At 40.7% G+C, this 72,089-nt stretch overlaps 1 long non-coding RNA gene across 1 annotated transcript; it reads right to left on the reverse strand.

Moving 5' to 3' along the window:
* Positions 1 to 11,235: 11,235 nt before the first annotated feature.
* LOC131188790 (uncharacterized) lies at positions 11,236 to 44,195 on the reverse strand. Its single transcript, XR_009152839.1, has 3 exons — positions 44,151 to 44,195; positions 43,765 to 43,825; positions 11,236 to 11,385 (listed from the first exon to the last, which is right to left on the reverse strand). It is a non-coding gene; the product is annotated as an uncharacterized LOC131188790 (long non-coding RNA).
* Between the last annotated feature and the right edge of the window lie 27,894 nt (positions 44,196 to 72,089).

The raw sequence follows: 72,089 nt of genomic DNA on the forward strand, positions 1-72,089 counted from the left end.
ATCTAATGTTCTAAAGATTGGGCTAGAATTTGGCCTGAGAATGGATTTCTAGCAATGGGGCAGGTAGCATAAAGAATTCCAGCTGTCCCTAGAAGAACTTGAAGAAAGTTCATTGGGAAGTTTGTGTTGTGGTCCGCCAGCAGCCTGTGGACCTGGGAACAGAGATGAGGCTGAGGAAGAACATGGTCCAGTCCTAGAGGCTGGGGAAGGCCCGGATGAAGGCTCTGTGTTGGAGGCAGAGGTGGGGACAGAGCCATCTGGGAGCGATGTATGGACTCCGGAGCCTCTAGAGGCTGACATTAGTGAGGCAGTGGAACAGGAGGAGCTGTTCCTAATGCACACGTGAGAAGAGCTGCCAGAAGGCAAGAGCAGCTGAGGCAAAGAGGACGACTCGGGAGTAGGGCCAAGAGATGATTGGCTCCTTCCATAAGACTTAAAAGAGCAGCAACGGCATTTAGGCTCTTTGCCGGAAAACAACATTTATAGAATTGCTCCTTGTCTTGCTGCATTTATTTCTTGTCGGCATTTTCTGCTTTTGAACTTTTGCCAAGAAAAGCCTTTGGCAGTTTGCCTAATTAGACCAAGGTTGGTGATAAGACTGAAGAATTGTATTATGAAGAATTTGCTTTGCTTTAGTTTGGACTACACTGAGAATGAGTCAATTCTCAGCTGTTCTAATAAAGTCTGTTTGTTTTTGAACTGATTGCGTCTACTACTACCTATTTGGGCCTGGGTCACAACAGTTTGCTTTATCAACTCCCCCTTAGGCTTACCCAATCTCTCAGTCAGGAGACAAAGAAAGAGAAATAAGAGAAGGTCATTAATCCAGGGGAGCTATCTTATACAGGATTGAGGCTATAAGTAGTCCTCAGCTTACAACTATTTGTTTAGTGACTGTTCAAAGTTACAAAGCCATTGAAAAAGTGACTTACAATTGGCACTCTCATTTATGACCATTGCAGCATCTCCAGTGTTATGTGATCAAAATTTGAGTGCTTGGCAACTGGCATGTATTTAAGATGGTTGCAGCATCATGGGGGGAGGGGTTTGATGTAATCTCCATTTGTGACCTTCCCAGCCACCTTCCAACAAGCAAAATCAATGGGGAGAAACCAGGTGAACCTATCAGCGGCGTGTTTCACTTAATAACTGCAGTGATTCTCTTAACAGCCATAGTTAAAAAGGTCGTAAAATCGGGCATGATTCACTTAATAGCCATCTTGCTTAACAGCAAAAATTTTGATCCCACTTGGGCTCATGAATCAAGGATTACCTGTATGGAGTTCTCCCAAGGACAGAACCACTGGAGATGTCTAGCACAAATTCCAGCCTTAACCTTTCTTTATCTCCTTTCATTTCCCACTCCCCATATTTTGGATCTTGCTTTGGTCTCAAATGCCCATCTGGAACAAGCTTCTTTGAACCACACTGAAAAAAGGAAAAAGATGAATTAAATGAATGAATCCATTTGTACCTGACCTAGAGTTTTTTCAAAATGGTCTAATTATCCAAGTTAGAAAAAAGAATTTCAAGGCATAGACTAAGAATCAATATTACAAGTCTGACTTGAAGAAGAAGAAGAAAATCAAGTGAACCCTTAAAAGCATTTCTCTGTGCCCCAGATTAATAATACCTGTTAGTAGCCAGGTTTCTGCTTTCGCTTTGCTGTCATTTAAATATAGAAATAATTAGGTTCTTAGCTGTTGTGCTGGATTTATCCACTTTAAACCTACTTACATCTAATACTTCTCTTATTACTTCATTTCATCATCATTATTATCCCACTGTCCTTTTATTCTGTTTTATGCTATGCTACATTGTTATGATCTGTGGTCACAACCATAAACCTATTTACTTATGAAGTATTATATTAAAGCACATAGGTAGACAGCTTGAATTTAAGAGGAAAACCAAACAGATTTACAAAACTTGCCAGCTACCTGAACAACTTTCTACCCAGAGCAACTTCTTGTAAGATGACAATAAGAAAGTGGTATTAGCAATAGGGTGTGTAAAGCCTTGTGGTGCAGCCAAAACAATCTGGAACTGAACACACTCAAAACTGTAGAAATGGTGGTAGACTTTAGGAGAAACCCTTCCATACTTCCACCTCTCACAATACTTGACAACACAGTATCAAGAGTAGAAACCTTCAAATTTCTAGGTTCTATCATATCGCAAGATCTCAAATGGACAGCTAATATCAAAAACATCATTAAAAAAGGACAACAAAGAATGTTCTTTCTGCGCCAACTCAGTAAGCTCAAACTGCCCAAGGAGCTGCTGATCCAATTCTACAGAGGAATTATTGAGTCTGTCATTTGCACCTCTATAACTGTCTGGTTCGGTTCTGCAACCCAACAAGAAAAACACAGACTTCAGAGGATAATTAGAACTGCAGAAAAAATAATTGCTACCAACCTGCCTTCCATTGAGGACCTGTATACTGCACGAATCAAGAAGAGGGCCGTGAAAATATTTGCAGACCCCTCGCATCCTGGACATAAACTGTTTCAACTCCTACCCTCAAAACCACGCTTTAGAGAACTGCACACCAGAACAACTAGACACAAGAACAGTTTTTCCCAAGGCCATCACTCTGCTAAACAAATAATTCCATCAACACTGTCAGACTATTTACTGAATCTGCACTACTATTAATCGTTTCATAGTTCCCATCACCAATCTCTTTCCACTTATGACTGTATGACTATAACTTGTTGCTGGCAATCCTTATGATTTATATTGATATATTGACCATCAATTGTGTTGTAAATGTCGTACCTTGATGAACGTATCTTTTCTTTTATGTACACTGAGAGCATATGCACCAAGACAAATTCCTTGTGTGTCCAATCACACTTGGCCAATAAATTCTATTCTATTCTATTCTATTCTATTCTATTCTATTCTATTCTATTCTATTCTATTCTATTCTATTCTATTCTATTCTATTCTATTCTGGAAAAAGAATCTTGTAAGTTTAAGGAACTTAAAGGTAAAGGCAAAGATAAAGGTTCCCCTTACACATATGTGCTAGTCGTTCCCAACTCTAGGGGATGGTGCTCATCTCCGTTTCAAAGCTGAGGAGCCAGCGCTGTCTGAAGATGTCTCCATGGTCATGTGGCCGGCATGACTCAATGCCAAAGGTGCATGGAATGCTGTTACCTTCCTATTTTTTCTACTTGCATTTTTTACGTGCTTTTGAATTGCTCGGTTGGCAGAAGCTGGGACAAGTAACGAGAGCTCACCTCATTATGTGGCACTAGAGATTTGAACCGCTGAACTGCCGACTTTTCAATTGACAAGCTCAGCATCTTAGCCATTGAGCCACCACGTCCCTTTAGGAACTTACTGAGGTTTAAATATACATGAAGGTGATCTGACACAGAGCTACTACAGAAATGCAACTTGATGTATGCATTCAAGTCATGTATTGTACACATGTTTGGAATATTGCGTACAATTCTGGTTACTGTGATATAAAAAAGATTCTAAGGCCCTAGAGAAGAGTTGCAGAGAAGAGCAACCAAGATGTCAAGGGGTTTGGAAGTTAATGTGGATGATAAATGATTGAGGAAATTAGGTAAGTCTAGTCTAACAAAGAGAAGGACTAGGGGTGACATGATAGCTGTCTTTCAATATTTGACAGGCTGTCACAGAGACGACGAGGTCAACCAATTTTCCAAAGCACCTATTGGCAAGACAAGAAGTAACAAATGGAAGGGAGATCCAATAAAGATCTCTCTCTTAACAAAGAGCGATCCAGTCTAGAACTAAGGAGAAATTTCTGACTGAGAACCATTAATCAGTGGAAGGGCTTATCTCCAAAAAGTTAGGGGTTCTTCATTACTTGAGGTTTTCAAGAACAGACTGGACAACAATTTGTCCAGAATAGTATGAGGTCTCCTGCTTCAAGAGGGGGTTGACTAAAAGATCTTAAAAGCCCATTCCAACCCTCTTGTTCTAAGTTCTTTCAAAAAAAAAATATTGCAGAATGGAAAGGTAGACAAATTCCATTTTATTATTTCTTTTCTAAGAGACCACCTGAGTTATTTAGAAACTGACTAATTCATGTTAATTAAATTATTTAATCCCCCCATATCCTCACCAGTAATAGTCATCACAATAACCCAGTAGAAATTTCACAGTTGATAGGCGATTGCTTGAGACATTGTTTTTGTCCCAAGAATCCAACAACAAACAGCTTTTCTGATCCAGAATTTTAATTTTTCTGCCTATTGTGTGAAATAATTAATGATATGCATGTCTTCCTGTACTTATCCAAAGCGTTAAAGAGGGCATTGGTGTCTTTTAAATTGTGATAAGTTGGTGTAAAATAGTACTTAAGAAGTTGGATCCAGTTGGTAGTCAGTTCCTCTTTGGAGAAGTCTTGTTTCCAGTAACTTTGAAAGCATCCTCAGTCTGCCTTCTGCTTAACAAGCCAAAGATTGGACAACCATTTGTCTGGGATGGTGTAAGGATTCCTGCTTTGGGGAAGGGGTTGGACTAGAACAGGGGTCTCCAACCTTGGTCCCTTTAAGACTTGTGGACTTCAACTCCCAGAGCCCCTCAGCCAGCTTTGCTGGCTGAGGAACTCTGGGAGTTGAAGTCCACAAGTCTTAAAGGGACCAAGGTTGGAGACCCCTGGACTAGAAGACTTCGAGTTCCCTTCCAGCCCTATGATTCTATTATTCACTTCCATATAGCAATTAAAGTCCTAACTTCGATCTTCCTTTTTAGGAAAGAACACTGGGAGATTGATCAGCTAGCAGTTACAAGGAGACCTAGAGGATTTTATGGACCCTTGGCAGCCTGGACTCAGCCTGAGTCTAGAAGCAAAACTATAAGTTGCTGTCATGTATGACTTGTGCTAGGACTTGGATGGAGGTAGCATGATCTGTCAGACCCCCCACAAGCAATGTCAAATCATGCACCTGCTTATCCAGGCCCTGTCCATAGCAGGTGCTTTCTCAGGTATGAAAACCAAACAGATTACAGCAAAAGAAATAAAGCTTTGTATGAGTTTTGTTCTCTGCCAATGCTCTGAAATTTTCATTTCAGATTTCCTTTGGGGTTTACTGGTGATTTGTAATTTGACATGCATTACAAAATATTATTATCCCTTGGGGGAAATTCACATAAGTGTAATTACCAAAGTAATGCAGGTACCTCTTCTTAATTTGATCAGTAACAGAGATATGGGTAGAATGTTAATCAAACGTTCTTGCTTGCAGTAGTTCCACTGTGGTCTTCCAGCAGAACGCCCAAAGGTGATTTTTCAAGAGGCAACTGGACGTTCTTGTTTTTCTTTGAAGACATTTCGCTTCTCGTCCAAGAAGCTTCTTCAGCTCTGACTGGATGGTGGGGAAAGGAAGGATTTATAAAACTAAGGAGGAATTTCCTGACAGTAAGAAAAATTAACCAGTGGAATGGCTTGCCTCCAGAAGTTATAGGCACCCCAACACTGGAGGTTCTCAAAAAGAAATAGGATGTCATTTGTCCAGAATAGTCTAAGTTCTCCTGCTTGTGCAGAGGGTTGGACTAAAAGACTTCTGGGGTCCCTTCCAACTCTCTTATTTTCCAAAGCAACTGAAGGCTGACCAGAAGCAAGGGGTGGAAACTAATAAAGGAGAAAACTAACTAGAAATAAGGAAAAAATTTCCTGACAGTTAGAACAGTTAACCAGTGGAATGGCTTGCCTTCAGTAGTTGTGGATGCTCCATCACTGGAAGTTTTTAAGAAGAGAGTGGACAACCACTTGTCAGAAAAGATATAGGTTCTCCTGTGTAAGCAGGGGGTTGGACTAGAAGACCTCCAGGGTCCCTTCCAACCCTGTTATTCCATGATTCTGTAAGGATAAGAAGTGAAACGTCTTCAAAGAAAAATCAGAAAGTCCAGTTGCCTCTTGAAAAAGCACCTGTGGGACCACCACGACCTCCTGGATGACTGAAAATCTCCATAGACTTCCAGCAGAATTCTTTTTTTCAGAGCAAAAATGGAGCTTCGGCGATACCATTTGTTTAAGTTACTGAAATAAATGTGAATGGAGAAGTTTTATTTCTCCTCTAACTTCTACTTTTGGAGATGTAGTGAGGCATGCTGCTGTAATGATTAAAGTACTGCGTTGATGCTGGAGAGACCCAGGTTGAGGCACACCTTCAACCATGGAAACTCATTGGGGTATGTGGGGTTAGCTCTCAATTTGTCTTGCTTCATGAAAAGCTTGTTACGGCATGAGAAAAGGTAACACTGTGCGTTCTTATGTTTTAGAGAAATGCCAGATCTACATTCAATATAAAAACAGGTAAACATCCAATATGTTGAAATATATGATTGGTCACTCTTTTCTGTTAGCGATACTTACAATTTATAATCTTGACTATCGGCATGAGAATCATAAAAAAAAAAAACCCACCCTACAATGTGTCACCATTAGTTATGCAAGCCACAACTTGACAGCAGAAATAGTTTTCAACTTGGAACAAAGAAAATATCTGGTCAGGTTAATCTCCAATAACAATTTGCCCAGGATAGTCAAAGATATTGAATTGCATTAGAGATTAAGTTGGTCTTTTCCAGTCTGGTGCCTTCTAGAAGTATTGGATCTCATAATCCTATCTCATAATCACCCCGGTTATCACGGTCATTAGCACATCTGGAGAACATCAGCTTGGGTTAGGATGGACTTAATAAAAGGATGAAATATGGTTTTCAGCTTCAAATCCTTGGATGTAAGCATCTCAGTGGTTCCAGGCAGGAATGTCAGTTGAGCAAAGTTTCTCTCGCTGAACCAATTGTAAATAATTGGCAGTTCCATTCCCTGTCTGTCTCAAGCAGAATTTTTTCCCCCGCATTAGATCTCATTCATTATTCATTCCTAATGAAGTGTTTGCTCAAATTGCCCTCCTCTTAGCCTTTACCACAAGGACCAATTCTCAGTACGGCACTGTTGGGTTTTTACCTCTGAATATATTGAACCTTATTACATACCATTTTGCTCTGAGCCTGGTTTCGTTTTTCATTTTTTGCATTACTTATTTACAAAACAACAACAAACAACAACAACAACCCACCAAACCCCAGAATCATTGTATCACCATTGCCCATTTTGTTAAATAGAGGGTGACACATTCAACAGCCATTAAAACCAGCTTTCAATAAGAAGAGAAGAAAAAGCAGCTGATTATTTTGGTAATTTATTTTCATGAGAACCAGATGGGAGCATTTTTAATCAGGCTGATTTGACAGTTATGGCCACAGTGGAATAATACATACGCTCATAAATATAATGGCTTAATAATTTGACCAGAGCTAACTGCTACTGACTGGCTGAATTCTGAAACAACCATGAATGCGAACTCTGAACCTTTACTGCAGTTTCCTTCAAGTTACTACTATCCAAAGTTATTCTTCTCTCCAAATCTCACAGCTGGAATGGGACCTCTGAGAACGGCAATCTCTAAACATTTTGGGGACACCAAGTCTGGAAAAGCTGTTGGGGGAAAGCAAGGAGAATTGCAAATTCTCTTGCAAACTTCTCGCAAGGATTCATTCCCTTCCTTTCTGTCTATAAGTAAGGAATCGTAAATTAAACTGATTAGAAGTAATTTTATATGTCTTTCTTGGTTCTTGGGGCCTGACATCAATTTTGTCACACTAAAGCAACTATTTGCATCACTATAGATATATTCTGAGAATTGCTAAGGAGGAGCCTTCTTAACTCTCTTTCTCCTGACCGAACTAGCTAAGCTTCACTGTCCCTTTGTCCTCTGGAACACAGCCCCTCCCTTCTGGGAATCCAGACTGCATTCTACCACAGGAAGGATTGGTTTGAGATTTTTAAGAGGCCATGGATGGACATTAGGAGCCCCAACAGAAGAGAGTATCTGTAGCTCAGGTACTTGAACTGTTGTGAAATTCTTGATGCTCTCTGAGCTTGGTTGTTTACTTGCAGACATTTCACTACCCAGCTAGGTAATGTTATCAGTGCTGCTGATGTTAGCACATAACACAACTTCATCGCATGGAATAACAATGACACTTAACAATTAGGAGCCCCTGAAAATTAGGCTAGATTAGGATCTAGGAATTAGGATGTTAAAAAATTAGGCCAGACCACAACATCTACAATTACAAAAGCTTTAATCATGGTGGAAGAGAGTACAGGCAAGACTTGGTCTAAGAACAGAGGAAGCTATAAGAGCTCAAGGTAGACTGCAATGAAGTGCAGTACCACTAAATTTGGAGGTGGGCAACCTTTGGATGCTGCAGGCCATATTCTCCCAAGGGCTGCTTAGAGTCGCTCAGACTGAAGCCGCGCAAAAACCTGTTCAGGAAAAAACCGGGCAGAACACAGCAAACAAATAAACAAACCAGCTCCATATTGAGTAAATCAAGCATATTAACAAGAGAGTTTTGCAAAGTTTTGAAGGGATGATTTGATTCAAAGGAGATTCCATCGATTCAGGGTATTGAAGCTGATCACATGCCTTTGCCTCTGTAGAGTGTTTAACATTGCTGCAGCTTTTCTTCTCCCATGTTTCTAACTGCCTTCTCTTTTCCCCTGTTTTTTTTTTTTTTTTAGAAAGCCTGAAACATCTGATCAAGAGGATTACAGAAGAAAGCTGCGAAATCTAGCCTCTTCTGGACCATCGAAGAAAGCAAGCTCATGATCATCGTGAGGAATGGAAATGTCAAAATAATAACTGACAGTGAAGAGATTGAATATGTGCAATGCTTCACTTTCATAGGATTGCAGACTGATCAGAATAATGAATGCCATTCAGAAATAAAGTGATAAATTGCACTGGGTCACACAGCAATGATGAGCCTGAATAGAGAATTAAAAAGCACGGGATATTAGCCTACTGCAGACCAATTATCCAAGTATTATCCTGTTTCCCATAGCTCCTATGATTGTGACAGTTAGAGCATGAAAAAGCTAGACAGGAAGAAAATCAACTTGGTCAAACTGTGGTGTTGGGGGAAAGCTATTGAGCGTTCCTTGTGGAGCAAAAGTGACAATCAACCAACTACTGCAGTGTATAAAACCAGATATATCCCTGGAAGACAAACATCACAAAATTCTGCCTTACTTATTTCAGCCATGCCATGCAATCCATTATTCTATGTTCAAACACACTGGGAAAGGCAGTTAAGCTCGGAATGATTGCTGTTAAAAGAAAATGAGACAACCAAAAGAATATGGTAGCTGGACATTATCAAAGCTGACACCAGCCAGAGCTTTAAAAAAATTGAACGAAGCCATACAAGATCAGAAAATGTGGAGAGAACTGGTCCATAGAACAATTGAGAATTGGACATAATTGTATTATGGGCCTAGTGGCTCAGACTGCTAAGACAGTCTGTTATTAACACAGCTGCTTGCAATTACTGCAGGTTGAAATCCCACCAGGCCCAAGGTTGACTCAGCCTTCCATCCTTTATAAGGTAGGTAAAATGAGGACCCAGATTGTTGGGGGCAATAAGTTGACTTTGTATATAATATACAAATGGATGAAGACTATTGCTTAACATAGTGTAAGCCGCCCTGAGTCTTCGGAGAAGGGCGGGATATAAATGCAAATAAAAATAATAATATTTGAATAGATAGCTCCTTCTCCTAAAATTTAGGTAGGCAAGTTTGTTTGAAGTACGGAAGAGAGAGAGAAAGACTCAGAATTGTCTTTTTTATTTGGATGGGGTTTTTTTCTTGGATGATTCTCTATCAGTAAATGGTGTGTTTTTTTTCTTCCTGCAGTGGCCAACTGCATGCTTTCTACAAGTTGAGAAGAAGGATATTTAATTTTTGCTCAGAGGACTCTTGTCTCAATTTTTTTTAACCATTGCCCAGTTATATATGAAATACATTTGCACAAGTGCACACACTATTTTGTCATCAAATGAGGCATGGGAAAAGTGATTAAAGGTGGAATTTAAAAGGTAAATAGTTCTCTTCAACTCAGTATAGTTGAGTGCAAATTATTTAAACACAATTGCATAGCTGCCATGTGATGAATTCGTAGCATACCAGCATCTGGAATGTATCAGAGGCATGGCTCACATGATTAACTCCTGACCATTATATATATAAAGTAGGTTTCTTAGTAAGTTTACCCAAGCTGATAAAGGCAGATAAGCACCAACAGGTTGAACTGGGTTTGGAAGTCGACAGATAGCCAATGCTCCTTTTTCAGTGTTTACCTTTTGAGAACTAGTTCTTCTTCTGGATAGAAAGAGGCACCCATCTCAGGTGGCACAGGGAAATCATGGTGTATCCATCTCGTTGCTCCTTCTAATTTCTTCCCTGGTTCTTTCCTTCTGTTAGTGGAGGATAAGGCTGTATATGTTTCCTAACTTGGTCTATACCAGGGGTGTCAAACTCAAGGCCCAGGATCTGGTCCATTGGGTGCTTAGATCTGGTCCGTGGGGCCACCCTGAAAACAATGAAGAACCGGCCTGTGGTGCCTCTGCCAGTGAAAACAGAGCATGGGAGGGCCACACATGGCCCGTCTGTGCTCCGTTTTCAGCTGCAACAGCCTCCTGCCAATGAAAACAAAGGCCAGGCGGGGCCTCCCCAAGCTTCATTCTCACTGGCAGAGGGCTGCAGGAGGCCATCATGGTCAAAAACGGAGCCTTGATGAGTGATGTCGAGCTGGCCAGACCCCCAGCACACCCCAAGCCCCCCCAAGGTCGGACACAACTCTGATGCAATCCTCAATGAAATCGAGTTTGACACCTGTGGTCTACACTCTCTAAATGATTCTGTTGTTCTCAGCAGAGGTGGGTTTCAGCAGGTTCTGACCAATTCTGGAGAACCGGTAGCAGAAATTTTGAGCAGAACTGGTAAATACCACCCCTGACTGGCCCCACCCCCATCTGTTCTCTGCCTCCCATGTCCCAGCTGATCGGGAGGAAATGGGTATTTTGCAGTGACCTTCCCCTGGATTGGGGAGGGAATGGAGATTTTACAGTATCCTTCGCCTGCCACGCCCAGCATACTATGCCATGCCCACCAAGCCCCACCCACAGAACCGGTAGTAAAAAAAATTGAAACCCACCACTGGTTCTCAGGTATGGTCAAGGAGTACCTCAACTTAAGTACTGATATCAACAGGTAGGCTAGTGCATTGGGAAGGTGATTCTTGTCTGCCAGTCTCTTGAATTAGCCCGTGTATTTTCTCCTTCAAGTTTATGAACTGCTAAGAGTTTACAACTTGCTGATAATATAGCAACAAGCAGCTCAGGCGGCCAGTTTGAATCACAGTTATCTACCAATCCGGATTTCTGTCTGTATATTCTCCTAATCTTTCCTCTTAGATGCTGCCCCTTTGCCCTTCTTTGCTGTTCCTTCACTGATCTCTTGTTTGTGTTCACAGAAACCTGAAAAAGAGAAGGAGAGGAAAAGAGAAAAGCAATTAGAAACATGGGAGAATGGAAGAGGAAGTGCTCGGATTATAATACGTTGTCCACGAAATGAAAGCCATAACGTGAAACCAGGTACCTCAGTGCTTTAAGTGGAATTGAAGAAGTTAAAAAAATCACACTGCCATTTTTGAATGATGTGCTGATTAAAAATGCAAAAACTCAAGAAATGCAGCTGGATAAATGAAAACAGCCCAGATGGTCTTATAACAAACTTCTGGCAGAACACGGGGTAGAAATATTCTTGCATATTTTATTTTGCAGTTCTGTATACTGTTGCACTAGATCCTGCCAATGAATGCTCAGATAGAAATGCAAAACAAAGGCGCTCTCTGTGTTTTGGAGCATTATGTTCCTGAAGTATCTCTTCTAGGGGAAAAAGGTCTTTAATGCCCTCTACCAATTGCCCTTAGTTTCGATCACATTTCCTCAGAATGATATGGTCTCTTCTTTGCCATTCAGTAATATATGTTCTGACCCAGGCTTCTGTAGAAAGCATGAAGCAAAGTCTTAATCCCAGTATAACCACTTTTATTAACATGGCTGTGAATTCCGTTCATTCACAGTCAACAAGGCTTTGGCAAACAGTCTTTCAGAGGAATGTTTATCAACCCCCACACCTTATCTCACTTGAAACACTGCCAGAAAACTAATTTCCAAATGCAGAGCAAGGCCAAACTTGGCACCGAGACTATTAGAGTCACGAACAGAACTTTCCAATCTTGAAACAAGATGAACTAATTGCTTCCTACAAAAGCCCACACCCCATTTGCTCCTCTTTTATGTCCTATGGGAGGGGCCAATCATCTCCAAGGCCTTACTCCTGAGTCTACCCTGCTTTCTTAATTGTTCTTGTCCTCTGACAGCTATGCGCATCTGGATACCAGGAACGGACTCCAGCTGTTCTTCTGCCTTGCTGCTGTCTAACTCCCTCTCTGCCTCCAATGCAGAGCCCTCGTCCAAGCTTTCCCCAGCCCCCAGGACTGGCCCACGTTCCTCCCCAACCTCCTCACTGTCCAAATCTGCTACCAGCTCTGTCACAGCAATATGAAGAAAGCAGCTGGTTTAAATACAGCTACCAGAATTCTTGCTCCTTTGGCTGGCTCCCTGGGAACTCAAAGTGAGTTCATTTGCCAAATGGCCAGGCTAATGTGGAGATCAGATCATGGCTGCCCAATGTTCTTTGCACTTCTCTGAATTTGATTGTATACTTTGATTTTTTAAAAATCAAAATCTGCTTTCATCATGTGAACAGCATCATTCTGTTATTTGAGAAAGAAGGTTCAAAATTCTTAACATTGATTTTTGTACTTTTTGGGAAAAAATCATATTTAAAGTGGAAATGGTTAGAAAAACAATCAAAATACGGTAACATGTGCTGGATGTACATTAGTGCTTAAAACTGTTCACACATCATAAATAACCCGGTAATATAATATAAATAACATAAATAACCTGGTAATCAAATTAATGCATTTTTCCTGGTTTGCAGAATACATGGAATGCTAAATTACTGTATCATACTGTCGTAATATTACACTAATACACACACATACAGCTAATCAGGTTAAAGATAATTAAGAGTTATATTGTGCAAATGAAACTGTCAAGTCTAGCTGGTCTGAACACTATTCTAAACACTTCATAAAAACTACAGTTCTAATTCTTTTTTTTTAATTTTCAAAAAATCTTTATTACAGTTATATTAAAATATTATATTTAATTTATATTAAAATACAAATACAGCTGTAACAAGAATACACCTATAATAATTGTACAATTGAACGTCGTTCTGACAGTTGAATTCTAATTCTAACCAATTTAATTTTGTCCACTTTTAGTGTCAGATTTAAAAAGCATGCACCATCCTTCTATCTTTGCTTTGTACTTTAATTCTAGGATTATTTTATTATGTTATTTATTGTCACATTTTTGAACTGTCCATCTCTCTCAGACAAATTAGAGTCAGAAATATATATATATAAATTTACTTTATTGAAATATGTATAATTGACCTTAGTCAGTCTGAAAGAATCATAAAGAATATATTATGATATTATATTCTTGCAGGCCAACTGAGTAACAATACAGGTGGACCTCCTTAAGGATCACTCATTCAATGACTGTTCGAACTTATGATAGTATTGAACAAGTGATAGATACAACTGGTCTTCATAATTATGTCGGTCATGGGGCCCTGTGGTCATGTGATCATGATCTAGGTCAGGGGTGTCAAACTGGCGGCCTGCAGGCTGGGTGCGTCTCACGCAGGCCGTGCCCTCTCTAGCTCTGTGAATGGGAAACACATTGCAAAGCATTACGTGATGGCAACGTGACGCCACCAGTTTGACATCCGTGCTCTAGGTGGTTGGCACCTGGCTTGCCTCAGGTTCTCTAAGATATCTGATTGCCATTTGTGACTTTTTTTGCTGGCTTCCAACAAACAAAGTCAATGGAGAAACCAATGGAAAATCACAAATGGTGACCACATAATGTTCTCACTTAATAACCTGCAATGATTCACTTAATGATAGCAAACAGAAGTGCCAGATTTTCTGTTGCTAATCAGCACAGTCATGTGATGTCACACTGTACGACTAAGTCACTTAGTTATGGAAAGTTTGGTCCCAATTATCATAGTTAAATGTACTTGATCATAGGCATGACATGTCAGTCAATTCCCCCAACACACTATAACCTATTATATTTACAAATTTATGCACTGTGTTGGATTTCATATGTGAATAGGATCATCTTTGACACCCAAACTAGGAACATTCAGTTTATTAGCAATCATGGAACAGCCACTGATTCTGGAACTACTTCAGGGCTCAGTACTTTTGGTAGTAACCAGGTAGTAGAGTTGCATGTCCACCCATGGTGGGCAACATCTTCTCTCTGTGCTCTTAGCTGGTAAATGTGACATGTTCCAGAGAAGATTACTCAATTTATTTGATCTGTTTGTCCAGAACACTTGAATATACTTAGGAGCAGCACTCCTGGTGTTTGCTTTGTCATGTGTACTTCGTTGTAATTTTGTTCTGTTCCAGTGCCTTCAGTCTTGACTCTTGTTAATTGTCTGGAGAGGTTCCTGCAGTTTTCTTGGCCACGTGTGCAGAAGTGGCCTGACCTGCCTTCTTCTCACGGCTGAGAAAGTGGGAATGGCTCAAGTTCACCCAGCTGGTTTCATGTCTAAAACAGGAGTGAACTCACAATCTCCTAGTTTCTAGCCTAATAATGCCAAAGTAGCTCTTTGTATTGTAATATGCAAATAAAAAACCGAGCCTTTAGATTCAATGTGATTCTTTTTCCAGACCGTTTTAGAAGTACTCTTGAAACTTTGAATATTCTGAAGCCAGTATGCTTATAACTGGGACATACAGTGATAATATGGTAGGCCCCATTATGTTCTTTTTCATACATATCTTGAAGTGCTCAGTTAGAAACTTCAATCCTTTGCTGCTCACGAAATCTTCAGGATACCTGTTCTTATTAAGAATTATCTCAACACAGTCCATGTACAGTATTTGTGACTGCTGTCCATTTTGAACATGCATCTCAGATAGCTAAAATGTTGTGTCCATAAATGGTTCTGCAAAGTCTATGTGAATTATTGGCTGTGACATGGCAAGCTATTCCCAAAGATGAAGTTGCACTGATTTGGCATCTTTTGGATTTGTTGGAAATCTAAGCAATTAATTTCAAGCTATTTGATTTGTTGGCTCCAGCCACGAAACAAAACTATGAGCTAATGCCTTCATCTGTACTTCTGTGAGCTCTTCCAATAACCATGCTGTCAAGTGGAACGGTATGCTCACTCTCGGTCTCCATAGAATACAAATTGCTATTAAGTTTAACTTCATCATGGTGCTTATAAAACTCTATCAACTGAGAACTCTGCTATGCATTCCAGCAATCCAGCGGGTGGTTGTACAAGTTTGAGACATAATGGATCTCTCCTAGGTTCTTTTTGAAGCTGTAATTCAATAATTGGAGACACAAGTTTTCAAGACAGCGAAAATATAGGGGACCCAATTTAACCTTTTCACTCAAAAAGGCCAATTTCAAAATTATATTTTCCGCTGACCAAATCAATGACTCAACTCCATCTTTTCAGGTCCGCCACAAAACCTGTTGCCTTCACCACATCAAACTGTGCCAGTGGCAAGCTTTGCCAGTGCTGGTTGAGAAAGGTTTTTTTCTTCCTCACAGAATAGAAATCAGAGACTTCCTTATGAAATGGAGATCTAATTTGAAATGGAATTTGAGATTTGTGAAACCTGAGCAGATCCGTTCCTCCTGAAATTAGAGGGTTAGCTATCAATGGGCTACTGTTAAGCCTCCATGCTCCAGTTTTAATTTTCAGCTCAGTTAACATATAATAAAAAGTATCATTGTTGCAGGGTGCATTTATGAATTCAAGATATTAGACTGAAAGAGAAAGTGCATATAATAGTCAATTTCTGAACTTTCTGCTAAAAGATAGCCAAAGAAGTTTTGCAAGTACAATTTACATCCTGAAAGTACCTTATATCCTATGGTGGACAACCAACCTTCCTTCCTTCCTTCCTTCCTTCCTTCCTTCCTTCCTTCCTTCCTTCCTTCCTTCCTTCCTTCCTTCCTTCCTTCCTTCCTTCCTTCCTTTCCTTTCCTTTCCTTTCCTTTCCTCCTTCCTCTCTCCCCCCTCCCTCCCACCTCTCTCTAACAATCTGTTGCAACTAGCATTTTAAACAACTTTTTGAATTCCAACTTTCAGCATCAGAGCGATTGTCTGTAATGTATATGCATACAGTACATGTGTGTATAACTTGTGTGCTACTCTGCTACTCTACTCTGAACTCTCCCCTATGTCTTAATTCTAATGTTAAGAAAGGGCTTTCAGAGATTAGTGGCCATTCTTTCTTCCTGTCTCTTGTCTCTGACCGGCAGTTTCTTGGCTTCTTCTTTTGATCTTCTTATCTGCCACGTTCTTCTAAAACTCTGAATCCTGTGTATTGGTTTCTAATTTTCTTCTGGCATTACGGGCCTTCTGGTCTTCAGCACAATTCTTTTGATAATGCCAAGCAAATCTCTTCAGCACTGCAAACACTGCCCTGTCCAACTTAGATTTGCCACCCTACGCTATTCTTTACCAAATTCAACAATCCATCTTCCACAGCCATTTAGTGTCTACATCCTTCTCCTCCTTTCAATGTTAATTTTCATTAAAGATAACAAGAATAACAGTTTTTTTAAAAAAAGCAAGAAGACAAACGATAACAGCCTAAAGTAAATAGTCAAGAGGTTTACAAGTTTCACACCATTAAATAAAGTATATGTTCTCAGAATTGCAATAACAATAAAATAGCGCTTAGACTTATATACTGCTGCACAGTGCTTTACAGCCCTCTCTAAGCAGTTTACAAAGTCGGCCTATTTCCCCCCAACAACCTGGGTCCTCCTTTTACCCACCTCGGAAGGATGGAAGGCTAAGTCAACCCTGAGCCGGTGAGACTCAAACTGCTAAACTCCTGGCAGTCAGCAGTCAGCAGAAGTAGCCTGCAATACTTCATTCTAACCACTGTGCCACCAGGAATAACAATTTAGTTCTACATATTTGAATACTTTCTCATTTTAAAACTACAAATCATTATTAAAACCAGGCTACCATTTGAAAAATATATTCATCTTAATCCTCAGCCATTGCTTCCATTTTAAATCTTCCTTCCTAGATTTCTCTTGACAATTCACAAAACTCTGTCTCTAATGCCAGTGTGACCCAGCCCATTTGCTGCCCATCTTCCTTTCCCAGGAGAACTATTCTCTATGAGAATCCCAAATATTATCTAATTTCAGCTCTTCATCAGTGAAGTGGGCACCAACTGGTGTGTTTTGATGTTTGTGTGTATATGTGCATAGTGCAACCAACAAGCCAAATATTCGAGAAGATGTTGAGACGACTTGATGGATGTTAGAATATTAAAGTGTTACATTTTTACTAAGATGTTTATCGATAGCTTATAATGACTCTCAACTATAATCCCAATATTTTGATTGGACAAAAGATATATACACATGCATGACTTTGAAAAAGTTTAATTTCCCCATTACTGTATGTTTCAGTCAGAGATTTTAGCTATATGGTTTAGCTTTATCACATTCTTGATCCTTATTTAATGTGGAATAGTCATTTTTTTTTTGCATTTTCTGTTTGTCGCATATAATAAAGTAAATAAAGCATTATCTGATTAAATTATTATGGAGGTGCTTGGCACCATGGTTTGGAATATTATGATGACCAATTGATTTTTTATTCTCGTCCAAGTTTTTGAATTATTTTGTTATTTTATAACCAATGAATGTAGATGTTTAATGAGGACAGAGCTGTGCAAACTTGGTTACTCATTAATTTATGAAAGATATCAAGGAAAATGGAAAGATCCTTTTCCCCCACTCCCTCGTAAAATCGTGATTACTCAATAAGGTAGATAGGCAATAGAATCTCCATAGGGAAAAATACTATCATTAGAGATGATCGTGGTCTTCACTCTGGATGGGTTTAAAAAGAGAATTACGGAAAAAATATATGATAGATCCATCAGTCTGAGTCTGTTTGCTACAATAGCTATTAATCAAGATATGGGAAATGATGTCTGGGTAAACAACCTTCAATGTCACTTTATTATTGGAAAGGACAAAATTCAGATACAGAATTCCTGGAAGCATCTGGCTGGAGTTGTTAAACTAGAATCCAACTCAATGCATCTTTGTTTGAAACAAACTTGGAGTAATTGGGTTTCTTATGTTCAAATCCTAATTGCCTGCCCCTCCCTCTCTCTCTCTCCCTCCCTCCCCCCTCTCTTTCTACAGGACTGGATGACATTCATTTTACTTACTGTTGCTTCCCCAGTCTGCTGCTATCCAGGATTGGATTGGAACAGAAACTCCAAGACTTCCCTAGCTACAGGTTGAACAAAAAGAAGAGAACAACCTTTGCGTTGCACAGGGCCACACATGTGGCTTTTAGAGGCGCATGGGCCACCATGGATGGGGCCATGACAGGCATGGGTGTGAGGTTCTCGTATCAATGGATGGGATATTTTTCTTCTGTATATGCATGTGTGCTACTGCTGTTGTTGAGATGTTTTTATTTAGTTGGCCCTTAAATGGTATTTAAACTATATTGGGGCTTCCATTAGTTTCCTATTGCAAAACGATGGGAAATAATTTCAACCACAATTTAAACAATTGTGGTTGGAGAAGGAAGTCCAGGGCTTGCCAAAACAGAAGTATTTATGAATCATGTGTGGCTCTAAACTCACAGATTGCCAGTTTCAGAAGCAACACTGGTTTATTAAATTTGACATGGCTCCATTCTAGCATTATATGAATTTTGTTCTGCTTTCTCTCTGAACAAAATTCTATGCAATGCACATGACTTTCTCTGCCCCTTTTTTTCTTAATCGTCATCTTTCCTTGCTTTGTTACAATCTGCTGTTCTAGCAGATGTTTCATTTCCAGAATATGTTTCCATTGGAAAGATATATTGGTATATGATAGCAGGAAGCTCTGATGGCACAATTTTGATTGAACAGAAACATCATAGTATATTCCATGAAGATGTGTGTTGAACTGTACAATTGTTAACATCATTCAACCTCCTATTTGGAACTAACTATTTTTATTTCTCATATTAATGGACTGAACAAAAGCAGAAAACCAGAGTGAGCTTCAGAAGAAAACATGAGAAATGTATTCTCTATCTTTCCTTAAAGAGAAAAAACCTGTTTTTTAAAGCTGTGGCATGGCATGATTATCCTGAAAGAACAGTCAACTGATGTTCCTTGTTCTCCAAAGTTTTGTTGTGACATAACAATGCTGTTATGGTTATTCTTGGCAAAATAGCAATAGCAGTAGCACTTAGACTTATATACCACTTCACAGTGCTTTACTTCTCTCTCTAAAAAGTTTACAGAGGCAGCATTTTGCCCCCAACAATCTGGATTCTCATTTTACTGACCTTGGAAGGATGGAAGGCTGAGACAACCTTGAGCCAGTCAGGATTGAACTGCTGGCAGTCAGAAGAATTAGCCTGCAATACTGCATTCTAAGCACTGTGACACCATGGCTCTAAATACCTATCCTGTTGGCCCATTAAATGTTCCCAAGCATCAGAGGTGGTATTCAGCTGGTTAGGACCGGTTCGGGCGAACTGGTAGTGGCAACCTTAGGGTGGGCCTGCCCGCCCCCGCCCCCTCCCAGGTGCAATCCCGTCCTATATCACTGTATTTTTGATGCCGCACGCATGCGTGGATGACGCAGGTGAGCAACTTGTCGTGTTTTGAGACATAGCACATATGTGCGGATGGTGCATGTTCACATTTCCAGTGCTGGGTGAACTGCACTGCACTACAGTATGTGAAACCAACCTCTGCCATGTATTGTAACTTTCAGTTATGAATAACTGCCACCATTTGAACTAACAACATACTTTTTTTTGTGGGGAGGGGAATAAAAGTAAAGGAAAGCTCTCAGATGTCTCAACTTTCAGATTAGGGACTGTCCACTGAAAATAACTCAAAGATTGCTTCTTAAATTTTTCACTTCCCACCCAACACATTTTTGTAATCCTGCAAAAAACACTTAAATCACACTGAGTTTGGCAGACAAAGGAAATCACTGAATATAATCATATCTCTGATAATTCTTTAACAAAAAATAACTGAATTGCGAACTGATTTTATATTAAAAATAAATAATATTGCTTGAAGGTCAGCCTCATTTTCTAAGGATCTGAAAATGATCAAAGTAATATGATTAAAACAAACAAACAAACCAAGCAACCCAAGGGAGGTGGGAGATTCTAGGATCTGAGTAAATTAAAATCAATTCTGCTTTTTAGTTAGTTGGAAGAAGGAATGACTAAATATAGAATTATGAAGCTCGCAAAAGAACAGGCCTGGCCAAAGAAGAGTCAAGAAGGCTTCAGCAAAATTTTGGCTCATTTTTCTGAGGTCTGTGAGAATGTCAACAAAAATTCGTGATTAGAGACGTTTTAAATACATTCAGTTGTTTTTGGACAGAATGTGATATAACTTGTGGTGAAAATCAGCCTTTCTGTCATTTTTTAAAAAGAGATTTTAAAAGAACATGAAGAAGCTTGTATCGATTCCTAAGAAACTTGACACCTTGTAATGTTTCCTCATAGGAACCTAGAGCAGGACTGTCAAACTCCCGGCCCGTGGGCCAGATACGTCACGCGCTGGCCATGCCCACACCCACTTTAGTGAAGAGGGAAAATGTCGAGATACATCACATGGCAACGCCATGACGCCACAAGTTTGACACCCCTGACCTAACGTGCCTAGCTTACAAATGTTATTGACTTTTTTCTGAAAAGAACCCCAAAAGCTTCAACTCTTTGAAGTTTGTCTCCATTAACATTGAAAGCAGAGTTCCAATTTTCCCAAATCATGGCCTAGATCAGAAGACCAAGGTTTAAAGGGACTTTCTGGAACAACTCAAGAGAAAATTGGCTCATTTCTGAACTATGAATCCAATCCTTCAAACCAATTCTGCTGAATCGAAGCTCCCTACTTTTCAAATGGCTAGCTTATTCTTTGCTATCTTGGTCAACATCCAGATTCAGAAAGAAATCAATCCAGAACCATCTTCTCCACCCCAGGGATATGAAAACCTTTTCAGAATAAACCCATTTCATTCCAGAATTTGGACTTCAAAGAAATTCTAGAGATAGTATGATCTTCTAAAGTGGAATACATTACTGTAGCGTGAATTCTTGGGCTCTATTAATGCTCGCTCAAAATATTTATTAAGTGTTGTATTTTTGGGGTTTTTTTTGGCTTTTGTTTTAATTTCCCAGAGCACAGTTCCCAAAGATATGCATGGACCATCTTCATCTTTAAATATAGATTTATTTAGCTTGGTCTTTTAGAGTGTTGTGTTCTTTGGGAATAAAGTTAGATAGTCTGAGAACGCAGAGCAATTTACTCTGATGTACAGTTAAATTATACAGCCCAGATTTTAAAGCTTTTCTTCCCCTCTTAAATCATTGACTGTATCTAATAAGGCTTTTTCTCTGCACTATCATTACTTGTTTTCAAAAACTTTTGCAATAAGAACTCTCCAAATTATGCCCCCTCAGCTAGCTCATCTGTTCAGGCAATAAGCAAATTTTTATTGCTTTTATGAATTAAAACTACTTTACATCCAATCACTTCCCAAACATCTGTAGTTGAATCAGTCCAGGGAGCTTTTGAAAAATCAATCAGTGGGGAACAGCTTTCACTTGGTGTGAGTGTGTGTCTCTGTGTTTTAAATTAATAAAGTATTTACACCTATTTGCTCCAGATGAAATGAGAGCAGGTCTTCTAGTATGGAATTCACCTGTGACACCGACAGCTCTGAAACACCTCTTGCAGCTGGCCATAAAGAGATTAATTGGGATTGTGGCCTGTTGGAGAGAAATAAGAGCTGCCACAAAGGCATGTGAATAAAACAAAATGACTGTGATCTGCTTCCTTAATGTTGCAGCGGGAAAGAGTAGCGTCATTTTAATCATGGACCTACTATGCTGGCATAATTTACTATCTGCATCCAGAATATTATGTGCTCGGCTCACTTGCTTATGAATGTCAAGGGGACTGAAATCATGCCCGCTGTCCCTGCCCCTTTCCCCCAGAAAACATCCATAGACTTTATCATGTAGGTCACTCACTACAACCCTGACTTTCCTACTTTGTTAACAGTAGAAGTCCCAGAATCCTGAGCAATCTTGGGGAAGCCTTATTTAAGAGGACAGGAGATACTTATAGTATCCATCAATTAGAATTGAGCTAGAAGGGACCTTAGAGACCTTAGTCCAACCCTTTGCTCAAGCAAGAGACCCTATACAAGTTGAGACAAGTGGCCGTTCAGTCTTCTCTTAAAAACCTCCAGTGATCCAGCATTTACAGCTTCTGAAGGCAAACTGTTCCACTGGTTAATTGTCCTCACTGTTAGGAAGTTTCTATTTAATTCCAGGTTGCTTCTCTCCTTAATTAGTTTCCATCCATTGCTTCTTGTCCGACCCTCTGATGCTTTGGAAAATAAATTGACCGCCTCCTCTATGTGGCAGCCCCTCAAATACTGGAATACTGCTATCATGTCACCCATTTTTCTTTTTTTCTCTAGACTAACCATACCCAGTTCCTGCAACCGTTCTTTATATGTTTTAGTCTCCAGGCCTTTAATCAATTTAGTTGCTCTTGTCTGCACTTTTTCCAAAGTCTCAACATCTTTTTTGTAATGTGCCGACCAAAACAAGTTTGTTCTAAAACAAAACAAGTTTGTATTCCTAACAATGAAATAAATTGCTTATGACAATAGTGGTTGAGACTACTGCTGGCTTAACACATCTAGCCCAGTGTAAACCAAATCAGACAGGCCTTTTGAGGTTGGCCTCATCCAGTTGCAAAAAGTTTGTAAGTCCTTTTATGAATGGATGTTGCAATTTGGGACAAAGTCAATAGAAGAAGGGTGGGTAGTGGTCAGAATTCTGGAGTAGGAAGAGTTCAAGGCCACCATAAAGTGGAGAAACTCACTGGTTGATTTGATCTAGTTGCCATCTCTCATCTTTAATTCCCTTACAGGGTTGTGTTGTGGAGTGAGGGTGGGGGAAAATATACACCATCTTGAAGGAATTGTGAGATATTTCAAAATTTTCAGCTTTAGGCCCTAGATCAGGGATGTCAAACTCGCAGCGTCATGCTGTTGTCACGTGATGTTTTGTGACTTTTTCCCCCTTTGCTAAACCAGGGGGTGGCGATGGCCAGCACGTGATGCATCCAACCCGCAGGCCGCGAGTTTGACACCCTGCCCTAGATCATGTGTGTCCAACCTTTTGGCTTGCTCAGCCACATTGAGTGAAGAGGATTTGTCTTGGGTCATATATAAATATATATAATATAGTTAAGGTATATAAATAACATATAATGTGAAAAGTTTATGATCTTGTATTACTAAATTGCATTACTAACTTTCCAAGGCAGCATGGGGCCTTTGGGCAGTGTGTTGGACATACATACCTGCCCTAGATCCTTTCATTATATACAAAGTAATAACTTAAAAATGATTCTGTTTCCCCTTCTTTTGAAAGGATGTGGATGACTTAAATTTATATTGATTTATATTGATATATTGATCATCAATTGTGTTGTAAATGTTGTACCTTGATGAACGTATCTTTTCTTTTATGTACACTGAGAGCATATGCACCAAGACAAATTCCTTGTGTGTCCAATCACACTTGGCCAATAAATTCTATTCTATTCTATTCTATTCTAAAGCAATATTTAATTCCCCACCTTTACCATAGCATCAGATTCCATAATAATAGAACTGCATGCAGCATTGATCTCTTTTCTTGTCCATTTTTGGTTTTAACTTTTTCTCATTAGTTGAAGTTGCTAAATAAATATTACAAGGCAATTTCAATTCACATGTCATATTAATTTTTTTAAATTACAAATACTTTTTATTTCTGGTGAGATTATTTGATTGTTTCTTCACAATCCTTGAGAAGACATTGGAATCTGATGTCATAAGCACATTTGTGCTTATGTTTGATGGGTGTTTCCTCAGATTATGTTTTAATATCAGTAACCCAGAGCTTAAATAAATAAACAAACTCAACACTGCCTGGGTTCTTTAAAACTAAGGTGTGTGTGTACCAAATCTACCTCAGGTGACTGGGAAAATAGTGAAATAGCTCATTAATGGGCTTTAAAAAAACAGAGAAGAGTAGAAAGCTTAGGAAATGGGGAAAATAATTTAAATGGTTCTGCTGGGAGCTGAATGAACATCTTCCCACTTACAAAGTAGGAATTAGAGCCGTCTGCAGACAACACTTGTAGAAAAGTAGAAAAAGTAGCTTTCAAAGAAGTTAGAAAGCAAAAAGGGGTACAAATGGATTAGTTATAAACTGCTTATTGCAGATGCATGTATGTGTATTTTTTGCTTTAATTTTGAACATATAGATTCAGTTCTAAGCCTCTGTGTGAGCATGCATCTTGCATGTGTGTATATAAGATATGTGTATATCTATATGTACATGTGTATATAGAATCACCCACCTGTTCACAAGAAGGGAAGCCATTGGTCATAGCTTTCCTGATAAAGATAGATGGATAGGCCTAGTGGCGTGAGAATTGTCCAATAGGAGGATGTGGCAGTCAGTAATCTGTTTAGTTGCAAGTTGTTGCTAAAGTAACTCAGTCCACACAGGATCTTTATTTTATGTTGGCTTAAAGTGAAGCCAGCATGAACATAAAATGTGAACAACTTAAAAAGGAAAATACAGATATAACCTCTGTATGCACTTTCGCCCACCCCTCTGGTACTAATTAGGATGTTCATGTTGATTAGAAACTCATGTGCAATCACACATACAAAGACAACATATATGCACATATTGCCTTTGTATGTGTGATTGTACATGAGTGTCTAATCAACATGAACATACATGGGTCCTTTATGAATGTGTGCATTTCTGCTCTCCCCTCATGTTGCAGCTCTCTGTGTTGGATGTACATCTATGAGTACAATACCCTCCATTGGGGGAATCGCATGACTAGGCAGGAGGAGGGGAGGGAGGCTTAGAATGGAACAATCCAGGGGTGAAATCTAAATATTTCCCCTACCGGTTCTGTGGGCGTGGCTTAATTGGTGGGCGTGGCTTGGTGGTCAGATGACTGGGTGGGCATGGCCAATAACAATAAATAATAACATGTTTTCTACAAGTAAGAGTACAAGTAAGGTTCTGCTGATGAAGAACTCAGGTGAGATCTCCAGAGGAGACTTTAATTTTTTTTTTTTAAAGTTTAAAGTCTCTGCCAATCTCAGCTGAGTGGCGGGATCCTCAAAGGGTTTTTTTTAACTTTTAAAGGTATGTTTTGGCTGAAACAAAACCGGCTTTTAAAAGTAAAAAAAAAACCCTCTGCAGATGGTACGGTTCAACAGAGGCAGGGGGGGCGGGGCCAGGGATTTTTGCTACTGGTCCTCCGAACCAGCAGCTGCCATCGCTACCGGATTGCGTGAGCCGGTCCAATCTGGGAACATTTCACCCCTGGAACAATCCTGAACTTTCGGCACTGTTGCCCAACTGAATTGTGGGGTGTAATCCAAACGCATCTGGAGGGCATCAGGTTGGGCAGGTTGCTCTAAAGTCTAGAGTGAAAGCAGCAGATGTTGAAGAAGGAGCAGAAGATGATTATGGCAGCAACAGCAGGTAGAATCTCACAATGGAGTACTTCTAAACAAAAACTCAAAAGTCTAATATACACCAGACTAAGGTCCTTGTCTACTATTGTTAACTCTTTAAACCATACTCATACTCAGGATTCCTTCTAATGCTCTCTGAGCAGAGAGCAAATAGGTGTGAGTACTTCTACAATCACACTTTATTTGGAGATATGACCTTGCCTTGCCCCGATCTGGCGGCATATCCTTACTCCAGCTTTTTCCTTTTGATTTTGTTCCAAGCAAATCCAACAGGTCTCTTGAATTCTAAAAAATCTGGTTATAAGATTCTTGTTTTACATTTCATATGAAAAAGCATTTCATCTCTGGATCCAAGCTACCAGAGAAGGGAAACATGTCTTCTTTTTGGAAAAGGCTAAGAAAGGGATGCCATGCTACTTAGTTGGATAATCAACTTGCCAGAAGTGACACACAAGGCGAAGGGGACAATAACGGCGTGTTCCATGGCATCCAATGCAAATGTATGCAAATGTCTTCATATTAGAATCATTGTTTAGTTGTCATCCTCACAAGGGGCACATGAAAGCCACATGACCTGATTTTGCACCTGCTGTTTAATTAAATTTACAAGGCAGACGTACTCTCCGCTCCTGGTGATATACAAATTCATTTTTATTACCATTGCTTCTCATTTACAAGTTAGTTGACTGCAGTGTTTCCCACCATTGGTGGCTGCCCAACTGCTCTTTGTTAAAGTGAAGATTAAAAACAGAAAACTGGTCACCGTTTGGGCATAAGAAGGATACGAAACGAAATGAAATGTATGCAAGTGATTTCCCTCTTCACCTTTATGAAAGGGGGAGGGGGGAATGAGGAAAGTGGAGAGAGAAAGGAAAAGGCGGGTTGGGTCTAATAAGACCTTTCCCTCTGTGCTGCAGGCATTTTAATGATGCACTTGGGTTATATGGTCAGTAGCTACAGTAAGACGTATCAGAACAAAGGAAGGTTTCAGCTATGTTAAGCAGCAGAGAAATGAGTAGAGCCTTCCTTAATTAATGCCATTCAAATAATGTTGAACAAGCTTCCATAATTCTCAAGCTGTCAAGTAAAAACTCTGAAGCAAGCATCTTTCAAAGTTCTATTTACTAGGATAGGTAAACTGGCACATGTGGGAAAAGCCGAATCTTAGAGGTCCGGGTTTTCCCTCAGTAAATCAAAGCCCCCCAAACCATCCCCTCACTCCTCAGTCAATCACATGCTCCAATTGCCAACTGTCCCATTTCGAGACAGCACTCCGACCACTCCTCCTCCAGATGCAGGATTGGCCTGACCTTGGCTGACAGGAAGAATGCTATTATGTCTAAAAACAACCCCTCTACTAAATCCCCCCTCCTACTTTCCCATACATGAGAAAGTGGCAGCACGGAAGCTTCCAGCCTAATATGTCTTCCAAAGCTGACACAAGCAGCATTCCCTTGGTGTCTGATTTTTTTATTTATTTATTTTTATTTGTCACAACAATATATATAAGCATCACACAAAAAGATTATATAGTATATAAAAATATATATGAGGGAATATTAGGAGGTATAAGCATATATATGTATGTATGTATGTATGTATGTATGTATGTATGTATGTATATATATATGTCTTTGGTTATTCGGGTTTTCTCCTGAAAAGAACAGAATTGGCCCTAATCAGAAATGAACTTCACACAAAAAGATTCCTCCTAGATCAAATCAACAAAGATCTCCTCACACTTCACCTCAAACTCAGCAACAAGATCCACCCTACACTTTGGGACAAATCCAAACAACTCGCTGTCTGGAGAGCCGAAACACAGACCACCCTCAAGACACACACACACACCAACAAACTCCGAAGACTACAAGAACACCAGAAACAAACCCCTCCTCCCTCACAGCCACACATGAAACAAACAGTGCATAACATCTCAGATAGGATCCTCACCAAAGCTGAAACCGATGTCCTTTCCAAAGGATTCAACTTTGCAGTCACTCCCAAATACATCCCCACTGAAACCATTATATGCGGAGTTGAAACCAGCCTGACCAAAATCAACCCCGATGACGCTAACAAAATCAGACTCGAAATCACCAACATCCTCTGCAGCAGCAAGCCACCCAAAAGCAACTTACCCAAAGAGGAACAGACAGCACTACTTAACCTGAAAAAAGACACCAGCATAATAATCCTACCAGCAGACAAGGGCAACGCCACGGTGGTTATGAACACATCTGACTACCAAACCAAATTAACCAACCTACTCCAAGACCCTGCATACAAGCCCCTAAAAACAGACCCCACCACCTACCTAGAAAAAAACCACTAGATCCAAAATAAAAGCCTCCCCCATCAGCGAAGAAATCCAACAAAGAATCATTCCCAGAGAGAAATCATCCAGATGCCCTAAGCTCTACGGCCTCCCCAAGATACACAAAGAAGGAACCCCACTCAGACCCATAGTCAGCTCCATAGGCTCACCTCTACAAAACCTAGCCAAATTTCTCGCCAAACAACTACAGCCCTATGCAGAATCCATCGCCTCACATGTAAAAAACTCATTCCAGTTCATAGAGATCATAAAGAAACAAAACTTACAGCCCAGTGACCTACTCGTGAGCTTTGATGTCATATCCCTCTTCACCCAAGTGCCAATCAAAGAAGCCTTGACAGCTATCCAAAACAAATATAACCCCCCCAAGCACATCCTAGATCTGACCAACCACTGCCTATCCAACACATACTTCATCTATAATGGACAAAAATACAAACAAATAGAAGGAGCACCCATGGGATCACCCCCTCACCTGTCATTGCCAACCTCTACATGGAACACTTTGAAACCCAAGCACTAGAAAAATCTGATCACAAACCCAAACTCTGGCTCAGATACGTAGACGACACCTTCATAATCTGGCCACACGGGAAAGAAAAACTTGACAACTTCCTCACACACCTCAATAGCCTACACCCCAAAATACAGTTCACCATGGAAACAGAAGTTAACAACCAACTTCCCTTCCTAGATGTCTTAGTCTACAAGAAACCCAATGGCTCCCTAGGACACACCATCTACCAGAAGAAAACACACACAAACCGCTATCTGCATGCACTCTCACACCACCACCCAGCACAGATCAACTCCGTAGCCAAGACACTCATCTCTAGAACAAAACGCTTAGCTGACGAACAACACCTAAAAACCGAACTACACACTCTCACAAACATCCAATGGATTCCAGAGAAATAAGATTACCAAACTAATCCAAAAAGAACCCCCCACTAAAATCCAAGACAGAGAACAAGAAAACGGCACAGCCCTCCTCCCATATATAAAAGGCACCACAGACAGAATCAGCAAGATCCTCCACAAACATAACATCAAGACAGCATTCTGCACAAACCAAAAAATATCCACCATCCTAAGAAACCCCAAAGACAAAATTGAGTTAGAAAATCAAAGAGTATATGAAATCCCATGCACCGCCTCCCCCACCACATACATTGGACAAACCAACAGAAGAATAAGTGCACGCATTGAAGAACACAAGAACTCAGTCAAAAAAGAGGAACCAACTTCTTCCCTGGTCCAACACCTTAAAGCCACAGGACACAATATTGACTTTAAAAAGACCAGAACTATCGCCAAAACTGAACACTTTAACAACAGAATAATCAGAGAAGCCATCGAGATAGAAAAACGCCCACACAGCATGAACAAATGAGATGATACCTCCCGCCTACCAGCCATTTGGAAACCCGCCCTTATTGACAAACGAGTCCCTAACACGAGGAATGACACCAGACCCACACTCACGAGGTCCACACAGGATGTCACCACCACACATCCACCCAGAAAGCAGACCCAAACCCACACTGATCAGGAAGCACGACCAAGGACCAGAAGCCAGACCGCAGCTGCAACATTAGCCATTTCAAACCCCTCCAATCCATACATACAGCAGACAGACACCCACTATGAAGATGTAGCACAACCACAAACATGAAGCCAAACAACAGCAATGCAGCTCACCAGCTCAAATCCCCCTGCAACTCAGACTAATCTGAGCACAACCAAGCCCCCACCCAAACAGGACACACCCCCAGCCATTCAGAGCACAAAAAAAACCCCATCCAATCAGAGCACAGCCAAGCTCCCACCCAATAAGTTCAAACCCCCACTAGGAGTTAAAAAGGAAGAAACAGCTGCAGGCACACATTGCTCCCAGAAGCACGAAGCTGAAGCCTGAAGATAACGAATGAGACTTCGTCGAAACGTCGCCAAGACACTTCCAGTTTTACACGAGAGAAAACCCGAATAACCAAAGACCTACATACAAACACCCGCAAAAACCTCAGAAACCATATATATATATATATATATGAAGAAAAAAAAGAAAGACAATAGGACAGGAACGGTAGGCACGTTCGTGCTCTTATGCACGCCCCTTATGGTTACGGAGAAAACATACACATCAGGCCAGGAAAATTAAGCAGTGTAATAAAGGAAAGCAAGCCTGCCTGCCTACCTGCCTTTTATATATTAAGTGCCTATCTCCCAATTTCAACTCTTGGTATAGTGAATTTAGGGTTGAAACCAGCAAACAAGAGCAAAAACAATAGTAATAACACAACTGCTATTTTGTATTTTCATGGAGGGAAATATATTAGATGTAGTATAGGAGTTATTATTTTGTTGTTGTTGTTAGTTGCGAAGTCATGTCCGACCCATCGCGACCCCATGGACAACTTTCCTTCAGGCCTTCCTGTCCTCTACCATCCTCTGAAGTCCATTTAAACTCATACCTACTGCTTCAGTGACTCCATCCAGCCACCTCGTTCTCTGTCGTCCCCTTCTTCTTTTGCCCTCAATCTTTCCCAGCATTAGGCTCTTCTCCAGTGAGTCCTTCTTTCTCATTAGGTGGCCAAAGTATTTCAGTTTCATCTTCAGGATCTGACCTTCTAAAGAGCAGTCAGGTTTGATCTCCTCTAGAACTGACTTGTTTCTTTGCCTTACAGTCCAAGGGACTCTCAGGAGTCTTCTCCAGCACCAGAGTTCAAAGGCTTCGATTCTTTGGCGCTCAGCCTTTCTTATGGTCCAACCTTCACAGCCATACATTGCAACTGGGAAAACCATAGCCTTGACTATACGCACTTTTGTTGGCAGGGTAATGTCTCTGCTTTTTAGTATGCTGTCTAGATTTGCCATAGCTTTCCTCCCCAGGAGCGTCTTTTAATTTCTTGGCTGCAGTCCCCATCTGCGGTGATCTTGGAGCCCAGGAAAATAAAATCTGTCACTACCTCCATTTCTTCACCATCTATCTGCCAGGAATTGAAAGGGCCAGATGCCATGATTTTTGTTTTCTTAATGTTGAGTTTCAAGCCAACTTTTGCACTCTCCTCCTTCACCCGCATCAAGAGGCTCTTTAGTTCCTCTTCACTTTCTGCCATTAGAGTGGTATCATCTGCATATCTGAGGTTGTTGATATTTCTCCTGGCAATCTTAATTCCAATTTTTGATTCATCTAGCCCCGCCTTTCTCATGATGTGCTCTGCATATAAGTTAAATAGGCAGGGTGACAGTATACAGCCGGACTCCTTTCCCAATTTTGAACCAATCAGTAGTTCCGTGTCCAGTTCTCACTGTTGCTTCTTGGCCCGCATAAAGGTTTCTCAAGAGACAAATAAGATGGTCTGGTACTCCCATCTCTTTAAGAACTTGCCACAATTTGTTGTGATCCACACAATCAAAGGCTTTAGCATAGTCAATGAAGCAGAAGTAGATGTTTTTCTGGAACTCCCTAGCTTTCTCCATGATCCAGCGTATGTTGGCAATTTGATCTCTAGTTCCTCTGCCTCTATGAAATCCTGCCTGTACTTCTGGTAGTTCTCGATCCACATACTGCTGGAGCCTAGCTTGTAGGATTTTAAGCGTAACCTTATTAGCATGTGAAATGAGTGCAATGGTGCGATAGTTTGAACAGTCTTTGGCATTGCCTTTCTTTGGAATTGGAATGTAAACTGACCTTTCCAATCCTGTGGCCATTATTGAGTTTTCCAAATTTGCTGGCAAATTGGGTGTAGCACTTTTACTGCGTTGTCTTTTAAGATTTTGAATAGCTCAGCTGGAATACTGTCTCCTCTACTAGCTTTGTTGTTACTCAGATTTCCTAAGGCCCATTTGACTTCACATTCTAGGATGTCTGGCTCAAGGTTAGTGACCACCCCATCATGGTTATCAGCGATGTTAAGCTCATTCTTTTATAGTTCTTCTGTGTAATTTTGCCACCTCTTCTTAATCTCTTCTGCCTCTGTTAGGTCCCTGCCATTTTGGTCCTTTATCATGACCATCTTTGCATGAAACGTTCCCTTCATATCTCCAATTTTCTTGAATAGATCTCTGGTCTTCCCTATTCTATTGTTTTCTTCTATTTCTTTGCACTGTTCATTTAAGAATGCATTCTTATCTCTTCTGGCTATTCTCTGGAATTCTGCATTCAACTGGGTGTATCTTTCTCTTTTTCCCTTGCCTTTTGCTTCCCTTCTTTCCTCAGCTATTTGCAGAGCTTCCTCAGACAGCCATTTTGCTTTCTTGCATTTCTTTTTCTTTGGAATGGTTTTAGTTGCTACTTCTTGTACAATGTTGCGAACCTCCATCCATAATTCATCAGGCACTCTGTCTATCAGGTCTAATTCTTTAAATCTATTTGTCACCTCTACTGTATATTCATCAGGGATATGATTTAGTTCATACCTGAGTGGCCTGGTGCTTTTCCCTACTTTCTTTAGTTTAAGCCTAAATTTTGCAAGAAGCAGCTCATGATCTGAGCCACAGTCAGCTCCTGGTCTTGTTTTTACTGACTGTATAGAGCTTTTCCATCTTTGGCTGCAGAGCACATAGTCAATCTGATTTCTGTGGTGATGTCCATGTGTAGAGTCGTCTCTTAGGTTGTTGGAAAAGAGTGTTTGCTATGACCATCGTATTATCTTGACAGAATTCTATCAGCCTGTGCCCTGCTTCATTTTGTACTCCAAGTCCATACTTGCCTGTTATTCCAGTTATCTTTTGGCTTCCTACTTTAGTATTCCAATCTCCCATGATGATAAGGACATCATTTTTTGGTGTTAATTCTATCAGGTGCTGTAGGGCTTCACAGAACCAGTCAATTTCATCTTCTTCAGCACCAGTGGTTGGGGCATAGACTTGAACTACTGTGATATTGAATGGTTTGCCTTGGATTCGGACTGAGATCATTCTGTCATTTTGGGGATTGTATCCCAGTATTGCTTTTCCTACTTTTTTATTGATTATGAAGGCCACTCCATTTCTTCTGAGGGATTCTTGCCCAAAGTAGTATACCTGATAGTCATCTGAATTAAATTCGCCCATTCCTGTCCACTTTAGTTCGCTGATTCCTAAGATGTCGATGTTCAGTCTTGTCATGTCTTGTTTGACCACATCCAGCTTGCCTTGATTCATGGATCTTACATTCCAGGTTCCTATGGAGAAAAAATCTTTACAGCATCAGACTTTCCTTTCACCACCAGATACATCCACAGCTGAGCGTCCTTTTGGCTTTGGCCCAGTCGCTTCATTCTTTCTGGCGCTACTAGTACTAGTCCTCCACTCTTCCCCAGTAGCATATTGGACACCTTCCGACCTGAGGGGCTCATCTTCCGGCGTCATATCTTTTTTACTTTTTGTACTGTTCATGGGGTTTTCATGGCAAAGATTCTGGAGTGGTTTGTCATTTCCTTCTCCAGTGGATTATGTTTTGTCAGAACTCTCTTCTATGACCTGTCCATCTTGGGTGTCCCTGCATGGCATAGCTCATAGCTTCATTGAGCTACACAAGCCCCTTCGCCACGACAAGGCAGTAATCCATGAAAGGGAGTTATTACTTAAGAGCTACCAATTCTAAGCATGGGGTTAGGCTAGGGAAGTCCAGGTTCAAATCCTTTCTCACCTGGAATTTAGGAGGTTTTTATTGGTCTCAACAGCATTGTTCTAAACAAGCGTTTCTCAACTTCAACAATTTTAAAATGTGTGAACTTCAGCTCTAAGACATTTTTAACTCCACATATTTTAAGCCCACACATCTGAAAAGTTGCTGAGGTTGGGAAATATTGTTCAAACCAAGTTGACTAAAGATTACGGGAACTGAAATCCAGCACTTCCAGAAGGGATCAGATTCTAGGTCACTTTCCTATGGATGACAATTTTGCAATTTTACCTCAGTTTGAAAGCAAAACGTTTTTTGGGGGGTAAGGGAAATTTTCTTGAACTCCCTCCCTTTATGAATGGGGCCCCATCCAACATATAGCTCAGCATTTAGAAAATCAGATGGATTTGATTTTTTTTTTATTCTAGCCATTAATACTGTGATGAGCTTAATACTCCCAATAATTATCTCCCAAAGTTCACATGCTTACTGTCAATTGTAGTATTTGGGAGTGTCTTAATTGCAGGCCCTATTTGAGGAGCAGGTCACAACTGAGGCTAAAAAAACTTTTACTTGGCTCCAACTCTTTGGACCTTTCCTGGAGACAAAGGCAATATTTACTATCAGTTAGACTACTACAATGCGCTCCACATGGGCTGTCCTTGAAAAGCATTTGGAAGTGCAGCTGATCCAAATGCAGCACGATAATGATGGGTGCACCTTGAGGCAATGCTACAGTTTTATTCTGATAGTTGCACTGGTTGTCAAATGCAATTCAAGGTGCTGGTTGCCCCCTTTAAAGCTTGACACGGGTGGGGACCTGCATATCTGTCACTTTCTCCATGTACCATACCTAATTGAGTGGACTTACTATTTGTCTCCTCAATTAAAGACTGCCCTTTTCAGGAGCCACACAAGTGTGTCTTTTTCGTCGTCTTTGGACTAGCACTGCCCATCAGATCAATGTGAGATTAGCCTCTTCTGCCTTTTAGGAAGCTGATCAGTGGTGGGCTTCAAATTTTTGTATACCGGTTCTGTAGGCATGGCTTGGTGGGTGTGGCATGGCTTGGTGGGCATGACTTGGTGGGCGTGGCAGGGGAAGGGTTAGGATAGGGGAAGGGGAAGGATACTGTAAAATCTCCATTCCCTCCCCACTCCAGGGGAAGGATACTGCAAAATCCCCATATCCTCCTGATCAGCTGGGACTTGGGAGGCGGAGAATAGATGGGGGCGGGGCCAGTCAGAATTTTTACTACCTGTTCTCCAAACTACTCAAAATTTCTGCTACCGGTTCTCCAGAACTGGTCAGAACCTGCTGAAACCCAACCCACAGTGAGGTTGGATTGCTACGGTTTGCATTTTGGGAGATTGGGCCTATTTTTTCATTTGGGTTAATGTTTTAATTGTGATTTCCAATTAAACAGAAGTGGTTCTACTTGTTCATTAACTGGTTGTATAATTTCCATCCCATTCACATAGTGGGGAGTGTATCCTGCTCAAAGAGTCAGCAGATCAGATCATTCTATAAATCCCACAAGTACATCTCCTCAAACGTTATATATAGTCCTTCATCTGAACACATTACAGTAAATGAAATAGAAACTTCTCTTGCTCTTTTGTAGCACTTTCAAATCAGTTACCTGAACAGACTGCCCGCCACTGCCTCAGAGTAAAACCAGTGCTGGTAAAAGAACAAGTCAATATTATTTGGAGACTGAGGGCCATGTTTGATCCATGAATGGAATATTGTGGGCTGCCACCTCAGCCCTTGGACAAAAACCTGAATTAATTTCATTTAAATTAAATGAAATTAGTCCAATTTAAGGGATTTAGGAAATTTTGGGGTAAAATAAAAAAATGGCTGGATGAAATAACAGGACAGAAGATAGAAAGAAAACCGGAACTATTTCTCCTGGGTATTCTGGAAGGGAAAATGGGAAAAAATATACAATGTATCATATTACACATACTAATGGCGAGTAGACTTGTGATAGCACAGAATTGGAAACAGCCAGATATCCCTCTGGACCAAATTATAATAATAAAAAAATGAATGTGCAGAAATGGACAGACTATCTATGGAAATGAAGGAGAGGGAAGACACCGAGTACTATTTAATTTGGAATAGATGGTATTCCTGGATTGAGAGTAAGTATAAAACTTAAGGGATATTTTGTTATGAAACTGAATTGCGAATAGAAGTTAATATAATTTAAACAAGCATGTAAGTTTAAGATAGAGATATTTAGAAATAGAATTTGTGTAAAGAGGTCAAATAGGATAGAGATACCAATGTAGAAAAGCTGTTACTAGTACTGTAATTTTAATACGTCTGTCTTTGTTTATATTTTTTGTGTATTATGTTTCTTTTTGTACTGTGTATTTTTATTTTTGGAAATTTAATAAATATTTTTTTAAAAAAAAAAATAAAAACTTAGTCCAGTAGTTTTCCCCTCTTGTTACTTTAATATTATATTTAGGTGGTAAATGTTCAGAAAGTATCTAAGAAGGGAACAGGAGGGGATTGGGGACATGGCCTCAGACTGTACTTCTCTTGCACAGAATTTGCATAATTTGTCCTCCAAATGAAATGCACCTGTACCATGAAAAAAACTTTATATAGAAAGCCTGCCTTGCATTTGGTTAATACGGGTCAGGATCAGTGACTCCATGTTCCTCCTAAAAAGTCAGCACTTCAGTATATCTCATTATAAGTCCCCTCCCTTTCTTTTTGATAGATCAATTGCAAGGCTGTTTTACTTTCACTTGAGAAGAACTGAACTCTTATAGGCAGTGGTGGGATTCAGCCAGTTCGCACCACTTCGGGAGAACCGGTTGTTAATTTTCTGAGCAGTTTGGTGAACTGGTTGTTGGAAGAAATCATTAGGGCAGAGAACCGGTTGTTAAGTTATTTGAATCCCACTACTGTTTATAGGTAATGAAGCAAGCAAGAAAGCCTGTTATTGCAGAAAGTGAACAGGGAAGTCATAGTTTCACAAAATCATCTAAAGGTGGCAGCACATGTTCATATAAAATCTGAACAAAATAAGACAGAGAATGAGGAAAGTTCTGATATTTGTTTGCTGTTGAGAGCTCTGGTTTCTGTAGAGTTGCAAGTGACCCCTGCAAAGTGATAGCCAAGATGTATTTGCTGCCCATATGGAGAAAACATGGGATCCATCCGTGAAAGATTTTTTATGTCCACGTTCCAATTTGCAAGATTGCGACTTTCTTTATCTGTATTTACTACCTTTTTTTTCATGCTTATGTTCATACTTATACTTGCTACCTTGCACATGTTTGACAAACAAATAAAAAAAAACCCTTCATGCTCCAAGGTTCCTATTGTCGCAAAAAGAAAACTGAAATATTAGTTCTTGTGCTTGCGTTAGTGGTCAGCATCTCTACTTCCATATGACCTGTTTTGTCAAAACAGATATCAAAAATAATCTCAAATCATTGCCAAAATTATTTATTTTGATTTTGATTTGATTCTGGCTTTTCAGTACAAGAATCTTCAAAAGAACTAGCAATCAGTGTTAATGAATCAGTAACCACAAAAAAACAGAACAAATAAAATGACCATTTACACATCACCAAATTCGCCCTCCCCAAATACAAAGAGAATTACACCAACTTAATAAATTTGTGGTTGAACTGCTGTTATGGAATATATTCACCTTCAGAATTCCACTAGAAAAAAAACATTTCTTTCGTTTAGCTATAACAACTATTTAACTGTGCAGTATTGTATGATCAAGGGGAATTTTATCTTTCCACTCACTCTGTCTTAAGATGAGCTAAGGATGTGGGGTTCAATCTAAATCTGGCTATTGCCTATGTTGTCAGGTAGTCCTCAACGTACGACCACAATTGAGCCCAACGTTTCTATTGTTAAGTTAAACATTTGTTAAATGAGTTTTGCTAGGGGTGAAATCCAGGAGGTTCTTACAGGTTCTGGAGAACCGGTAGTGGAAATTTTGAGTAGTTTGGAGAACCAGCAAATACCAACTCTGGCTGGCCCCAGGAGTGGGGAGGGAATGGGGATTTTGCAGTATCCTTCCTCTGCCATGCCCACCAAGCCACACTACGTCCACCAGCCATGCCCACAAAACTGGTAGTAAAAAAGTTTGGATTTCACCACTGGTTTTGCCCCTTTTACGACCTTTCTTATCACAGTTGTTAAGCAAATCACTGCAGTTGTTAAGTTAGTAACATGGTTGTTAAGTGAATCTGGCTTCCCCATTGCCTTTGCTTGTTAGAAGGTCACAGAAGGTGATCACATGACCCCGGGACACTACAACTGCCATAAATATGAGTCAGTTGCCAAGCATCTGAATTTTGATCACATGATCATGGGGATGCTGCAAGGGCTGTACGTGAGAAAAAAGGTCATGTCACTTTTTTTCAATCCCATTGTAACTTTGGTCACTAAATGAGCTATTGTAAATTGAGAAGTACATGTACATTTTCACATATGACTCCTTTCCATCAAATTTATTTTTAGATGCAAAAAAAGGCAGAAAAACAGACTGCTTTCTTCAGTGTAAAGCAATATTTTTCAACCTTGGCAAGTATAAGATAGCACTAGCAATAGCACTTAGGCTTATATACAGCTTCATAGTGCTTTACAGCCCTCTCTAAGCGGTTTATAGAGTCAGCATATGCCCCCCCCCCCCAACAATCAGGGTCCTCATTTTGCTGTCCTCGGAAGGCTGGAAGGCTGAGTCAACCTTAAGCCTGGTGAGATTTTAATTGCCAAATTACAGTCAGCCAGCAGTCAGCAGATGTAGTCTACAGTACTGCATTCTAAGATGGGTGGACTTTTTGAAGATGGGTGGACTTCTACTCCCGGCATTCCCTACTTGCCAAAGTTGAGAATATGCATGCAGGAGGGGAAATAGCAAAGGCATTGATGAAGCAGATACAGCTTCCTTACTCTCCTCGACAGCTGCTGGGTGCTCAGATCTGCCAGGTGCTGATGCCTGCCTTCTCCATCTCTCAAGCCTTGTTGGGTTTTCTAAATATTTCCCAGCATTTTCCGCCATGCTCGCAACTAGGCTCAGAGTCTAACAGCAGTGGGGCATATTTTTACTGGCAAGTTGCAGCCAGAAGCTGAGCCATTGGCTTTTATATAGCTACTTTTTCTGAGCTGTCTTCAAAGGCAGCTCCACACTCACTTCATTATAGCAGCAATATTGATGTCCTTCTCCAGATGTGCGTATCAAATGCTTGAGAGATCTTTATTCCTGAAGAGCCCCCGCAGATGTAGCTTAAACTGCTCAACCATTGTTGTAAAAAAAAAAAAAGTGCTACGTTGTTGGGAAATAACGGTGCTGCTTGGAAAGTTTCTGATCCGTGCTAAAGTGTTGGAGGGTCTCCTCTTGCCTCGTTGACTTCAACAGTTGAAGGAAAGCTTGCTCTTTTCACTCAGAAGGTAGCTCTCCATTCCAGATACTCAAGACTGCACATTAATGCCATCTGCTGCTACCTTCTGCTTTTTCAGAACGAATGCCCTCCTTTGCTAGTGGGCCTTACTGGCTTGGGAAGTGGGAGGTTGTGTTGAATTTCTCCTCACCTTCATGTCTTGATATGTGAATGCCCAGGCTGTGACCATTGTACAAGCCCAATGTGGGAAGAGGAAAGCCAGATTCTGCAGGTCTAAAAAGCAAAAGCAATAGTACTTATGTACCGCTTCATAGTTCTCTACAGCCCTCTGTAAGCGGTTTACAGCATATCGCCTCTAACAATTTGGGTCTTCATTTTACCAACCTCGGAAGGAAGGAAGGCTGAGTCAACCTTAAACCGGTCAGGATCGAACTCCTGGCTGTAAACAGAGTCAGCAGAATTAGCCTGCAGTACTCCATTATAACTATTGCGCCCCCATGGCTCTAAAACTAGTCTAACTATATCAAAACCCAGATTGAGATTTCTGCTAAACAATGCCTTATCATGACGTTTCAAAATGTAGACCTTTCCATTCCTCCATTAAGGAAGGAAGCTGAGTCCTGGCAAGTGGACTTCTTTTCTTGCTGGTTGGAAATGTTTTTCTGCTTTTCCAAGTAGCTTTTTTGATCTGAGCAAGTTGGTTAGGCAGATCCCGTATCTATGAAACATTTCCAACCAACAAGAAAAGAAGTCTACTGACCAGAGCATATAAAACATTTGTTAGGCCAATTCTTGATTACTGCTCTCCTGTCTGGAACCCATACCATATATCTGACATCAACACAGTTGAGCGTGTCCAAAGGTATTTTACGAGAAGAATTCTCCACTCCTCCGAAACCAATAAAATACCTTATTCCACCAGACTTGATATCCTGGGTCTTGAAAACTTGGAACTTCGTCGCCTTCGACAGGATCTGGGTTTAGCATATAAAATCATCCGTTGTAATGTCCTTCCTGTCAATGACTTTTTTAGTTTCAATAACAATATCACAAGAGCTACCAACAGATTTAAACTCAATGTCAACCGCTCTAGTTTAGATTGCAGAAAACACGATTTCTGTAACAGAATTGTATATGCTTGGAATGCATTACCTGACTCTGTGGTTTCTTCTCATAACCCCAAAGGCTTTACTCAAAAACTGTCCACGGTTGACCTCACCACTTTCCTAAGAGGACTCTAAGGGGCGTGCATAAGAGCACAAACGTGCCTACCGTTCCTGTCCTATTGTTTCTTCCCCTATGTATATATATGTTTATAGTACCTCGTTTCTCCTCATATATACGTTCATATATTATATAACCCTTTATGCAATGCTTGTATATATTGTTACGACAAATAAATAAATAAATAAATAAATAAATAAATAAATAAATAAATAAATAAATAAATAAAATAAAGTCCCAATGCCTGGATTCAAGTTCCAGACAATTCCATCTGAATGACTGAGAATCTTCATCGACCCGCACTACATATTGGAAATAAATACAATTGAACAAGTTCAGATATATTTTATGAGGAGAGTCCTCCACTCCTCTTCCCACAATAAAATATCTTATGTCACCAGACTCCAAATTTTGGGCTTAGACAACTTAGAACTACGCTGACTTCAGTCTGACCTAAGCATAGTACATAAAATTATCTACCACAATGCCCTACCTGTCAATGACTACTTCAGCTTCAACCACAACAAAACACAAGCAAATAATAGATATAAACTCAAGGTAAACTACTCCAAACTCGATTGCAGAAAATATGACTTCAGCAACAGAGTTTTTAATGCCTGGAATGCACTACCTGACTTTGCAGTTTCTTCTCCAAACCCCCAAAACTTAAACTGTCTACTGCTGACCTTACCCCATCCCTAAGAGGTCTGTAAGGGGCGTGCATAAGTGCACCCGCGTGCCTACCGTCCCTGTCCTAATATTCCCTTTTTACTTACTCTTTTCATGTATCCAAATTAAGTTTATACTTTTACCTGTTATTTTATATATGATTGACAAAATAAATAAATAAAATACTCCTTAAGAAAGATATGACTATTAAGCATGTCACCTGCTCTGTGAAGTAAAACAAGTTGCTACGGTCATTTGGAATTGGTTAGTACTTGAAAGGGAGACCACCAGGAAATCCCAGCGGTATAGGCTATACTAGGAAACCTAAAGAAAAGGAAACCTAAAGAAAGCATGAACATAACCCACACTGATATTGCTACTAAGAAAAATACTATCAGGAGTCAAGCACAATTCGAAGAAAAAATTATGTTCACTGTACCACCATTTCATGTGAACGGATAATCAATATGTGACATAGGCAAAGAAGAAAATCCTGCTGTCAACTGCAATTATTATTCAGAAAGGGTTGGCCTGGATTGCAACCAGTCCAGGTTTTTTGAGTTCATTAGGACTAACAGCAAGCCACAATAAAATGCAAACATTTCCATGTTCCCATTTAAGACACTGGGAATTACATATGTGGTGCCCTTCAAAAAAAAATCTTTAAAATTGACCTCATCACCATTTAAAAGAGAAGTTTGAATTCTGGAAATGAAATACTCTGCGGAATACAAATACTTGTGGAATAAAAGTTTTACCACAGTGGGTTTAATCTTTGCTAAGGGTTTTGGGGTTGTTTTTTCTTTCTTTAAAGAAATAAAAAGACTTTCACTTCAATCACTTTTGCTCTTAGTACAGTTAATAATCAAATAATCATATTTTTCTTCCTAATGCTTTTTCTATTGTTAATAATATTGCTCCTGCTTCAGATTTTCACAGTGAATTACAGGTGATAATATTTGTATAATCCTGCCATACACATTTAAATTGCAGATCTTGACGTGCACTGATGACGTTACCTGGTTTGGGTAATGAGACATCTGCAACAGCATTGGGTTCCACTAACCTTTGCTACCGGTTCAAAAATCGGGAGCACGCATGTGCGGCACTTTTGCACATGCACAGAACCTTCTACACATGTGCAGAGCATCCATGATAAGCCTCCCGCCGCCGCCACTACCGGTTCGCCTGAACCAGGGCGAAGCGGTAGAAACTCACCACTGATCTGCAAGAAAACAACCAAGCTCAGAGAGCACCAACAACCCCTCATTTCAACCCTGAGCTACAAATATTATTCTTTATTGTCTCTGAACTTCCTTCAGAGTCACCATAACCCAACATTTCTCAAACCTTGATAACTTCCACTTGTGTAGATTTCACCTCCCAGAATTCCCGAGCACGATTGAGAAATAGTGCCATAACCAGGGCATTTTGTTCAAAGCTCATTTTTACCAATTCAAAATGACCTCAAGAGCATTTTTTTTTTGATGATAGGATCTGACACTTTTAGTTATTTTATGATAATGTGAATTTATCATCTTGTGTTTTCAGCGTTCCAAAGTACCTGGATTGGAAGTTTAGAAAATGAAGTGTGTTGCTTCTCCAACTTCCCTAAATATGTGCTTTCATACATATAGAACAGGGGTGTCAAACTCACATCGCCATGGCAGCATCATGTGCAGGGGCTTTTTCCCCCTTCATTAAACTGGGCATGGGCATGGCCGTGACGCATATGGTCCAGGGGTGGGTTCTACTTGCCTTTACTACCGGTTCTCATCGTGCCCGAAGCTTCTGCGCATGCGCAGAAGAGTTTTAATGATGTTTGGGTTAGTGGCGGAGCCTCCCACCGGTTTTACTACCAGTTCTATAGAACCAGTCCGAACCGGGGGCAACCCACCATTGATCTGGTCCGCGGGCCAGGACTTTGAGGACTACAACTTCCATCAGTTTGACCTATTATAAATATTAGCAACGGTAGATAGAGAATGAAATTGGGAAGGAAGATCAACCAAATCTGGATTCCATCAAATTTGGATAGTGTCTCCTCTCATGCTGTGATGGCAATATACAGGCAAAACTTGCAAAGTATGGTTAATCTATTCAGAGTGCAAGATTTTTTTCTCTTCTCTTCTCTTTTTTATTTTTTTATTATTTTATTGCAGACTGCATGCAATCAGCCTTGATTATATATATTTTGGCATTCCATTCCGTAATTGGGAATTTGGTTTATACTGCAATGCAAATTATGGCAAGGAATAAAATGGACACCAGCATTTTTTTTTCCATTGGCAAATCCTGTGGCTGTGGGTTTATGTCTAACTATGCATTGTGTATACATTTTATCATTCTTTGCAATGAAGAAGACCATATGTAGTGAAGTAAACAGATAGGACAATGGAACAATTAAAGCCAACCACAGGAATTGCCTAATATGAAACACAAATGCAGCTGAAATTAGAAAATTCAGATGTTGTTATGATTTTACTTGTCCAAAATAATAGCATACACATTAACAAGGAACATTAAACAAAAATAGTGTTCTGGGACATTTTCATCAGAAGCGGAGAGTGTGGAATATTTAAGCTCCCACATGCCAACAGATGATATAACAGACCATGATATGAATTAGATATCAGGTCCACACAGTTGGAAAAGAGCATTAAGTGAGTTAGGAGTATCGCTGGTATTAGTACTCCAGCCCACTTACATTAGAGAGCTGTTACAGGAGACATATCTTTCCACATTTATTCATTCTGATGTATGGGAAAAATTGCAAAAGTTCAAAAAGTATCACACAAATATTTTCGTATTTACTCTGTGGTTTACAGCACAGATTTTACTTACGTACTCAAGCCATTTATTCCTCCTACCCCAAGGAAGCACACCTTTTCCAGAAGATAAAGCACAAACTGTAGAGAAACAAATATTAGAAAATATAAATAAGGCATAGCTATTAAGTTCCCACACAATTTGAAAGCGTTTGAATATGCTGGTTTCAGTGACCCTTAAAGCCTCATGTCTCCGTCACCTGATGAATTACTCTCTGAGGAGTAATTTGCTCTCTGGGAAAGATCCTAGATTATGAAAATAAGCTTTAAATGCCGGGTGGGGAGGATGGGATATGGTTCCTGTCCCAGGGGCAAGACTAAAAAGCTCCCTCACATACCAAATTTCTATTTATTTAGTTTCCCTTCGCTACTGGTTAATCTGTCCCTGTTAGGTTGTAAATCATACCTTGAGGCATCAGCTTAGGTGTGCAGCTTCATTCGTCTTCCTCTACCCTGGAGGAAAAATGCATATTTTTATTTATTTATTACCTCATGTTTATAAGTAAATCAAGGTGACAAATATGCCTAATACTCCTTCCTCCTATTTTTCCCACAGCAACAATCCTGTGAGGTAAATTGGGCTGAAAGTGCCCGGCCCAAGGTCACTCAGCCAGCTTTCATGCCTAAGGTGGGACTAGAACTCATCGTCCTTGGACTCCCTCACCCTTGTCCTTGCACAGGGAATGGGGTAGAGGCCACCACTTTAAATCTTTGACTCCAGAGGTCTTCGAGTGGCCTGGGCCTAGGTAGATTCTTCGCTTCAACGATTTGATGGCAAAAAGTCATGAATCTTAAGTAGACCTGTGAATATTCTAGTCTAAAAGACAAATCAGTCAAATCTCCTAATCAAATATGATTTTTTTCTCTTTGGTTCATCAGCTGGTTTGAATCATCATGTCAAATGCATTGGAGACAATTTGTGCATATGCCTTTTTTTTTTTTTTTTGGCTCAGTTTGGCACTTTGAATTGAAAGGATCAGATGCTTTGGAGTGACTTTCTGAGCTGAACGAAAAGTCCGGTTTGAATCAGACCACAACTCTAAACCAAATCATTATTCAAAATGGAATGAGACTTATTCATACAGCTGTACATTCAGTATGAACCTCTACTGGCAATCCTTATGATTTATATTGATATATTGACCATCAATTGTGTTGTAAATGTTGTACCTTGATGAACGTATCTTTTCTTTTATGTACACTGAGAGCATATGCACCAAGACAAATTCCTTGTGTGTCCAATCACACTTGGCCAATAAAATTCTATTCTATTCTATTCTTCTATTCTACTGTGCAAACAATCCTGAGTGCTTCGGCATTTCTGAACTGTTTTAATGCAGCTTTCTAGTAATGCCACAATGTTAATTTCTGCTTTTACGGGTAAGAGACAGAAAGGCAAAATAACATCTCTTCCGCCCCAACTCTACAAGTCTACCATCAAAGAGAAGGTTCCCATCATGGAAGACCATCTATGAAACACCTCTCTCTCCAAACCGTTGGAGACAGCAGCGTCTTTTCAAGGTGTGTGCAGTTGCTTTGAAGGAAGTTTTCCAAGCTCTGCCTGCTTAGCTAGCGCTGCATGTTCTTTTTGCTGCACTTCCTTTGGTTGAAGGCAAAGCTGCTTTAATTGGGTAGTAGGTGCTGTGAGTGGGCATGGCTCCTTCTGTCTGTCACTTCTCTCCATGGCCATTTCATCCTGGGCTGCTGGCTTGGTAAAAGTGCTGACTCTTTTGTTTGTTTCTAAGAGTCTATTGCCCAACCATTGCGGTAGACATTTTTTCTTCTTGTTGTTCATTGGGGAAACAGCCAAACTGGATTTCTTCTTCTTTTTAAATCAATCTGATGGAAATTTACCTAAAAGTAGAGAAATTGCTTTGTAAGGTTTGCCTTTGGGCCATGCTGTGAACGAGCGAGGAGGCAGTTCATGGCAGTTCATGGCAGAGCATATACTGTGATTTCATGGAAAACTCCAATCATAATTTAATCATAATTATGATTAAATCATAATTTAATCATAATTTAAGGGGCGTGCATAAGAGCACAACCATGCCTACCGTTCCTGTCCTAATGTTCCCTTGAATTGTATCCAATTCATATGGTTATTACATACTTATGCTTATATATATGCTTATATATCGTATAGTTATTTCATGCTTATGCCTATATATACTGTTTTGACAAATAAATAAATAAAAATAAATAAATAATTGTGAGTCAAAAATTTAGTGTGAAAATTCATTAGGGAATGAAATCAAAGTTCATATTGGATGCACAAAACAGAACAAGACTGAGAAAACTGATCAGTCTCAGCATTTGATTGTGAAACTGGAATGATCTCAATATTTAAGTTTATTAAAATGCTTCCTGTGCCCAAGGAAATGAGTGAGCATTCATATTCATTTTAATTAAAATGGACAAGGTGTTAACATGCTAGGTTCCTAACAAGTGAGGGGTTTTTCTCTTTCAGAAATGTATTTTTATTGACCCCAAAATGTGTTTTTCTGCAATGTTGTAAAACAGCCATTTATCTGAAAAGTTCTTGTTTTAGAAAAGAAACATTTTTGTGGTTTTCTCTTCGGCAGCAAGAATCCTTCAGGATATTTAGCAATGCTAAGCCAATATTTTCTCTTAAACCATATTGGTTATCCAGTGTTTAGTTATCAAATGCCATTGGGCATCCCGTCTGTATTCAACATTCAGGCAAAGCTATGCAGTCAATGTGTCTCTTTCTAATTATCTGAAAATAACTGTGCTTCCCCCATGCCAATTGGATAAATGAAATCATAGTAACTATACTCCGACATATGAAAAGTGTGTGTGGGCTTCATGGAAGATTGCATGGTATGTTCATTTTCACATCATATTGTGTAACATCATGATATGGATCAACCAGCAGAAACTGTGGGGAGAGTGTTTTTTTTAAAACAAAACAAAACTGGTAACTTGGTACTTCAGATATATTGAGTTAGATCTCTAAGGACCTAAAAAGTTGCCTTATTACTGCGAGTTTTTGCCATTTGCTTCAGGACCTCCCCCCACCCCATCTTTTTACGATCAACTCAGCTGCTGAGCCAGTTTATCTCCATTTCAGCTGCAATTGACTTGTAACTGCTGGGAAGACATTTTCTTTTGGCGAGGTGTTGAAGAATTTGTGGGTGGGCTGTTTCCCCATTAGGAGGAACTCTTGTCTTTCGAGGACTGAAGGGCTGGTAGCTTTCTGATAGGAAATGCTGGGGTTGTTTTTTTTTTTTTAAATGGTTGGTTTTGTTAGCAGACTACTTACTACACATGTTTTCTGGGAAGACACACCTTTTACATGTTTCTCCTTTAGAGTGATGTATGAATGGGATGGGACTTTTTATTTCCTCCTCCAGTCCCTCCAGCAGCTTGGAGTACTGTGGTGAATTTTGCTTGTATGACTTAGCTGAAGCCTGAATCAATGTTGAAATATTCTGTGACTTGAACAGAAAGCAGCCTTTGGTATCGAATCTTCAACCATACCCCTAACTGATATTGTACAAAAGTGTAATTATTATGAGCTGCAGTGATGCAGTGGTTAGAGCAGGGGTAGTCAACCTTTTTATACCTACTGCCCACTTTTGTATCTCTGTTAGTAGTAAAATTTTCTAACCACTGACCGGTTCCACAGTGATGCACCGTGTATCGTCATCTGCGCATGCCTCTCGCACATTGTGAATTGGGTTGGGGTGTGTGTGCCAGCTACCAGCTCTGCTTGTCTGTTACAGCTGGGTGGTGTGGGGGGAGATGCGCGAGCTATTCTGGGACGAGGCTCTTTTGTTTAGTCTTACTATAACACCATTTAGTTTCACTTACGTAACATAAACTAAACTTATGCGTGGGCGATACAAATAGTATATTTTCAGAAATTTAAATTGTCACAGGGAATTTTATGAAAACCTAATGAAAGTGTTTTTAAATAATGCTATGAATTTTTTTTAAAAAGTCAATTAAATTAAAAAAAAGGAAAGTGCTTCAGTATCGGACAAAACCCCTACCGCCCACCATGAAAGCTGGAACGCTCACTAGTGGGCGGTACGGACCAGGTTGACTACCACTGGGTTAGAGTGTAATACTGAAAGCTACTTCTGCTGACTGCCGGCTGCCTGCAATCTGGCAGTTCAAATCTCACCAGGCTCAAGGTTGACTCAGCCTTCCATCCTTCTGAGGTCGGTAAAATAAGGACCCAGATTGTTAGGGGCAATAGGCTGACTCTATAAACTGCTTAGAGGGGGTTGTAAAGCACTGTGAAGCAGTATATAAGTCTAAGTGCTATTGCTATTGCTACCTTGGGCATAACATTTTCTACTATTCAGAATTGACAAACAGGGAGATAATTGTTGATAACCTTGAAAAGGCTTGGGATTTTGGAAACTATAAACAGCAGCACTATAGAAAAGGTTTGAGTCATATCTTTAGTTCAAGCAGGGTGTTATCTCAGCACCGGCTGCAATAAAGGAACTTTTCCCAGTTCCACCAAAGATGTCAAGAGTTATTTTTGGTGCTTCTCCTCGCTAAGCATGAATTGCTCCTGAGCAGCACTACTCCAAAAGAGAATCCATAGTTCAGATCCAATCCAAAAAGGAACAATTTCCAAACAGGAACACCCAGGTTATCCATGTCCTCATAGTACTGAGATGGTAAATAAAGGTGGGAAGTATATTTTGGAAAGACAACATTTCCCAGCATGCTTTTGGACTGATAGAGAGAAGAGCCTGTTCGAGCTAAAATTAGGTAAAGAATAACTGAGCCGAAGTTATTTTTCCGGTTGTTTTTCTGACTATACTTCCTATTATTAATAAAACTGCATCTATGGATGTTTTGTCATGGATTATAACCCAATAAGATGCAAATTGCAGAATTTCGGGGACATCTTCATCTGCCACAAGTAAAATAATTTTTGAAATTTTCAGAACATTAAGATATTTCATGTGAAATTGCAGGAATCTTGTGTGATCTCAGGACTGAAATTGTACAGGATCTCATGGTGATTTTGTTAATTTTTTTTCTGTTGTTTTTGAATTTATGATCCAAAGAGTTGTGCAGAAAATTCAAAGAAGCTTCTCCATTGTAACTGTTAGCCTTGGCAGAATAATTGCCATATCTAGCACCATTGAAAAAGCATTTTAAAAATGGAAAGAAATATTTCTCAGCTGAGGTGGAAATATGAGAGATTGTAGGACAATCTCTCATATATATTTTTTTCCATTAAAAAAAAAAACCCTCAAAAAAGCCAGCTGCATTTGCATTGATCTCTCTAGTGATTTTCTGGAGTGACCATAAAACAGAATTCTTTACTATACTTTATTCATTTTAGAAAGCAACAGAATTTTTAAATATTTGTGGGTATCAGAAAAGGACCACCTTCCAGAATTATAGAGAAGTATTATTGCAACAATTAGATAGTGCCTATGGCAAGCATTTATACCAATACAAGTAGTCCTTGTCTTACAACAGTTCATTTAGTGACTGTTTGAAGTTACATAACTGAAAAATTACTACTATTTTTCATACTTACGACCATTGTAGCAGTTCCATGGTTATATGATTTATATTCAGATGCTTGATAATTGACTCACATTTATGACAAGGAGTCCTGCGATCGCCTTTTGGACCTTCTGACAAGCAAAGTCAATGATAAAACCAGATTCACTGATTTCACATTGTTACTAATTTAACAGCTGCAGGGATTCACTTAACAAATGGGGCAAGGAAAGTTGTAAAATGGGGCAAAACTCACTTAACAAATTTCTCATTTAACAACATCAATTGTGATCAGTTGAGGACTACCTGTATAGAATCTATTTGATAGTAAAAGACTTCAAAGACAGAGGAATCAATGATCAGATGATTTTACATCTATAGTGCACCAAATATGTTAATCAACAACACAGTCAAATGGTATTTTTTAAAAAGGAGGATATTTAATCCGTCAATTGCAAAGCCAAAACATTTGAAATACTATCAAGAGTCCACAAAAGGTTGTTGGAAGAAATATCCATCTGGGTTCAGTTCCAAGTGGGGAGAAAGACTGGAAACACGGTGGCTGTTTGGAAAGATGTTTTTTAATGGTGGACAGAACCACATGGTTTGAGATCCTGGGCAAAAAGCACATAGGAGAGAGAGAGAGAGAGAGAGAGAAATTTATACCCTCTGTTCAGCTTTGAATTTGAGCTTGTATTCTGATTGGTTGTCAGACTCCCAGCAGGTGGGGGTCTTAGCTAACTTTGTAGGCTGTCTGTATCCCAGGCTTGGTTAAGCCTTGCTGAGTGATGTAATCTTCCCAGGTGCCATGTGGTGAGATGGGTAGAGGGCTAATCCTATCATGTCCTGAGGGCCATGTCTTAATCCCATCACCCTGGAACTAAAGTGGGTGGGGGCAGGAAGCTGCTTTGTCTTTAAAAACATGTCTCTCCCTTTCTCATTCAGGGAAACACAATATTCTGCCTTTTTAATATTTCCCAAAATATTTCATTCTTCTAGGAGGAGAGGGGGTGCTAACTTCCTACAAGGTGAAGCAGGAAATTCAGTTAAATCCCACACATATCTACTCTAAAGTAAGTGCAATAATCCGAAGGGCCTGAAGTAGGGAATAAAAAGTTCACCTGTGACGCAAAATCAATATGTGAAGACAGACATCTCAGGAAGTATTGATCAGCTGCTTGTGAATGTTTGCTAGAAAATGAAAGCTAAAAAGGATCATAAACTTGAGAAGACAAGAAATAATTCACCAGAGACAAAGAAAATCAGATGGAGAAGAAACTATCACCATCACCAGTGAGATGTGCTACAATCTGCAAGGAAAAAAAACCACATTCCTGCAAAAAATACCAAAACAAAACACCATTAGCTTTAAAAGAAGGGTTTTTCTTCTTCTTAGAATAACAGCTGGTGGAGAGAGGAGGGTTAAACTCCCTCTCCTCCCTAATTAAAAATGTATTTTGGAGGCAGAAAAATCCATGTATCAATATGGAGATATCTTTAACTAAATTTGTAGTCCCACTCTAAGCAACTTTGCTGTTCACCACAACTGGTTTTGTTATAGGCCAGGGGTGGGGAAACGATGGCTCCTTTATGACCTGAGGACTTCAACTCCCAGAATTCCTGAGTCAGCTATGCTAGCTCAGGAATTCTGGGAATTGAAGTCCACAAATCATAAAAGGGCCATTGTTCCCCACCTCTGTTTTAGGGCATTGTAAAAGGACTGTGAGGAACCAAAAGGTAGAAGTCTGTCAGCTCTGCCCCTGCTAAACTAGCCTCAGAGGTTGCAAAATCCCTCTTCCTTTCCTGCCCTCAAATGAAGGTAAAAGGACCAGCTAGGGCCAGCTTGTAGGCAGAGTGACAGAAGGAGCCTTTCTCTGAGACTGCAAACTATCCGAAATCTCACCAGAACTAAAAGCTAACTTTGCATTCTCCCAATTTGAATTGCTCCCATTTCTTGGGAAGTATTATGAAGGAAAAGTGAGAACTTCACAGCTTTCCTACATCAAAATCACCTGAAGTATTAATACCACTTTATAATGCCTTGGAAAGGCCACACTTGGAATCCTGTTTTGGTCGCCACGTTGTAAAAAAAGATGCTGAGATTGTAGAACAGGGGTGTCAAACTTGCGTCATCATGTGGTATTATGTAACCTATTGGGACTTTCCTCCCCCTTCACTAAACTGAGTGTGGGCATGGCCAGCGCTTGAGGTATCTGGTCCCCGGGCGGTGAGTTTGACAGCCCTGCTCTAGAAAGAGTGTAGAGAAGAGCAACAAAGATGATTAGAAGACTGGAGGCTAAAACATAGGAAGAACAGTTGCAGGAATTGGGTATGTCTAGTCTGATGAAAAGAAGGACTAGGTGTGACATGATAGCAGTGTTCCAATATCTCAGGGCTGCCACAAAGAAGAACGAGTTAAGCTATTCTCTAAAGCACCTGAGGGTAGAACAAGAAACAATGGGTGGAAACTAATCAAGGAGAGAAGCAATCTAGAACTAAGAAGAAATTTCCTGACATTGAGCACAATTAATCAGTGGAACAACTTGCCTCCAAAAGCTGTGAATTCTCCAACATTGGAAGTTTTTAAGAAGAGGTTGGATAACCATTTGTCTGAAGTGGTGTAGGGTTTTCTGTTTAAGCAGGGGTTTGGACTAGAAGACCTCCAAGGTGCCTTCGAACTCTGTTATTCTATCTTAACAGCATCTTCTCCATGCTTCTTGGAATCCACCCTTTTTCTGAAGGCAGAATTACTCTTTGGTAGAAGTTCATTGAGCTTAATAATCCTGGGAACGTCTGGTGCACAACTTCCAGAGATTTTAAACTTGGAATCAAGGTTAGCTGAGAGGTTTGGCACCGTGAAGGATATACACATCTCTTCTGGACTCAATGTTTCATATGGCATTCCCAAGCCTGAAAGAAGCAAGATATTTAAGGAGGCCTTGATTCCTCCACCCATGCTTTCTGTAATCCACTGATTGTGCCAAGTTTCTCTACCTGAGATGTCATCTGTGTTCCAAATCTGCAATTCTGAATGCTGGATCAAGTCATATGAATAGACTAGAATAAGAATATAAGAATAAGAATTAGAATATCAGATCTAGATGATACAAAGATTGCGAATGCAAGTTAGATGCTAATGTTAATAAACAACTCAAAATTTCCCAGATTGTGATTAATGTCTTGAAGGCATCAGAGAATATGCATGACAATAAGGTTGAAAGGAACCATATTAGTTAATTGCAGGTAATCCTTCACTTACAATAGTTCATTTAGTGACCGTTCAAAGTTACAATGGCACTGAAAAAAGTGATTTATGATCTTTTTTTCACATGGACACATGATCAAAATTCAGATAGTAATAGCACTTAGACTTATATACCACTTCACAGTGCTTTACAGCCCTCTCTAAGCGATTTACAGAGACAGCATATTGCCCCCCAACAATCGTATGCGGCGAAGAAGAGGCTTAGGGTTTTTTTAAATATGTGTTTTATTAAATTTTTAAATAGGACATCTATGGGGAGGGAAGGGTTGGGTGGGGGGGACACCCACAGGGGGTTAGGTTAGTCCCTGCTAGGGTTCCCGATTTGGAGGTGTTTGATACGGAGGTAACTGAGGAGGTTAAAACTCAACCATTTATGGGTGTGTCCATCTGCACGGTAAGAGGGAGGGGCAGATATGGCGGAAGCGGGGGCCCATATCATGTGCGAGGAGTACGCTCTTGCTGTTTGCGAGCGATTGCGTGCTCTGGGCCCCGAAGCTTGTCTCGTTCCCCGAGTGGCTATGCCTCTAGGAACCTGGACCTTCGGTTGTTGTTATGCAATGCCAGGTCCGTTGTGAATAAAGCCCCCCTCATAGCCGATCTTATTCAAGAGGGGGGGCGGACCTGATGGGCATTTCGGAGACCTGGTTGGGTGCAGAGGGGGGGTTCCCCTTGTCGAGATGTGCCCACCAGGCATTCCATCAACCGAGGGCCCAGGGTAGGTGGGGTGGCGGTTGTTATTCACGAGGGTCTAGAACTGAGGGAGGTCACTGTCCTGCAGATAGCCGGTTGTGAAATCCTTCTGGTAAAGTGGGGCCGTGGGGTGCAGGTGGGCATGCTGGTTACGTACCTGGCTCCTTGCTGTGTGATAGCTGCCCTGCCCGAGTTGTCGGAGATGATAGCCGGGATGGCGGTTGAGACCCCCAGATTGATGGTTATGGGGGATTTCAACTTGCCGTCGGTGGGCGAATCATCAACGACAGTTCGGGAGTTCATGGCTTCCATGGCGGCCATGGACCTGACCTAGGTAGTTAAAGGTCCCACCCACACTGGGGGTAACACACTGGACTTGATTTTTGTCTCAGGACAGTGGCTTAATGATCTGGATTTAGGGGAATTAATTGTTAAACCCTTGTCATGGTCAGATCATTTACTCCTTCAGCTAGACTTTTGGACCGCCGCACCCCGCCGCAGGGAGCCGGAGCAGGTTCAATGGTTCCGTCCCAGGCACCTGATGGACCCTGAGAGGTTCCTGACGGAGCTTGGGCCGTTTCCTGGGGAATTAGCCCACGACTCGGTCGAAGAACTGGTGGCCGCCTGGGAAGGGGCGGCCATCGGGGCTTTGGACTGCGTCGTGCCTTTGCGGCCTCTGACCTGGGGCCGAACTTGCCCATTTCCTTGGTATAGCAAGGAGCTGAGGGAGATGAAGCGCCGGAAAAGACGCCTAGAGAGTGCCTGGAGGTCCAGCCGCACCGAATCTGACCGAACACTAGTTAGGTCTCATATTCAGACCTATCTAGTGGCGATTGGAGCGGCGAAACGTAATTATTTCTCCGCTCTTATCGCATCGGCAGATAACCGCCCAGCCACCCTGTTTAGGGTGACCCGTTCCCTGATTTCACAGGAGGCACGGGAGGATCCCTTGCAGGGGCGTGCTGAGGATTTGGTACAGTATCTGTCTGATAAAATTGCTCGGATCCGGAATGGACTGGACACTGATTGGATAGATCCAGGCAAGGGGACAGGGACGAGTCTTGTGGACATTATCTGGGATGAGTTTGAACCTGTGACCCCTGATGACATGGACAGGTTGTTGGCTAGGCTGAAACCCACCACATGTTTATTGGACCCGTGTCCCTCCTAGTTGGTACTGGCCACACGGGAGGTGACACGAGGCTGGCTCCTGGGAATTACCAACGCTTCCTTGTTGGAGGGCATCTTTCCCACCGCCTTGAAAGAGGCAGTGGTGAGGCCCCTCCTCAAGAAGCCATCCTTGGATCCAGCTGTATTGGCGAACTATCGTCCAGTCTCCAACCTTCGCTATCTGGCGAAGGTTTGTTGAGAGTGTGGTGGCATATCAGCTTCCCCAATACCTGGAGGAAACTGTCTTTCTAGACCCGTTCCAGTCCGGCTTCAGACCTGGTTACAGCACCGAGACGGCTTTGGTTGCGTTGGTGGATGACCTCTGGAGGGCTTGGGACAGGGGTTGTTCCTCTGTCCTGGTCCTGTTAGATCTCTCGGCGGCTTTTGATACCATTGACCATGGTATCCTGCTGCGACAGTTGGGGGGATTGGGGGTGGGAGGTACCGTTTATCAGTGGTTCTCATCCTATCTCTCTGACCATTCGCAGACGGTGTTGGCAGGGAGGCGGAGATCGACCTCTAGGTGCCTCACTTGTGGGGTGCCTCAGGGGTCGGTTTTCTCGCCTCTCCTGTTCAACATCTATATGAAGCCGCTGGGTGAGGTTATCCGTGGTTTCGGGGTGGACTATCATCTGTACGCTGACGATACTCAGCTGTACATTTCCACCCCGAACCACCCCAGTGAAGCTGTCGAGGTGATGGACCGGTGTCTAGAGGCTGTGCGGGTCTGAATGGGGAGGAACAGGCTCCAGCTCAATCCCACCAAGACAGAGTGGCTGTGGGTTCCGGCGTCCCGGTACAGTCAGCTTACGCCTTCGCTGACTGTGGGGGGTGAAGTTCTGACCCCCAGGGGAAGGGTACGCAACTTGGGCGTTCTCCTGGATGATCGGCTGTCCCTAGAGGAGCACCTGATGGCCGTCGCCAGGGGAGCATTTTATCAGGTTCGCCTGATGCGCCAGTTGTGCCCCTTCCTTGACCGGGACTCTCTACGAACGGTCACTCACACCCTTGTCACCTCTTGCTTGGACTATTGCAATGCTCTCTACATGGGGCTCCCCTTGAAGAGCACCGGGAGGCTCCAGCTAGTCCAGAATGCGGCTGCATGGGTAATAGTGGGAGCACCACGTTGCTCCCATATAACACCTATCCTGCGCAGCCTGCACTGGCTGCCGGTAGCCTTCCGGGTGCAATTCAAGGTGTTAGTGCTCACCTTTAAAGCGCTCCATGGCTTAGGACCAGGCTATCTACGAGACCGCCTTCTGCCGCCGATAGCCTCCCAACGACCTGTGCGCTCCCACAGAGTGGGCATGCTCCGGGTGCCATCAGCCAAACAGTGTCGGCTGGTGGCCCCCAGGGGGAGAGCTTTCTGTTGTGTCTCACTCACTTTCCCCGCAGCCGGGTCCCTCTTATCTCCTGCCGAACGCTGAGGAATGTCCTGGCATGCCTCCAGGCCCCAGCCCTGTCACCATGCCCAGACAGGCCGAGCAAGACGAAGGGCCTGACGTGCCTCCAGCCCCCAGCCCTGGCTCCATGCCCAGGCAAACGGAGCAACTAGACCCCTCCCCCTCCCCCACAGCATGTGAGCCTGAGGAATGTGAATTGCCAACAGCTAGAGCCTGGAGAGATCCTCGCTTCAGGAGAATTGATAGGCAACGTCAGCAAAAGGAAGGGAGGGGCAGGCCTGGATAAGTGCTGAGTCATGGAGCCACACCCCATGGCCTATATAAAGGATCTGCTTTCTGGCATTCTCTGAGTCAGGCAAAGTCTACCTTGGATTGCTGAAGTCACTTCCTGGTCTCCTGCCTGCCTTGAGAACTTTGCTAGGACTTTGGCAGAGCTGCAGAGGCACGCCTGATACGGACTTCCCCGACCCAGCCATCAGTGGAGGAGTGGGCCACAACACCTTCTCTGTGGCAGCACCGACCCTATGGAATGAGTTACCTCCAGGGCTGCGTCAACTTCCTGACCTCCGAACCTTCAAACGGGAACTGAAGACTCTATTATTTAATCGGGCGGGACTAGCCTAAGTATTTTAAGCATTTTAATTTAATTTTAACTTAATTTTAATTAAATTTTAATGTATTAATTTATTTATAATTTTAAAATTTTAAAGGTTTATATCGGGATTGTCCGTTTTAGTAAATTTGGCCTGTTAAATATTTCGTTTTAAATGTATTTTAAATCTTGGATTTTTGTGTATCTATGTGTTTTAAATAAGGCTGTACACCGCCCTGAGTCCTTCGGGAGAAGGGCAGTATAAAAATTTAATTAATCATCATCATAATCATCATCATCATCTGGGTCCTCATTTTACCCAACTTGGAAGGATGGAAGGCTGAGTCAACCTTGAGTCTGGTGAGATTTGAACTGCCAAATTGCAGGCAGCCGGCAGTCAGCAGAAGTAGCCTGCAGTACTGCACTCTAACCACTGCGCCACCGTGGCTCAGATGCTTAGCAAACGGCTCATATTTATGACAGTTGCAGTGTCCCGGTGTCATGTGATCAGCTTTTGCAATCTTCTGACAAGCAAAGTCATTGGGGAAGCCAGATTCACTTAACAACCGTGTTACTGGCTTAACAATTGCAGGGATTCGCTTAACAGCAGTGGCAAGAAAAGGCATAACATAGGGCAAAACTCACTTAACAAATGTTTCACTTAGCAACATAAATTGTGGGCTCAATTGTGACTGTAAGTTGAGGACTACCTATATTACACCAGGCAGGGCAACTTGCCTGTTGGTTCTCATCATTCTCTCAGTCACTCTGTGCATTTTATTTATTAATACTGTTTCTCTATTCACTAGCCTTGCAAACAGCTACCCAAAGCTCTTAGAAACAGGGATGTTTTTTTTTAATACAGCAAGTGCCAGGATTTAGACGTTTAAAAGTCCAAAAAGGTTGATCCCGTTAAAAAAAAAAAGCACAAATAAGAAGAGTGGGAAAAATGGGCTGAAATGAAGCCGAGTCAAGGTCAAATGAGCTTCATGTGATAAAGCATTCCGGGCAATAGAAATTCTACCGCCTGGAATGCTTTATCACATGAAGCTCATCTGGCCTAAAAGATAAGGAAGAGATGTAAAGGATTTTTTTTGTCTTAAGCGACTGGATCACTGGTAAGGAATTTAGCTCTGGCCTTGAGAAGGAAGTGGGTGGGTACAAGATTCACTCAGTCCTGGGAAAGTGGAGAGCATGAGAATGAAATTCAGAACAGTCCCATTCTTTATCCTTGTCCTTAAAACAGGGCAATGAAGACTTTGAAGAATGTTGTTATTCTACCTTGCCACACACACACACACACAAATAGTCTTCCTGGAATCCCTGTATCTTCACCTGGCCTACCTTGGAAGATTGAATCACAAAGGATCCTTAAAGCTGTAGCAGAAAAACGATCCTTTAGATCAGGGTGTTAAACTCGCAGCCCACAGACTGGATTCTGGCTACACCCACCAGGAGAAAAAAAAGTTGTGCTATGTCACGTGACGACGTTGTGACATTGCGAGTTTGACATCCCTGCTTTTGATTGCTTTTATAGTAAGCAGGAGATGAATGCAGGGTGACCTCATCTGTTTTTGCCCCCAAAGGATAGTTGCTGGTTTGTTCTAGCAACAAGGCAGTGTGAGTGAGCTCTCAAATAGATTTGGGGCATCAGGTTGGATTGAAAGGTTGAGGGATTGAGAGTCTCCAGCTCCTCAAGGTGAGTGAGTAGAGCTAAGGCATACATAGCTGGTTGGTGGAAGTAAGTTGAATGGCCAGATTTTGGGGTACTGAGTGCAATGAAAGACACCCTGGATATCTGAACTGGTCAGCTATTTGGAGGGATGAGCAATCTGATTGTATGATGGAGCTACTTGAGTTAGGGGAGGGTGAGGATGGACAAAGTTTGGGGGAAGAGAGCTGGCAATAACATAGCTGTGCTAAGTCTATGGGGATATATGTCAGGAGACGCCAAGATTTAGCCCCCTAAATCTGAAGATGTTCCATCTTTGTCTATTGATAGGGTAACACAACCCCAAACCTAGTTAGTGAGCTTTGGGAGTCATTGATCATGGGTGCAAAATTCTTCAGTGCTCCCCAACCCCTGGGCCACTGCCCAGTAATGGGCCATGGCCTTTTCAGAACAGGGCTGTGGAAGCAGCAGGTGAGTACGTGCATGTGCGCTCACCTGCCACTCATGCAGAACCATCCTTTCTCCCTTCCCACCATCCGCAAAGCTGGAAAGACTGGGGACCAGTGCTCAAGAAGCAGGTAGCACCCATGGTCATGAGGCAGCCATGAACCAAATCACTTGTGTGGGCCAATTGCACCTGTTCCTGGATTGGGAGGTTCAGTTGATGTGTTAGTCACCTCCCAGTTGGACTACTCCAATGCGTTCTACATGGGGCTGCCCTTGAAGAACATTTGGAGGCTGCAACTGGTAAAGAATGTACATGGGTACAGAGGCCCATTTAATACCGCTGCTCTACAAGCTGCACTCTCTTCCAATAAGTTTTCATGTGCAATTCAAATGGTTGTTGGTCAGTAGGCAAGATTATATGTGACTTGTCGGTCTCCGGTTGTTTTTCATCTATCCTGCCAAATATGGCAGGGTCGACCTGCCGTGGACTGTTTCTGTTAACAGTGCCATCTCAAAAGGTGTTCCTTCTCTGTTGTGATAGTTGCCTTATGGAGTAGCCTCCTCCCTAAGATTCAGATGGCCCTAATCCAGCTAACTATTCAGAAATTGAAGAACCTGTCTTTTCCCTTGGGCATTGAGGCCAGTATGTTAATTGAGCCTGGTATGTATGCTATACAATGTGATATGGGAGAAGTTTGCTTGGAGCCATGGTCGCATTGCATTGTCTTGCATTATGACATTGCATCTTTATTTCCTTTTGCTCTATATTTTATGTGTCTTTTATCATCCAGAGGATGATAAAGTAGAAGATGAGGTGAGTAACCTTATACATTCTCTCTATATAAACAAACCAACAAATTCGGAGACAGACTTGTCAATGAGAAACAAATTAGAATAAAGACAGAGTGAAAAGACTTCTGGCGATTTACTCCGGGGAAGAGTTTAGATTTCTCTTTCTTTCATTTTGAAGCTTGTCTCAAACAAAAACAGTTGCCGTGGAAGAGTCTCTTCTCAAGCTGGCATTAATTTCCTTTGTTTGCTTTGGGGGACCCTGTGTATTTATGCAAATGAATTACATGTAAACACACCTGACTGTATATTGACATGGAACCATTTGCAGTCAAAAATTAGCAGTGGGTGGGGAGAGGAAGAGAGTGAAACTGGTAAAATTCTGTCTGGTCTTATTTAGGCTTTGATAACTTCATGTTTTATTGGTGTAATGGGAGCTGTCAGAATGGCCTGAGCTGAAAGCAGATGTTCTTTCTGCTTTACTTGAGCAGAATCTTCCATTACCCTTCAGGCAAAGCAGGTGTCTGCCATTCTTCAGCGCCATCTTTGCTGGATCTGCCTTCACTTCAGCACAGGGCCAGTCTTGTAACACTGCTCAAGAGAGGCATCTGAGTAGCTCTAAGAAACCTCCAAAAAACAGCAATTGGTGGCGGTGAAGGAGTGGTGGTACGAGGGAAGGAGGCAAGAAGGGAGGAAGGAAGGAAGGAAGTTGGATTTGGAAAATAAAGGAAAGGGAAAAGGAAGGGAAAAACAAATCCAGTAAAATCAAACCTGCAACCAGCTACCCTGAAAAGAAAACAAGCTGTTAAGAAAGTAAAAAGAGCTCGGTTGCTCCAGTGCAGGTGCATGGCTGGGTGGCTGCCAGGCTCTTCGAATCTGAAGATTGCATATTAACATTTGTCAGGCTTGAGAAAGCAGTTGGTATTTTTTTTTTCCAAGAAGAAAAGAGAAACATCAAAGGCAACCTCTCCTCCTCCCCCTTTAGAACTAATGGAGATTCTAATTCTTAGATGGTAAAGCATGCCAAGTGCAACTCTTAACTTAGCCTTCCCCAAGTTGGTGCCCTCCAAAGGAGTGGCTGAAAATTCTGGAAAGAGCAGAGATCCCTTGGCTCTCCCATCCTGCGATTATTCTGCAACTTTGTTTTTCTGAGATACCCCTCCCCCCTCCCCACCCACCCCGTTTGTACATTTAGTGTTAACTATTAAGGCCAAGTGGGAAATCAAAGATACCTTTCGCACTGCTGCTCAGTGGCCTCTCTGTAGGAACCTGTGGAAGGCTGTGGAGATGTTAACATTCACAATAGGGTTGTCTCACTATATCAGTGGCCTAATGCATTTAAGTATTAGAGGGCCGTGGTGGCAAAGTGATTAGAATGCAGTATTGCAGGCTAATTCTGCCAACTGCCAGCAGTTCGATTCTGATCGGCTCAAAATTGACTCAGCCTTCCATCTTTACGCGTTTGGTAAAATGAGGAACCCAGATTGTTGGGGGCAATATGCTGACTCTGTAAACTGCTTTGAGAGGGCTGAAAAGCACTGTGAAGTGATATATAATAAATAATAAAATAATAAATAATAAAAATATATATTCTATTCTATATAAGTATAAGTGATCTTGCTATTGCTACAAGGATATGAGTGAGGAGGATAATTGAATGTGAAAAAGGTTGGCATCCCACTGTCACGGTCGTATGATTTCCTGGTATAATTAAGGTGGTCCACACCCCCATTCCTCAAAATTATAATTCTAAAGAATTCCTGAATGCTTTGTGGAGAGAGGAGATCTGAGTGACAGTGCTAGTGATCCTAGTGAGGTCCTCATACTGTCAGATAGGAGTGCTGTCGGTCTAATTGCTTCTGTGTGGTCACTACTATGTGCTAGGATGGCTCTGATTTTTAGATACGTCTTTGTGTCTCTTTTATTTTATTTAGCCTATGGCAAATACATGGACTTATAGTAGTTCTAATGTTAATATCCAGTCCTCCCAGCCATTCAAGGACAGGAATGTCTATGTTGAAAAAAATCAGACAATAGGCCGGTGTAAGCTCTTGATGGACATTCGGACACAATGTGGTGGATATTTTGTTGAGGAGCACCACAGTCACACTGAGGGGTAGAAACAAGACCCCACTTAAACAATGAGTCTTGGCAGACACCATGTCGGCTACATATCCTGTTCAGAGTTGACCAATTTATTTTTATTTATTTATTTATTTATTTGTCACAACAGTATATATAAGCATAAGCATGAAAATAACTATATACTATATAAGCATATATATGAGAATAAGTATGTGATAACTACATTAATTGGATAAAATGAAAGGAAACAATAGGACAGGAACGGTAGGCACGTTTGTGCTCTTATGCACGCCCCTTATAGACCTCTTAGGAATGGGGTGAGGTCAATAGTAGAGAGTTTTTGGTTAAAGCTTCTGGGATTATGAGAAGAGACCACAGAGTCAGGTAATGTGTTCCAAGTATTAATAACTCTGTTATAGAAGTCATATTTTCTGTAATCAAGATTGAAGCGGTTAACATTGAGTTTAAATCTATTGTTTGCTCTTGTATTGTTATGATTGAAGCTGAAATAGTCTTCAACAGGAAGGACATTGCAATAGATGATTCTATGAGTTAAACACAGATCCTATTGAAACCTGGCACCTTTTGTGTAGGGTCATCTACGTAACTGTCTGTATCTGGGCGATCAGCAGCCCATTTGGCTTTCCACTGTGTGTTGATGTCAAAGTTGTAAGACAGCTGTTGAGCGAGTGCCAGAGAGGGCTTCCTGGATTTAAGCTTGCCCATTGATAGATGAGGAAGATCAGCGTGCACAGGAAGAAGTGGGTTTCTCATAATTTTGTTGTACTCCTTCACTGAGGCTTCCTGCCTTCGTAGGGTTGGTGGTGCAATGTGGCTCAAGAGGGTGAGCCAGCAGTAGGAGTAGATTTTATGCAACCTCTTTACACCCAAAGAGACAGATTGACCAATGGGTGTAGCATAGATGGCAGAAATCTTGATAAAAGCATGAGTAAAACAGATTAGAGCACATTATGGGATCTACCACTCAATGAAGGCAGCAAAGAAGATCAGGTTTACATATACAAAATGTTTGAAATCATCCAATCCCTATTAACCATCTTCCAATCTTGATTCAGATGGACTGAGATTGCCAAACGTATCAACATTAATCTTTGAATAATCATCTTTGTAAACTGAACCTTTGGAGAATCTAATCCCCTCTAGAACTCCATGCATAGTAAGATGGTTCTCTCCTCATACTCTAGCACAGGACTGTAAAACTCCTGGCCCGCGGGCTGGATGCGTCATGCACTGGCCATGGCCACACCAGATTTAGCGAAGGGGGAAAAAGTCCTGATATGTCATGTGATGCCACCGTGATAACGTGAGTTTGACACCCCTGCCCTAGCAGTACCTATATTTTGTATGAACTAAGTTGGCAGACTTCAGCTAGTCCACTAAGCATGGATTCATAGTTGCTTAGATCCATAGTGCCTCCTGGATTTTATGAAAAAGAGAAAAAGCGCTTATTGTCGCTCATTTATTGATCTACCGATGGTTCCTTAGGCCAAACTCTGAATCACTTCACACTGTAATTTATTTTTTTTGTAGATACTAAACTTCACAGAGATGGATCCCTGCTGAACCCTGAAATATAATTTCAAAGAGATTGAGCAGAATTTCCTCAGCATTGCCCTCTGGAAATCACTACTGAGGTAAAAGTATAGCTCTGCATAGCAATATCTCCAATTCCCAATTTAGCCAATTCAGAAAGAAATCATAGCTAGTATCCACAAAAGTAGACGCTGTTCAATGTGAAACCTAATAGAATTAAAAGGTTGTACTTATTTCATTAGAGGTCATCTTACTGGCCAGTTTCTAATCCAAAATCAGGCCTAAATCCAGAATGAAATGGATCCTAAAACGGTAAATAACTAGATTACAATAAAGCACCAGGCGTACAGATTTGCTTTCACTGAAAGACGTGCAAAAACTGTCAAAGCTCTTATGTTTCCCTTGACACAATGCAGTCATGACATCAGTGGAACTAATCATCATAGCCACTCCTACTGATATCCATGGGATTTGGTTACATGCACTTTTATCTACACCAGTATTGCTGTCATTCCATCCACTGTGAATTATTTGTCCTGCAGGTAAGTTATGTACATGCCCCTCAAGAAGTGTGTCACTTACGTGGCACATAAATCACATATCACAGTGACGCAAGATGGCCAAAAGTCAATACACTTATTTACTTTCATATGTCTGAAGATATACTAGTGAAGAACTTTGAAACCTTAGAGTAGAGGAATGATACAGGAATGCCAGATGTGAACTAAACTCAAGGGAAAAAAAGGGCTTTAGAAATCCATGGTTAAAATAATGAGAATAGTTTTGTTTCCCAGGTATATTGCTTCACTATAATTAATTTGTTAGAACAACAATACAACATGGAAGACTTATTTCTTCCCCTCTCAAGATCTTTGTCTCGTATAGACATATTTTTTTCAAAAGCAGCAGAAAGTAAAACAATTGGAAGGGTTTATTGAGTCAAAGCCTGATCAGTTGTCCCTGGAAGATATTTCCTAGTTGCAGCACAGTTAATTAGAGGTATACTTCCCTAATCAACACCCTTTCCTCAACTAATGTAAGCAGAGAGATACTTATATAAACAGATATAAACTGATAATCAGGTAATTACCAAAAGTTGTCTTTTTTTTTAATTGAAAAAGTTGTACAAGATTTTCCCCCCCCCAATACATCCCCCCTCCCCCCAACCCTAACCCTTCCCCTCCCCCCCCCGACTTCCCAGAGCAAATACAGGGTATCGTATCTAACAATCATAAACTAAAATATGCTAATTAACATAAAATCCCATCCCTCTTCTTGAACCTCAACTCCCCTTTTCCATAAAAAAAGAAGAAAAAGGAAAATATTAATACTAATACAATTACCTTCTATTCATTTAAAAGCTATTTAGTATTTTGTTATTTCAATCTCCATTATATATATCTTTCAAAAATAATCTTTCAAATATGCTGATAATTCTACCTTCTCATCTAAGTCCATTAAGTTTAAAATCCAATCTTCTGTAATAAACAGTATCCCATCTTCCAATGTTGTAATATCAAAAATTATTCCTCAGTATACCTTATAATCCATCATATTTATATATCCATCATACATAATAATAAACATCATCTTTCCTTATATAAATTTAACATTTACCTCATATTCTTCCCCATATTCCCCATACCATAAATTTCTAAACAATTTACACCCCATTTATCATACAATCCATAACTTCTTTCTACTTTTTATATTCAGAAATATCGCTTATAATTTACCCTATCCCATGAAAGGAAAGTCTTTTCATTTGAAAATATTACTTCTTTACTCCTTGCTCTTTACGTTTAATAGTTACAATCATACTTTGATCCTTCCCTACAGCTTTCTGTGTTTCTTCTCCCAAATTTACAGCCCCAGTTTTAGTCCAAAAGTTGTCTTGAAGCTCCTTGACTTTAGAATGTTTTCCCAACTTTCCCAAATAGTGAGAAGTATCAGGGAACAACAAAATAGAAAGTGAAGTTCTTACAGATTATGCACACAGACGGATAGGCAGACAGACAGACACACAAATGATAAACAGAAACACACACACTTAGTTCACCAACTTACACAAACATATACACAGAGCTTCTCTTTGTTTCTCATTTTATAGCAAAAAAAAGGATTGGACTCTGATCAGCTGGTTTTCATCAATCTTGTCATGAAATATTATTACAGTTTTAGGAAACAATTTGAGGGAACGGTCTATCTGTTCTTGGCCAGTTCCCAATTATGAGTATTTATGTCCAAACGCTTGGTACATTTATCCAAAAGTCCTACTCTGACCTTCTTGTCTTTGGCACATCTTTTTCACAGTCTACCCTACATGCAGTTGTATGTGTGTTCAAGTGACCTGAATATCCATCATGTATTTATTAAACTAATTATCCAGTATAAACAGTAGAAAAGGTTATTTGCTAGGAAAGAGGTTACATTCCATCCAAATATGGCTTTGTCTCTGAGTCAACTACCCCTTGGTTTTTCTATTTCCAAACTACCCTTCCAATATTCTGGAATAGTATGTTATTCCAGCATGTCTAAAGAGAGCATGCAAGTCCTATTGAGTTAAGTAGACTTTGCTCTCAAAGAAATTGAGTTAACATTAAAGGTCAAAAGGCATAACATTTAGTAGAACATACAAAGCATTGTTCCGTTTATATTCTTCCCCTTCTCCCCTGACAAGGTTTCTGATAACAAAGATTGGATGCAATTTTAAAATATCACCTTTCACTGGAAGCTTTAAAGAAGGATAACATTTCTTTAAATGTTCAATGTTTAACATTAGTATTAAACATTAGTGGTATAAGATCACAAAAAAAGCAGCAATTAAAAAATTGCAGGGTAAAACTCTTAATTGCTAGTTCAGGAGAAGCAATTAGTCTTCACCTCATAATGAAAAGCTGGTAATGTGGAGATCAATGGAATACTTCCAGTACTATCCAAATGGATAAGATATAAAATGTGATCCTGGTTTCCTTTGTGTCTCAAGGAAATAGCACAATTGAATAGAAACATACAGATAGGACAGAGCAAGCTAGCAAACGTGGTGGTGGGGGAGGCAAGGTGGAAAATTTGTTATGCAACAGTTGAGCCCCAATTTTTGTAAAAGAAAAGACTATGGCCCAGAGGTGGGTTTCAGCAGGTTCTGACCAGTTCTGGAGAACTGGTAGCGGAAATTTCGAGTCGTTTGGAGAACCGGTAAATACCACCTCTGACTGACCTCACGACCATCTAGTCTCTGCCTCCCAAGTCCCAACTGATCGGGAGGAAATGGGGATTTTGCCATAACCTTCCCCTGGAGTGGGGAGGGAATGGAGATTTTACAGTATCCTTCCCCTGCCACACGCACCAAGCCACGCCCACCAAGCCATGTCAAGCCACGCCCACCAAGCCACGCCCACAGAACTGGTAGTAAAAAAATTTGAATCCCACCACTGCTGCGGCCTAAAAATGAGACTACATTAATTTTGATGTATTTGCAAATATTCCATGTCAACTGATCCCGAATGAATTTGTCTTACCTTTCTTAAATCCAGTTCTGATATTGGCCTTCAGGTTCTGTATGAAAGCCTTCTCCAAACTGACACCTTCCAGATGTGTTGGATTTCATTCTTGCTATCTTCAATGCCTAAAATGTTGCTGGATATGAATTATGAAAACAGAAGTTGAACCCTTGGGTGAAACCCTGAATTGGAGATGGCTGTGCTAGGGAATGATTTGAAGGCTCATGTCATCTTGTATAGCTATGGGAAATCGTCTGTAAATAAAGCATGCAATAATAATTCAAAATATGATAATAAGGTGGATTTCAATTTACTGATGATCCACTATATATTAGTTTTTCTGTTTTGTTCATTTTCAGCATGGTGTTGGCTAATTTCATCAAGGAACCACAGTTATTGCAATTGTACCAGCCTTCTTCCTGTGGCATGTCTGATGCAGATGTAGCTTTGTGCTTGACACATTACATTTCAAGGACAGTTTCTCAGAAATAACCATGTTTTCTTCTTCTTTGTAGGTTAGAGCAGGATACATACTTACATACATGCATGCATTCTGTACATGCTGTTATGTCTCCTAAACTATAATTTTGATTTACTTCACAATTTGCAAACAGTAGGCTCACTCGTAATCTGGATATTAGTTAAGTTTAGTGTGAGGGGTTCTTGATGCTCCCTGAGTTGGTTGTTTTCTTTCAGACATTTCATTACCCAAACTAAGTTAACATCATTAGTGATAAGTTTGGTAAGTTTAGTGTACCAGGAAAGTAGGCTATTATTCCCATGAACTTTGCAGAATAAGAAATCATTTTTTTCCCTTTACTGCCAATAGAAAGTTACACAATTAAGCCTGTTTGACCTGGGATCAATCTCACATTGATACACCAGAAAGAAAAAAGCAATCTGGTTCACACATTTTGAGTAGCAAGCAATTTATCATTGTTTATTTGCCCTATGCAGAACTTCAGCTGAAAGGCCCCATTCACAAAGAAGGCCAATTGCAAATTGTGAATTCATACTGGAAGGTCACAAGATTCAAATATTTTAGATTAGTAGTGATAGATGATGGAATTTGTTGGATTAATACCAGCTTCTGAAGTGCATCAACTTCAGCTTTCTGGTTTAGATGATCTGAGCAGAAACTTCAGAGCAAACTCTAAGGCATAATTACGACTTCAGTATTTGGGTGACTGTAATGCTGCCAAATGTACATTCTGCCTCATGTTAGTAATTAGACCATTTGAACAGTAGCGGTAAAGGCAATCCCTTGATAAAAACAGCATGATTTTTAACACATTTTCTGGTATCCTGGAAAATGGAGGTCAACTTAATGAGCAAGCAAATACACATGCACACACATGAAAACATATGTACATATATGTGTTTTCGTAGATTTTCATGGGTATAGGTATGTAGATCTTGGCGTATTTGGGTCTTTTCCTGTGTAAGGTTGAGAGTATCTTGGTGACGTTTCGACGAGGTCTCACTCATCATCTTCAGACTGGTGCTTACGGCTTTGTGCTTGGTCGGAGCTGCCGTCTCTCTATAAAGGTGTGGAGTGCTGGCTTTGTTGCTGTAAGCGGGTTGGTTGGCAGTGTTGTTACATCTTGATTGATTGATGGAGTTGATGTTTGCAGATTAGTCGGCTGTTTCAGGCACCAGCCTGAAGATATGAGTGAGACCTCGTCGAAACATCGCCAAGATACTCTCAATCTTACATGGGAAAAGACCCAAATACGCCAAGACCTACATAGATAGATAGATAGATAGATAGATAGATAGATAGATAGATAGATAGATAAATATAGATAGATATAGATATAGATATAGATATATGTGTGTATAGTTGTGTGTATGTACATGTATATATTTGCTTGCTGAGGAAGTAGATGTACATAGTTCCTACTTTCCTACATAGTTCCTACATAGTTTATGTACACTGAGAGCATATACACCAAGACAAATTCCTTGTGTGTCCAGTCATACTTGGCCAATAAAAAAATTCTATTCTATTCTATTCTATTCTATTCTATTCTATTCTATTCTATTCTATTCTATTCTATTCTATTCTATTCTAATGGCTGATTTGCTGGTCTCAATTGCTAAATGAGGAATATGATATATGATATCCTGCATTATAAGTACAACCTGAAATATGCTATAATAAAAATAATTATAAAGTCAATCAGTAAATAAATAGTTTACTTGGTAAAACTGTATTTTTAAAAAACCACCTTTCTTTAAAAGGGTGCTAATAACTCAGCCCAGCACCCTAAAGCAGAATGTGAGTTTATTCTTCCATGAAAAGCATTATCCTCTCTGGTAATTTTCCCCGAATGGTGGCAGAATATTCCCTTAATAATGAACAAAGCTTTTCTGCTTACTGCTCTGTCCAAAATAGAAGTATTTTCTGCAGGCAGGATTTCTTTCCAATACTTTTACAGAGGAATCCCATTTGGAGGCTGTCAAGGAACGGAATACGAATATAGAAACTCGGCTTTCAAAACTTTGTTGAAATTCAGAAGCTAGCAGACTGTGAAGGTATCATGTACAGGGAAGGCAAAGTGCCCTGAACATTAAAAAAAAAAAGGGGGGGGGAAATCCTCATCCAGTTTGAACAAGGAATTCTCACTCTCTATTAATATCATGCCTTGGCATAGCTCTCATTTCCATATTCAACACCTCACATTCTGTGGTGTGGAAGATATTGCGGTAAACACAAGCTGCCCTTGTTACTCTTCCCTAAAATGTACAGGCTGCCTCCTGCTCTCACACAAGCTGCAAGGCCACAACTGGCCCTGGAAAGGGAGAGAAGGAGGGGGAGAGATTTTTGTGAAATAACTTTATAAAAAAAAAAAAAAAGACATCATAATGTCGCCCTTTACTCTTTCAAGTGTGGCTGAATGTTCAGAGCGAATAGTCAGCCTGGCTGTCAAAGTTGTTTCGGAAGCATGAACCCAGCTGGTGCCAAAAGAAGAAGGGGGGGAAAAATAATAGTCCTTTGCCTGGTTCAAGGCCTAATTCACGTACTCGGCTCAAAAACTCTAAAAGGGTTTAATTTCAAGAAGCAGAACAAACAAACCCATGCAATTAAATTGCTGTATGAGGTGGGGGGGGTGTCTGAGTAGAATTGCTGCTTTTGCTCCTTGTGTACAAACTTTAATACTTATTAAAAGCCCTTTCAGATGATTTTGTCCTTGATCTGTCATTTTTCCTAACGTGCGTGAGAGGAGACGTGGCACGATCCAAACTGCACACACAACAGACCCATTCCTTCAGCAAAGCAAGACTGTCAAAAGGGCCAAACATGAGATAAAGAATTGCTTTCTTGCCTAGCATCAGATGAATTCAGGCTGCTTACATTCACTCGGTCTAGCTCTGAGCCGAGTTGAACTATTGCACAGAGGGGAAAATATAAGTAAGTTTAAAAACAAAATTCTGGAAAGTTGTTTGGAAAAGGTTAGGAGAAAGGTTTGAAAAGAAGTTTGGAGAAAGTGGCTGGGAAAGATTTGAAGAAAGAGGCCTTTTGTCGGACTGGTGAAGGTATGCCAGCCTAGAAAACCAGGAGACAGTGAGTTCTAGTCCTTCCTAAAGCAGGAAAATTGGCAGGAGATGATGAATTCTAGTCCCACCTAAGGCATGAAAGCTGGCTGGATAACTTTGGGCCAATTGCTGTCCCTCAGCCCAGTCCACCTCACGTGGCGGAGAAAATAGGGGGAGGAAGGGGAATGATTGCCACCTTGAGCTACTAATAAAGATGGGATAAAAATCAAACAAACAACTAAATAAATAAAATGCAACTGCTGACAAAAGGTACCCTTTCTCCTAGCTAAATGTCTATGGAGATTCTCAGTCATCCAGGTCATGGTTGTCCCAAAGGTGGTTTTTCAAGAAGCAACTGGACTTTCTGGTTTTTCTTTGAAGATTTCTTGCCTCTTTTTTGCTTCTTGTCCAAGAAGCTTCTTGGATAAGAAAAGAAACACCAGGAAGTCCAGTTGGACTGGACTTGCACTGAAAAAGCACCGTTGGGACCTTTGTCGCAGCATTTGAAGAATTTGAACAGCATGCCGTGAATATTCTAGTCAAATAACGTCTGCCAATTAGCCTTGGCCTTCCATACCACCTTGCACTTATTAACCAAAAGATAAATTGATGTGGCTGCTCCTCACCATTCCATTTATGTCTCTTAACTACTCCCTTTTACCTCCTCTTTTTTTAAGGCAGCTGGAACTAAGTCTCAACAAAGACAGGATTTACCCATTCTTTTTTTTTGTTTTTTTAGAGCTCAGGTAATGCTCACAGTCATTCTACAAATGACTCTGACACCAGTGCTTTGTTTTGCAGCATGCTAATCTCTCTTTTTAAAAAAAAATATTAAAAAAAAATTGAAACCCACCACTGAGCTCCACCCTTATGCTTGTTATGATTATACAGGGAATAAACGGAAATTGGGAAGGTTAAGCTCATATACTGTATAAGTGCACATACTTTTCAACATATTTCATCCAAAACGAGGATTTTTTTAAAAATGGTAATTTCACTTTGAATCAGTGCTAGTGTAATATTATGTTTATTTCTTTAAAACATATATAAATAATTTTACCCAAAACTGGGGTAAACTGGGGACTCGAGTATAAGCCGAGGGTGGGAAATGAGGCACCTACCGGTTGGGGAAACCCTCCCTCCCTCAGCTGAGAAGGCTGGCGGCTCCCCCGCCCCGCCCTCTCACTGCACCGGCAGGGCTTCCCACATTTACCGTCCGGTAAAATGTGAAAAAAAGAAAAAAAAACAAAACTCGAGTATAAGCCGTATATACTCGAGTATAAGCCGAGGGGCTTAAAAAAAAAACAACTCGAGTATAAGCCGTATAGACCCGAGTATAAGCCGAGGGCTTAAAAAAAAATATTAAAAATAATCACACTCGATAAAAATAAGGGAAGGAAATAAAAGGGAGGAAATAAAATAAAGAGAGGGAGAAGCCATAAATCCGAGAGCAGTCCTATATAAACAGATCATATAATTGTATTTAAGTACAATATTGTTTACAAAAAAAATCCTCAATGATATATGAGTAAGAAAACCAAAAAAAATAATAATGGCTAGGCCTAGGCTTAACTATCCAGATAGCCGCTAGATGAAAGCCAAAGAGAGGTTTAAGAAAGAAAACTTTTATATAGAAAGCTCTAGCATTGCTGCCATCTAGTGGTCATGCAGTCTTTTGCTGCCCAGTCTGACGGCTATAACTGGAAAGGTCAGCTAATGCATCTGTAGCCAGATTGGGGCCCTTAGGCATCAACTCATCACTCTTGCCTTAATATTTTTTAAGCTTGCTTTAAAAAAAAAATCCTGTTCTAACTTTCCTTAGGCCATTCAGTTCCCTGAGTTCGCAAGTTTGTCAGAGCACTAAGCCGAACCATGGAATACTGATGGGAAAGGGGGCAGTTCCACCAGAGGTGGGTTTCAGCAGGTTCTGATCAGTTCTGCAGAACCGGTAGAGGAAATTTTGAGTAGTTCGGAAAACCGGTAGTATAAATTCTGACTGGTCCCATCCCCATCTATTCTCTGCCTTCCGAGTTCCAGCTGATTGGGAGGAGATGGGGATTTTGCCGTGGGAAGGGAATGGAGATTTTACAGTATCCTTCCCCTGCCATGCCCATCAAACCCCGCCCACCAAGCCAT

This window comes from Ahaetulla prasina, chromosome 1 (assembly GCF_028640845.1).
Source record: "Ahaetulla prasina isolate Xishuangbanna chromosome 1, ASM2864084v1, whole genome shotgun sequence".
Lineage (NCBI taxonomy): Eukaryota > Metazoa > Chordata > Lepidosauria > Squamata > Colubridae > Ahaetulla > Ahaetulla prasina.